The sequence below is a fragment of the Schistocerca nitens genome, chromosome 8 (assembly GCF_023898315.1).
Source record: "Schistocerca nitens isolate TAMUIC-IGC-003100 chromosome 8, iqSchNite1.1, whole genome shotgun sequence".
NCBI lineage: Eukaryota > Metazoa > Arthropoda > Insecta > Orthoptera > Acrididae > Schistocerca > Schistocerca nitens.
This window is the reverse complement of record NC_064621.1, coordinates 574,688,850-574,748,952: the sequence shown is the minus strand read 5'-3', so window position 1 is coordinate 574,748,952 and position 60,103 is coordinate 574,688,850. Positions and strand designations below refer to the sequence as shown.

The following is a 60,103-nucleotide window of genomic DNA, read 5'->3' as shown; positions in this document are numbered from 1 at the left end:
TAAAACACACAGTTTAGGGACTTTTGCCATCTGAATGTATTCGGCGAAACCTGTAAGTGAGGAATCAAAGACAGAAGCAATAGCTGAATAAACATGTTAAATAAAGAAACAAAAAACCGGATATTAGAGATTCTTTCACAGGAGACCGAGGAGATATATTTGCTGATTCGTAATATGTGTTGAATTATTTTGAAAACTAACTGCACTTCAATTTATATTCATTGGCAGAAATTAGTCATTACATCTTATATCACTGAACATCGTTATTAGTAAATTATTATCATCTGGAAATAAACAGTATGTCCGCAAGTTTAGCTCTATGAAAATTCCTCCTTACAAAATTTATATTTAGTACTTAAAAATCAAAAGGGATAAAGGCTGATACGTCCCTTTCCTGTGTTCATGTATTAGCTAGGAAGATTTGCAGATCCAAACTACAAGTCTTCTCTAAATACGACTTAGCACTCTCTGTAAAGCTAGTGCATGCTGCACATTACCTTCCTTAACACATTCCAAGTCAAAGCAACAGCATTCCGAAATTAGCCCACCTCTTTAGTACACACGTCGGCTTCCAACCATGCTCGACACCCAACTCTCTCTGACACGCGGACTGACTGCTTGACAACAATATAAACTTTGGAATCCGGAGAACCTTCTTCATACATGCATTCTCGAAAAGAGTTATTTGTGGCGAGTATCACAAACTAAACTTACGCTTCTCATGGTGTAAATCCTTTCAACAGACCTTTAGTTTAGCGAGAAGAAATTTCGTGTACAGAAAGCCAAGCAAGTTTCTCTTGTTTAACGCCAAGGAGAAACTTATTATCGCTTAACACGGTTGACGTTTGTCTTATTTATGGTGGTTCGTGTAATACTTTTAGCTAGTTTTTCAGCAACCGGTTCCAAAGGCTAATCGTTTTCCAGCATATATCTATATTTTGGTCGGTAGAAAACTACTCATCTCCCTGCTGATCAATCTTCCATGTTGTCCATGAACCTTTTTCCGTTCTTAATGTTTCGTCAAGAGCTGCACTGGACATCTTCACAGGCGTTCGGAGTTTCACTGAGTCTTGTTGGCAAGACGGCACAGCTCTGCACGAAACATTAGGGACGAAAAACTTTTATAGACCATGACCTTATAACACGGAATATTCATCGGCTGTTAAGATGTCAGGTTTTGGAAGACTTCATTATTAGAATACACACATCACACGGGGCTTAGTGGCCAGACTGATTTAATATTTTTTTTCATGAGTTGGGTGGGGTTCCGTGATTACATTTGGATACAAAAATCTTATACTTGCGGCTAAAATATTTGCCTCGACATTTCCCCCAAGTGGTGCCCTATTTTTGTGAGGATAGTTGATTGCCATGGCGTGCTGAACCGCCGTCCTAATTGCGAATTGCGAGTCCACTTTGCTGATCACTAGGCCACCCACCTCGACCACTTCATGTGAGTATCATATTGTAGATGGTGGCTTTATTACTGTGTGATCAGAAGGAAATGAAATGTACTACATGTCCCTTTTTCCTTATCAGCAGATAATAACACTCTTGCCTGGTAATATTCTGCTCCCTTATAGTAGATGCTACTATTTCCCCGATTATTTACTACAGGAGGAGTCTACAGATCATTAACACAAAGTGAATTGAAAATAAACCACAGAAATTTTCGATAAAAGACGACATTTGCGAGCTAATCCTGTCACATAGATTAAAACTTAGATAACCCATTATTTCGGGTTGTATGCTCAGCTGTTATCTTGCTGTAAGACAAGACATATATACATGTGAGACATTGAGAAACGAGTGAGAATGATAATCGGAAAAACCGAAATGAACTTTGGGAAATGAGAAGGTGGTAGCCATAAGAAGTCACGTAATAGGAACACGAGGCAACCCGAGAAAACTTAGAGCGTTTGCGTTACTAAGATCATGACGCTATTGTACTGAAAACATCGTAACTATACCTCACTGAGTCTACAAATGCCTGCTTCCAAATTCATGGAAGTCTACACATGTACAATAAAGTAGCGACAACTCCGGCACTATACTTATAACTGCCAAGGGGACCCTCAAACTGTAAATCACGGATTTTGATGCGCTTTACTTATGTTGTAGAGGCACTTACCATTTTTTAGCGATGTGCCTTGGTTTTTGAGAAAATCGATTTTGAAGTTCATTGCGTGCTCTACTTATCCTTGACATTTCATTGATCCTGAGGAAGTCAGCGTAGCGCAGCGGTAAAGGTTCACGGCTACTGCACTGGAGGTACCGTGTTCGAATCGTGCTCGTGTACTTTTTTTTTTTCAAAATCGACCGAATTTTTCAATTTTATTTCAAAGAATATCAACAAACAGTGTAAGATGTGCGAAATTAAAAAGACATATTCAGTTATTAATTTTTTCTGTCATACAATATTATATAATCTTATTTTTCATCGTCCGCATGCTTGATGTGCTAGAACAATATTGTGGGTAACTCTTATCATAGAAACAACCGAAGTACACATTTTCGCAGCACCACGCGCATTTTCTGAAAGCAACCATCTCATAGGTGCATGGTTTCTTTATGAGCGATAGCGGAAAACACAATTCTTTTGCATTCAAAAAGTTTCTCTTTCATTCGCAAATTTCGAGGCAAACCATGCGTATCTAATCATGCTTTCAAAATTAGGTGCGCTGAATTGATGTAGAATTAGCGAATGTAATTTTATTGAATCTTCGCTAGAAGCCATCTCCCTTTTGTCTTCCATCAAGTCGGGAGCATTCAGACTAATTTTCGTGAAAGTTTTCTCCTGTCGGTAAAAATAATCATAGCAGGGCTGGCAATAAGGTGGGACCACTTTTAGGGCGCAGGTAGTTAGGGTACAAACCCCCGTTACTAGACGGATAGGTCTAGTGTGCAAGGACTGCTTTGTGGAGAGCGAGCGCTCGACATGGCGCGCCATTCACGGAAGCGCGTGGCGCGCCCGCGCGAGATTTGCAACGTGTCGGTGGGATGACTCCCCCGCCGGGATGGCCACGTGGCCCGCAGCTTGGGGCATTGTTTGGTTTTTCGCACATTACGCGAAAACTATGTAACTTACGGTGAAGAGCGATGCGGCAGTGGATTGTGGTCAGCAATATGCAGCTTCTGAAAGATCGATCATCATTTTAAGTCACGAGACGCAAGAGTTATGGTAACTTGAAATTTTTTTAGTGTCACAAATACTGAAAAAATAATAAAAATAGTAAATAACAACTTACACAGCTGAGCGAACGCTCATTAAAAACGTCTCGTCATAGCGGATCGAGTGCTGTCGTCGTATGTTAAGATTCATAAATAATTAAGCACGTAAAAAGCAATAAACATTGATGGGAAATTGTTTATAAAATTCAATAGAAACGTCATGACGTAAAGAACGGCGCTATATAATATTTTCGGTGGCACCACATGTATTTTAAACTAATTAAGTTATATTATCCACTTAACTTGCAATAGTTTTCATTGTTTGCAAATTATTATTAACATTTATCACCCATAAATAATTAATAATTACAGATATGAAGATTTTGTCAGCACAATGTGTAGATCGCTATAGATTACGTCTAAAAACAGTGCTATATGCAGTTCTACGTTAAAACTTTGCAGCACAGATGCAAAAAACTAAAGCTTGATTTACGAACGATAGAATAATCCTAGAAATTCGTGTAACATAGTAGATAAGATGTACACTTTTAATGTGGTTCCGATGGTGTACTTATTTCTGCTGAGGGATGTATGTGACATAATTTGTAACCTTAACTGGTGAGATTGGTACTTGCATAGTCAGTGGGGGTTGACATCAGAGCCTATATAAGCGAGCGGCCATCTTGCCTAGGGGGGCGGGCAGTCGTTGGGCAGTCGTTGGTGAGCCGGGGGGCAGTCGTTTGGCAGACGGTGAGCGTGTGGGTGGCGGAGTTTGCCGGTGGGTGGCGAGCAAGCCCCACTTGTGGGTGGCCAATGTAGTCGCTTCAGTAAGAATTTCTCGCGCCGATTTATTTCGACAATGAGTACTTCAAATTCCTTGGTCCTACGTTCCCATCGGAGGCCGGCGTATTTCATGCTGTCGCTCTTCACCTGATTTACTTCAGGCTCTGCGGACCGTGAATTCAGCGTGAAGTTGCTATAGTCACGAACACTCATATTTTGACCTCTGTTGACCGCTCCACCAAAGCTTTGCGCGGCTTTGTCGCATGTTTCACAGAAAACGGGAAGATGGATATTTATCAACAGGCGTACAAGATCTCCGTCTGTTTCCCAGTACACCAGCATGGAGTCGGGGTCAACCACCCACTCACTGTCACTCATCTTAAGGCAGCTGGAGGCCACGCCGCGTTACTGCTTTCACAGAGCTTGAGCCGCCCTAAGCTGCCTATTGTCGCTTCCCTTCGCCGTTCCCCAGCCGGCCACGGTCAACTCTAAATGTTTCCCAGTGGTGAACTAGCGTCCAGTAAATCGACTCGTTTCCACAACGTTTTCATGGCGTGTGAATTACTTTAAAACCATCACCCGACATTAATTATTCCAATACGGCCATACTATACCCTCTACAAGATGCATTGTGCCTTGTCAGTCATTTTTTGTTCAGCCCTATTGTTCGCTCAACGTGAGTTAGGTGATCTTTAATGACTTCATGTAAGGGGCATAGTTCTTGCCATCTTACAGTTTTCCCCTCCCCACGAATCGATAGTGTACAAAAAAATTTTCTGTCCCACACACGGAAGAATTACAGAACGCAAAAATTCTTCGTACAACCGTTTCGTGAACTTACCGGATTCCGTGCAGGACATGACTACATTTCTGTATATTCCAGGTAATTCGTCTACTCATTTTTGAACGTTAGGACCAAATTTTCTGGGCGGTTCTTGTATACATAAAAAAACATATGGGAGCAGGATTCTAACACGGTGCCTCCACCGTGGTAGCCGTGAATCTTTACCGCTGCCCTACGCTGACTTGCTTGGAATATATGTAATGTTACGGGTATACAAGGTGCACAATGAACTTCAAAATCGATTTTCTCGAAAACCACGGCCCGTCGCTAAGAAACCGGATAGCCAGGTACTCACGGTAAGTGCCTCTACAACATATTTGAAGGGCATCGGAATCCATGATTTACAGTATGGAGGGTCCCCTAGTGACTGAAGACTACCTACCGTTTGGTATCTGGGGATTGTCTCTACGTGCTTTGTAAACTCTGGCGCAGCAGAGCAGTGTGCGTTCTCCGTAAGAAAATGGTTATAGTAGCCATCTTAAGTGGAGGTGGGAGTGAAATGGTTCTTGCTGCTTTTGGCTGGTGGGGTACCTCAACATCCGGGTGCTCTTGATGGTGAACACTGAATGGCGCCAATTCTCCCAACGTGGGTAGAACTGATGCCATTACGTGTTGGCATGGCTGAATTTCAAAGTAACAGCCTACAACTTCTACATGTGTTGGCAATCTTGATAATTTTCTGAGTTAATTCACTGGTGGACACGAAAATTACTCTTCCATACGATGGAACTCTACCCAGGTGAGCTATCACTGTATCCAGTTCCCGGGGTAGGTAAAATTGCTTCTAATACATAGATTAACCCATTAATTTCATCAACTTTTAACAGGTTTATAGACCCGTGAATAATATCATTGAAATCGTGCTTATTTATGCTATTTCATTCTGAGATTCGACACATCATTGTAATTCAATTAAACCCAATTTCTTTGTAAGGGTAACCGGCTGTACAGCCGCTGAAACTTCTTCGCGTATTTCACACGCTTTAGAAAAATCTCTACGTTATAATATTTTCTGTTTTTCGTAAGTTATGTACTGGTGATGCCATCCGGTGCTGATGTGTCTGCCAGGTGGTGTCGCCTGTCGGGAACTATGCGAACTGCATGCTGCTGCACAATGTTCTGAATCTAATTTATAAATCAGACGTACTGAATTAGGTAACTGGAGTGTAAAGCTGCAAATGATTTAAATAGCACTGTGAACAGTGTTTTGATACGAAAAATATTTATGAACTGTGACTTCGCGCAGATGATCAGGAAGGTCACTGTTAAGAAGGCCAGTGCATGCCCAACTCGTGATCTGTGCCTCGAGAGAAATGCGCTGCACACAGAGCGTCTCCACAGACTGTCCAGCTGAAGAGCATGCCCATAGCGCCCAGCGCATTGTTGGAGAAGATGGGTCCACATGAGCCTGTGGCGGTTACAGGAAAATGCTTGTGCCTTCGTTAACATGCTATGAGGAGACAGCACCATCACCACCACAATTGTTTTATAAGATTTTAAACGATTTAGCCGCATTCGTTTTAACTAATTTTTGTACGAGGGTATACAACCTCGCCGTTCAACGCACACAAGCACTCGCACACCGCATATTTCCGTAGTTGAGTTTATTTTAGGACAACTAACTCTTTCTAGCAGATTTTCTTAATTATTCTATCCCCGAAACACATTCAGTTTATCAATAAAATCGTCTACGACTTCCAGCCGCGTCAAGTGGTTAAAACACGACTAGCTTATGATCGGCTATCTTCGAGTGGTAAATGACTGTCTGGTCGCCATGGCCTCGCCTTTACATAGCCGCGCTGCTCACTGGGATTGTTTCGGCGTGCATCTTTCGCGCTCACTTCAGCCTCACGATGGTACATTCAGTTTATCTTCGCACCTGGAGCATAAAGCGACAAGGACCTGAGAACTTCAGACAAACTACTATCTTCTAACCGTACACGAAGAAAGTTAATTCCAGATATTCGTAAGAGCTGTATAATACCCCACAGGTCCTGGTTGCAGGAGTTTCTTTTCATATTCTAGTACTGGCGCTTGTGCTGAAAATGAAAACCGTTCCAGCTTCCAAAATACCTCGAGCACGTTCACACAAGTGAGAAGTTACAATTAATTTTTTTCCTCTCCCGCTGATTCAGATGAGACTTCCTGCGGTTTGCAGAGAGCAAAACATTTACCCTTGAATAAACAGGATGTCACATAACAAAATTCGTCTGAAAGTTAAACAGTTGCGCGAAAACCATTTACAGACTAAAAGCAAAGTTTTACCAATTAAGAAAACGAGGTGCTTTCTGAAGTGCAGTGCAAGGTATTTTGAAAACTTCAATGTATAACTTAATTTGTAGGGAGAGATATACTGGAAAGAAAAGAAACACATATTATCCATGTAAGTTCTTGAGTGTTTGAGATTGATCTACGTACATTCTGGTTATTGGATGCAAATATGGGACTTTGATAATCAGTTCGACGTAAGGAAACATTTTGTTCTTTTACTCTGAGCTAATCTAAATTCCTTGGAACAACAACCAACTTGTTATTGAGAGAGGACTGTCTGGGAAAACACAACCAGTTCAAATGGTATTTCACATAACACTACACTGATAAAGATATTATGACAAAGGACCCGCTAACATTCACTTGGAAAATATTCTCTTTTTAATAACAAAAAGAACTTATACAACGAAGCCAGATAAAATACTGAACCGAATAATTACATCTGCTATGTCATCCCACAGCGACGAATAAGTCGCACTCATTTTTTTCTGATGCTGTAGGTGACAGAAGGGAGACTACAGCATCTAAAAACGACACAACAGCCAATTGTTTGTTGAATATACAAATAATTCTTTATCTTTCAGTATTAAAACTGGTTTCTAAGTTGACGGAAACATGTGTAACTGTATAAACACTTTACATTTCTTTTCATAAATATTGTCCTGTTGAGTCAGCAGTTCGGTTGTGTCACCCGCTGAAAATGTGCTTGGCATCTTCTTTATGATATGTACATGGCTGTGTGGTGTGATCAAAATGTTTCGGAGACATCCAGGGCCAAATCTGCAGCGCGGGGAGAACACACTATGCAGAACTTTAACCTCCTCCACCTCGCGGCAAATAGAGAACCGTCTATATGATAACCATGAGAAACTTTTCTAAATGGGGTGTTCATTCCTCTGGGAAACATGATTCGTCGAAATTAATGTTACTCTCTTACATGAAAAACAGCATCAATAAAATTAAGAATTAGGAAGTAAAATTAAAATCAGTAGGAGTTACTGCTGAAGTTCATTTATTTACAATCGGTGGTCTGCGTCGCTCAACAACTGACTTTCTGGAATTTTGATCTATCGATTTCAGGGCGAGCGTCGACCTCTTCCCATATCTGGTTGACCAGATCGTCACTCGGATTCTCGGCAGTGGTGAAGATGAAAGTCATTTCATCTGAAAAAATTTAGAAAAAGAAAACGTCCCCTTCAGCTCTTTGTACATCAGATGTAAATTATACATCAAATTCAGAAGATTTAAAGCTACACAGCAGGAATTTCGAGAAAACAATACAAAGAATATGTGTAAGTAATTGATTAATTATGTGGTTTACTTTTGCTAAAATATGTATCGTAGAATAAGAATACTTAATCAGAATAAACCTGTCTATATATCGCCTGAAAGAAAAAGAAGTACTAATGGTCGGATGTTAATATAATTTTGTACATGTGCACACAATCAGCGAATATGCAAATAATTCCCTGTGACTGATAAAATGGCACCAGAGTGTATTACTGTTGATCGTGTTTAGTGTTGTCAAGAAGATTGATGGGCTACATAAGGAAGGACACATAATCGTGTAACACAACGTTATCAGCAGCTATTGTACTTTCGGAGGGCCTCCATATGGATTTCTCTTCAGTCGTCAGGTCGAATTGTACAACTTCAAAAATGGGGGCCCGGATATTGGACTGCATGAGAACGTGAGAGCGCGCTTAGGCTGATGACAATCAGGAGTCCAGTCAACCAAATCTGACCGACACATGTGAGCATCACCCATCGTGCAACTGGAGTATCGTAATTCCTTCATATTGACATCTGCGGTCCGGAAACAAGTAATGGATCGCAGTAACATTCTGTTTCGTCTCGCGCCATAATAGGCCCTACTAGGGAATGAGAGTCCCATTCGTGGGCTGCCGTTAAATCCAGAATACGAACGGCTGCGTTTGGAGTGGTGATGTGAATGGGAACCACGGACTGCTGATCACTTACGTCTTGTTGTGTTTCACGACGAGTAGCGGTGCTGCACTACCGCGGATAAACATTGTTTGCGAATATGGCGGCGATCTAGGGCAGGAGTCCCAGTCTCCCAACGTTTTGGAAAAGTACACCAGTGTTACGCTTCGCGTCGTGATATGGGGAGACATCGGGTACGAATTATGGTTACGGTTGATAGCGACTGAGGGAACTCTGACGGCACATCTAAAAATCATAGACATCTTGCGTCCTCATGATTTGCTTCTCATGCGACAGTACTGTAGTGGGATTTTTTTTTTTTTTTGTACGACAGTGCTTTTTCGCACATGAATGAGTCTCTGTAAATTGTTTGTGTTAGACTGCAGTTCTCTCGTCAACAGCAATATCCCCAGATCTGTCCTCAATAGAATATGTGTGGGACAGCTTGGATGTTTACTTCGTCCCAGAGTCAGTACCCAGACTATCAATGACCAGTTACAACAGTGATCACTCATCTTGCCTCATGAGGGGATAGAGCTGCTTTATGCCATCTTTCCCAACGGAAATATCAGAGAGGGTTCAATGGCATATGGACAATTGGGCTCTTATTGCCAACTTCTTATTCAGTATGACAGTACTCAAATAGTTTACTCCTCCGCTCATGAATGCTTCACTTTCTTTGTCCGGCAGACTATTTACGTCTACGTCTCCACTGGTTCTGATTTTGTTAGTTTCCAAACTAAATATCCTCTATGAAAAGTGTAAACTTGGTACAAATGCTACTGAGTGATATCTCATCATTTTACCCATCTTGAAATAGGGTGTAGTAGACACGATGTCCATTGACACATCTCTTTACAATGCACGCAAAAAATCTTTTGTCATGGTGTAAATACGTCCAGTTTCATGTTGACAGTATGACGTTCCATCTGTCCTCAAAAAATTTATTGCAGCACACTGCCAATACAAAATATAGTGCGAGTCTTATTTCATGAACCTTGAGAACCTATTCTCTCTCCACATCAAAACTACAGAGTGTGCCTAGGAAAAACGTGTGTCTTCACTCAAAATCACGAAGTTCGTATAGCGATGATAATGTGAAATCCGAAAAAAAAAAACAGTTTCACATGCGAGTTTACCGAGAGTTGTTCTGCGCTGACATTATTCGCAAATGAAACAGAAACCGTTAATACGCTAGTAGTAGCCTCCGAAAAACACTGCAAAGTGGATTAAGAAGTAGAGAAACAGGCGTCAGCAACCATTTATTTAGTCTTCAATATCTGAGATCTTACGAAGTTGCAATGAAAGTTGATTGTTGGCGCATAATAATGGCAGACACAGCTAGTGTCAGCATAAAAAAATATGTTTTAATACAGTTTTCTCGCCACTAATGCTGTAAACCGAACTTTTCTACCTTTCTTTACTACACGGCATTAGTCCACTAGAAATATAAGAGCTAACCACGCTTTTCGTACCTAACCTTCAACTGATTGCTGTACTTCTGTCAGATTACTCCTTAATTTTGCTGCTTATGGGTTGTAGATAATGTCTGACAGATTGATTAACTGACGGATGATGTACTATGTCGAAAGGCAGTTTCCTTATGTAGACTACTCTTCCAAGTTTATTCGTGAGTCAGCGAATACTGTTGAGTAGAGAACGATAGGATTCCTAGAGTCCTGAACTACCACAAATAACCTGAGCGATGTTGCCAACACCTACCTCCACCAATAAACATTGTTACAGTCTCCTGATTAGTACAACTGAGAGACATATATGTGCAGCTTACCGCCACTCTCCATGCAGAAGTGTTCAATGAAGATGTCCGCGCTTCCATAGACAAGGTTGCGTTCAGCAGTCAACATTTCACCGTCTGGAATACACCGTGTCAAACTGATATTAAACTCATATATAATATTATGAAATTAAATACGATACAGCTGAAAAAGTATCATAGACAGACGTAAGTAAGACATTCTTACAGTTTTCTCATCGCTGTAGAGCAATAAATAACACATTACTGTTAGCAAGCTCTGAGACAGATACTCACACGTGCCGTAGTAGGTACTGTGAAGTCTGTTTCCATCGATAGTGACGTCGGCAGTGACAGCAGCTCTGAAACGATGCGGTCATAACAAGCTTTAATCTTACTGCAAGGAAGTATACTAACAACTATGTACATGCAGTGTATTATGTATATGTAGTATACTAACAAATATGTATTAAAGTAAAGCGAATTTAGTAGTAGGTAAATTTCTTTTGCTTATTACTGAGGAAATATAACGTTTCTAATAAGTACACTATTGTACCTTAAGGGGGAACTTCAAGTAGTTATTTGTCTCCAAGGCTCTCAGGACATATCACCACAGGTAAAAATATTATCGCGTAACAGTGATTAAAAATAGTTTTACATCTTTCTCTTTTTTCTCAATATTATTTTTCTCTATACCACCTTATTCATTCCAACACAATTAGCCAGTCCAGAAATTGATGACGACTGATGAAGTGTACTTGGTAACCAAATGAAGAAAAATGACGTGATCTACTGTTATCAAGATGAATCTACTCCATAATGTGGACATTTCGGCCTTCGTATCGCAGGTGACAGGCACTACAATATGTTTCGTTTGTACAGATTTCTCAAGCGTCGTAGACGTCATCTCTAGAACGAAAAACGAATCATGTTCTGGAAGAGTAGGGATAAAATTTTTGTAGTGACGTGCTAAGATCTTCCCCATGGACTACCTCCTCAAGGTTGGTGGGGAAGTTAGTGTGCCTTAATGTTCGGCTGAGCTACGCTGACGGGAATAATGCTCCTGGCAGACTGGTCAATTTGTGAGATTTCAGATAAAGTGTAGTCCCTCTCTGGGAGGAGAGGGCTTATCTGATGTTAGTTCCATTTACTAGTGTCAGACTTCTGCGATGTTAGGCGTCGAAGCCCGATGTTGTCCTTCACTTTCCTTTCCTTTGAATAATGGGCGAAAATTGGCAAAGGATCTGAGAGTCTGTTCAGGCTGCCGATACCCGTTCAGAATCAAAACTAGGAGAAACATCCACTGAAATTTGATGAATGATTCAGATCTTGAAGAATTCTAGGCAGCTCAGCCTACAAACCCTACTACTTCCACGTCCAAGAAGATGTGAGTGGCGTGACCCCTACTCAATGCTTAGCGTACAGTGGCTGTACCTTATGCAGTCAGCGGGAGAGGATGAAAGATTCGATTTCTGGCGCCTTTAAATAACAAGAACATGTCGGCTAAGGGAGATAACCCCGAAAGAAAATACTGCTCCTCCTAGGAAGGGGGTTGAGCAGATGGCAGGCAACCAACTCTCGAAAAACACTCACTACTCCTAATACCCCAAGGAGCCTCGGAAACACGATGCCCTCGAAGGTCAATGTCAGAGCCATGAAAAAGGACAAAAGGAAATGGATCAACGGATTTGTCAAAGTAGCAATCTGGAATATCACAGGAATTTCTCAAAAAGAGATAGAACTAGCAAATATAATGAAATATATGAATATCGATGTTGTAGCAATTACAGAAACAAAAATGAAAATGAGAGGTAATAAATATGGGGGGCGATTACATTATGTTCTGCAGTGAAGTCGAACAAAATGAAAGAGCGGACAAAGGTATGACATTACTCCTGCGTAAGAGATGGAAAAAAGAGACCAAAGATTGCATATACACAAGCGAAAGAATACTCATAGTCACAATGAAACTGAGAAGAGGCAACGCCACCAATATAAGCATATATGCACCACAAAAAGGAAAACAAAGGTGACTCTGTCACCTTCTATAGAGAACTTCAGAAGACTCCGAATAAATACAATGCTACTGATCAGATTATTACGATGAGTGCAGGAAAAACCCCAGTAACGAATGAGTCAGTAACGAATGAGCCTTTTGCAGAACAGGTATGTAGTTAAAATGGAAAAACACCAAGAGATTTTGCCACATACAGTAATCTAAAGATAAACTCACTTTTCAAGAAAAGAGATATGCGTCAGTATACTCGGGCCAGTGGAAGTCTTAGACCAATAACTGACACCATTTTAGTAGATGATAACCTAGTGGGTCAAGTAAGCGATACAAGAGTTTATAGAGGACAAGATCTAGGTCATATCATTTTCTCCATCATATATCCATCAAAGAATATGACAAAACAAATAAGTAACTAACAAGGTCAAAACGTTTATAACATATCCTTGCTGGAAGAAGACAGGATCAAACATCTTTACCTAAGCTGATTGAATAAAGATCTAGCGAACTTGCAAACTAAAGATAATATAGAAGGAGAATGGCAAAATCTAAAGAACGTGATAAGCAGAGTAGCAGAAGAAGCCCTCTGTAAAAATCAAGGAAAAGAAAGGGCCTAAAAATTTGGAATGAGCATATAAGAATAGCTGTTAAAGAAAAACAGGATGCATATGCGAAGTACATTGACTATCCCACTGCTGAAAAGACAGTCTTATAAATAGAGAAGAAATATAGCTAAATGTGTAGTCAGAAAAGCACACAAATATCATTGGGATATATTTATTTTTAAGATAGAGAATGATGTTCACGTGAGAAAGAAATACCCTAAAAATAAGGTTTTATAAACTTTAAACACAACAGAGAAGGAGAAGATACAAATAAAGAATATTTAAGGAGAACAGTGGATAAAATATTACAAAGCATAAATGTATGATGATACTGAAACTGATACAATACATAACACGGGATCAGATGAAACGCACCCTGACGAAGTAAAATCTGCCTCAACATCGCTTAAGAACAGAAAAGTGGCAGGAGAGATGGTATTAAAGCCGAATTGCTAAAATATGGAGGAATGACATAACGACTGATACGTCTCTTAAACCAACTTTGGAAGAGAAAAAGTATCTCCAAGCACTGGAAGATTGCTAGAGTGATATCAATTTTCAAAAAAAGGAGGCAAAAGCCTATGCAGAAACTATAGAGAACTAAGTTTACTACATTCAGCAAACAAAATATGTGCTAAGATTTTAAACAAAAGACTTAAAAACATATTGGATGCAGTACTACATGAGGAACAAATAAGTTTAAGGAAGGAACGTGCTAAGATAGCTGCAGTTTTTATTTTACAACACGTAATACAAAACCGCAGCGAATGTAAAAAAAAAACTCATTGTTTTCATCTATCTTAAAAAAGCTATTGACAATGTCGATAGACAGAAACGGTGGAAGACAACGACGAATCGTGGATATCCAAAGCATCTAATAAATGAGATAAAAAGTATATATTAGAACACAACTATTACTCTAGATCTCAACGGAAAAGCGTCTAATGAGATACCAACTAACAAAGGAGTACGGCAAAGCTGCTGTATCTTCCCAACTTTGTTTAACATTTACATACGTGAAATAAAGCTAATAGGGAAATAGAATTTCAAAAAGGTATATACCTAGACAGGACGAGTCTTTTAAATAACTTACTATATGCTGAAGATGCAGTGATCCTAGTAGATAAAGAAGAGGACCTTCAGAAAGGAATTTAAATACTGCAACAAATAAGTGCGAAAGTTGACTTGAAGAAAGCAACAGAAATAACATTGGCCTTCATGGGGAAAGACACACTAGAACCAACATATTGTTAGTTCAAAAGATTTTAGAGCAAGTAAACCACTTCAGTTACCTAGGATGTAAAGTGACATTTGGCTATAGCAAATATATAAAAATTAAGCTCAGTAAATTTAGTTGTGTATGTGGAACAATTAACATAAATCTTAACTGGAAAACTAGGAAAGACACTCAAATAAAATTCTACAAAGCGGTAGCAATCCCCGCACTGCTGTATGGAAGAGACACCTGAGTTGTTACCAAAAATCAAGAAGCCGTATTCAGACACAAGAAATGAAATTCCTAAGACGAGTTAAGGATTGCACAATAGAAGACAGACCAAGGAGCCACGATATTAGAGATGACCTAAAAGTTTTCAGTCTAAATGATAAACTGTAGAGTATAGGAGAAAACTGAACGAACACCAAGAGAGAATGGTGAGTAACAGACTAACAGGCTAAAAAAGATCAGTGCCGAGGAAGAAGAGCTGAATGATGACCCCTGCAATTATGGGTACCGCAGCAGGTAACATCGCCAAACGCCTGTACAGGAAGATCACGGCAACGTTGGGTACCACTACAGGAAACTTCGCCTATTACCCGAAGAGAGGATGATGAAGAAGAAGACATAATAAGATATGTTTTCCGAAGGTTTCCTAGATCACTTTGGGCCATCGTTGCCATGAGCTCTGAGGACTTTACTACAGGTTGTACATTTTACATGCTTCTCTCTCTTCTAGAATAAAAATCTATAATTTATATTCATTTGCAGCGTGGTGTTGAGGTAAATAAAGCCGGCCACAAACCGAAGTAAGGAAACTTCAATGATTTACTTGGAAAGGTGCTGTCGGAAGCGGTATGCCCTTGCCTTAACCCGACCACTCAACGTTTGGAGCCACAGGTAGACCTGCTCTACAACAAGGTGCCCCAATCACAGTTAAAGTTGCTGTTTTCCAAGTTAAAAAGGTTTCCCGACCTGCGCTTCAGCAATGCTCATGAAAGTAGAGTTGCGCTGTGGGCCATGAACTATGCTGGATAGTTCAGTAGGTGAAGTATTTGCCCTCGAAAGGGAAGGATTCCGGTTTCGAGTCCCAGTTTTTCAGTGAGTTTTGTTCTGCCAGGAAGTTCCTTTCAACTTGTGGTCTAGTGCTTAATCACCCAGCCAAATGTGAGGCAGAATCACTCATTAGCTGAGTCGATAGTAAGAGACTCCCGTCACCGTAACAACGGACGTCGTATACAGATCAAGTGTGGAAGTACTCACGATGGATCCTGGCTGAAGGCACCGCTGAGCGTCATCTGGTTAGCAGCCGCGCCAGGGTCCTGTGTGAGGATGAGGCAGCCCAGGGGGTCCAGGACTGTCGAAGAGTACCGGTACTGCTGGTACCACTTCTTGTGGGCCTGTGGACGAAGCACAACACGTCTGCTGTAGTTACAATGTCTCGCTTGATTTTAAAGAACGTACAACAGCACTCGCAACTAATTCTGGGGCACTGAGACATTTTTCTGTAGTTCACGTACTCTGTAGGATTTAGAGAGCCCACATTAAGGTACTCTGCCATAGAAGAGAGGAACAATGTGCACAGTGGACTGTGTTCCACACTACAGCTGAAGGAAGTGCAGATCCCACATTAAGGTACACAGCAGTAGATGATGGGGCGAAGCGTATTGTGTTGCTTTGCACGTGGCCAAAAGCAGACTGCCAGGTGACGGGGACTCACCGTGGTGACGCTGAAGGTCTCTGTGGAGGCGTCTGGCAGGGTGCAGGTGTCGGCCAGAACTGCCCCAGCGAACAACAGCGGAACCAGCAGCACCATGGAGGAAACCATCATCTGCACAACAAAAGGCCGCCACCTGTGAGAATTTCGTACTGCAGTCCTGGAAAATGGGTCAGTGAATGCGCTTAAAGTGGTTAATATTTAGGTATATTCTACTGCTGCATATTCGTTTAAGAACTGATATTAGAATCGGCTCAATGCAGTTATGAAAGCGGGCGATGAAGCAAACGCTTATGCGAGAAAACTTTTTCTACAGAACTTTTGTTGCGAAGCTATCGCGTCTGTCCTCTGATATAGCGGGAACCGTTTTCATAGCCAAAGTCTCAGAAGCATGACTACGTTCAATCGCGATTTTTGCCTATAATGCGAATATAAACTGACAGTTGTAACGATGTAAGTTGCTTAATGACCATTCATCCTTCAGAATAAATTTCCCTCTCAACAGTTTTATAAAAAAGGAAAACATCGAAAAATACGTTGAAACACATTTTCATGAAATATGTTTGAAAGCAGTATACGAGTTTATTTTGAAGTCTGAATTGGTGTTAAGGCCATTTGAATTGGCCTAAGAGCTATTTATATTGTGGCAGCGGTCACCTGATAATGGCACAACTGGTCGATATCACGATCATGAGTGAATATAATTACGGTCCAGGGGCAGAAGTACTGTCAATCTGAAAGCATTATTTTGCGCGACAGCATTCGCCCCGGAGGTAAACAGTTACTAAGGATCCGAATTCACGGAAGCGTCCTTGATTAAATTTCTAGCATCTCCGCGGTGTCTCATGAGGTATACCCATGTGACACTGCCTGTGTCGATTGGTTCTTCTCATAGGGATGCTAACTTCAATGGCCCCATTGGGGTTACTCGAGAGAAATAGAATCTGTGCCGGCATTTCTCCATACCCTGTCTTACCATCAAAAAAAATATGTCTCAAATCACTACAAGCTCTACGCTGGACATACACACTTCAGACAGAGCATAACACTTCACGGCAAGTCACCTTCGCACAAGAGGTAGGAATTCTAGGCTGGTCTTCAGTATCGTCTTGTATTCAAGTTTCTTACTCCTGCAACTTCGATATTGAACTTCAGCAGGACACGAAAAGTTTGGTACCAAAGTATACTAAGAAAAATTAAAGTCCGTTCATGACAGCGAGAACACCTGTTCACAAGAAACAGCATACCTCCGATACGTGAAATGAAGTACGAGAAAAGGGCATAAACGCTGTATAAGAACAAGAGGCTGCAACTTACTGCTAACGATTGCTCTTTCGAATGATAAACTGTGAGAGCTCATTCACCTTTTTATACTATACGTCCCGAACTTTCTCTCCTGCAGCCACATGTCACTAACAGCTGAACATACTAAAGAGAATTCGTCAGACGTCATTAACAGAATGTTTGTTTATCTGTGTGCCTGTTTCGCCGTATGACCGTCAATTGTCACCTCCAGTACTTCATATTTATCTTGTTCCGACGTGCCATAAAGTGTGTTGACGTCACTCTTATTGGCACTACTAATTATTTATTTATTCGTTTCACCGTCTAATGAGCACCCGGAACCATTAGTTAGCACTGGTCTCCTTATCTTTCTTGTTCTTCTTTTCTTCCCAAAACTTCCTCATCCTTTCACTATGGGCCTGTCTTCTTTCTTGTGTCCATGCGTTTTTCAATTTCAGACGGTTTTCAGTCTTGTTTTTGGTCGTGAACTTATGAGAGTTGATTTTCTGTCTGTACGCAGTCCATATGATTTCTAGTGGGTCCGTACTGAGTTCTGTGAGGTCATTTTGCGTTTCTCTCTGGTCTGGCGAGTTGCTTTGATGATAAGGAAGATTTTCTTGGTCATTCTCGAGGCGTCCGTTCTTGCTAAATGTCCGTAGAATTTCAATTGTCTTTTCCGTTCAATTGACGTGAAACTTGTTATATTTTAAATTGTTATTCAATTCTTAATTCGTATCCACATAATGTTCATATTATATGAGTAGTATTCTTATGCTAAACTAAAATGTCCCTAGTAAGCCAGACTGTTATAATGTAGTAGATGTGGGACGTAAACGAAAGTTGGTAGGAGTGTTTCTACACCTGAAAGATGATGTCTTTTCAAATTTCGTACCAGCAGCACAAGAGTGCCGCCAGTAGGAGCACTATAAGGATGAAAATCAGGTTTGCTTTAAACACACGCTGTGAGCGTTAGTTGCCTTCGAAACTGGACAAGGTGATTTGATTTTAGTCATGAATGTCTGTAAGGCGACAAAGACGTCATTATCAACACCTCACTGAGTTTGAACGAGGTGTGTAGTAGGACTACGAGAAGCGGGATGTTCCTTCAGCGATATTATAGAAAGTGTCGGCAGGAATGTAGAATGTACAGGACAGCTGGCAGCGTTGCTCACGAGAATGTACGGTCACGAGAAGATCTGGCTCCGAACAAGCACGCGGCACTACCGGGAGGGACTATCGTCTTGTGCATGTTAAGGTTCTGGTATATCGTACTGCATCTACAGCAGCCAACTCAGCACCAGTTGGCACTACAGTGGCACAACGAACTGTTGAAAATCAGTTGCTTCAAGGAGATCTCCGAGGCAGGCGGCCTGTAGAGTGCACTTCACTGACCCCAAACCACCGCCATTTGCAACTTCAATGGTGTGAAGTGACAGCTCGTTGGAGAACGTGGTGGATGACTGGTGTGTTTGATGGTGAGAGCTGGTTCTGCCTCGGTGCCAGTGACGGCCGCGTGTAGGATAGAAACATAGAAACAGACCAGTTGAGGGCCTGGACGTACCTGTCTGCGTACTAGACACATTGGACCTACACGTGGAATTACGGTCTGCGGTGAGATTTCGCATGATAGCAGGAGCATTTGTGGCAACACCACACATCCTAAGTGCAAATCCGTTCGTCAGTCTGGTGGTTCGAGCTTTTGTGCTGCCATTATTGAACAATATTCCAGGAGCTGTTTTCCAGCAGAATAACGCTCGCTCACATACCGCTGTTGTAACCATCATGCTCTACCGAGTGTGGAAATGTCGCCTTGGCCTGTTGGATCACCAGATCTGCTGACAATCGAGTACGTGTGGGATATCATCTGACGACAGCTCCAGCGTGACCCACGACCAGCCTTAACCGTCCCTCTATTGACTGGCCAAGTGTAACAGGCATGGTACTCCAACCCACAAAGTGACACCCGGCACCTGTGCAGAACAATGCATTGAACATTCTGGCGATTACATTGGTTACTAATGCACCCGTATTTCACATTTGTAACGGCCTATTTCGCGCTTACATTAACCTGTGATCTTGCAATGTTAAGCATTGGAATATGATACCTACACAAATGTACTTCAGAAATATCATTACCCTAACTATTTTTTGTGTTGCGATTTCTTTCCGTCACTGTATGTATTTATGTGTCCCTGTGAGAAAAGTACGATTTCCAGCCTGTGCTTTACTCTCCAAATCCGCAACTGTATTTGAGGAAGGGAATTGTTTCTCACCTTCTGAGTACGGTTGTGTCATATTCCTTTGTCGTAACAGCGTCCACTAATGTTATTTCATGTAGAAATAATTGAAGAAAAAGCTGTTTCGGGAGTACTCTAATTTGCTTTAGCTATTTTTTAATTAGCATCTTTCAGTCTGCTATTTCCTTCATCAGGCCGCTATATCTATTTCTTATTACGTCTCCACACATACTCTCCAAAATTTTGCAGCATCTTTCAACTATTAAAAATTTACCTTATCTCAATCGTTTCTCATATCTGAAACGCTCAAAGCAGTCTAGTGTCGTGATCCATGTAAATGTTTAGGTGCCTGAAATACCGACTGGAAGTGTTGGACTCAGATCAGGGGGGGGGGGGGGGGGGGGGGACCACCATCACCTCCATGATATGCCTAGAAAAGTAATGTGGTGTTCAAACTAACCGCAGGGATTTACTTAAGGTTTGAAGTTACTTCAGTTATGAGAATGACATGCTACGTTTATGCACATATTTCGTTGTCTTACCAACCTTTCTCTTACAATTCTTTTTAATGGATCATCCCACCAAGTACGTTCGATAAACAGTTCGATTTGCAATTATGAGACAACTCATTGCACTTCTCGAGTGTCTCTTTGTAGATACAGTAAATTAGAGGTTTAGCATAGCGGCGTGCAAGACAGAGCAGTACTGCAACTCGCTATCCAGATTTGCCCAGAATAGAGGTAAGGAGAAAATATTTTGATGTTGTTATTTATTCAGACAGGGACAACTTATGTAATTCAGAGAACGTTTTTGTGATCAAATTTTGCAAAGTCAATTACTCAAGGTTTCATGTCCAAGTTAATTATTCAGGCAGTTTATGGTGTCAAGATTCTTCCAGTCAGATTGCTAACTTTTGCAGTATGAAATACTTCCCTTTTCATTTTGACAATTATTTACTTTTACACTACAGCTTCGCATACACCTTACAACAGTACAAGTTTCATTACGACAGTTCATTTATCATAGCTCAGGCTCACAGTCAGAAACAGAATACTTCGGTCCATATTTTTTTTATTATTTAGATAAATTTCATCAGTCGTAGGTAAAGCGGGTGACAGACTGCGGTTCGTTGGTAGAATACTAGGGAAATGAAATCAGTCTACGAGGGAGGTTGCTTGCATATCACTTGTACGAGACATCCTAGAGTGCTTCTCAAGTGAGCTCACCAGGTGGAACTCGTGATGCTGTGCATATCCAGAGCACGGTAGCAGAAATGGTCGTAGGTTTGTTTAACATATGAGATAGCGGTACGTAAAGCCTGAAGGAACACACTGAGAGACGCTTAAAGAAAGACAGACTATCCAGAGAGAGACAGAAAATTCTAGAACCAGCTGTAAAAGATGAGTCTAGGGCTATACTGTAAGCTCCTCAGCATATTCTGCGATTCGCTTTATAGTTGTTTGCAGAACGCGGATGTGGATGTAGAAGCAGAAATTAATTCAGAAATCAAGAAAGAGTTTTCTCTTGGCAGGGGAGTGTGCGTTGATTTGAAACTTGCTGGCAGATTACAAGTGCGGGCCTATCTGGTACTCGTATATGGGACGTTGAGCCTCGACAGGCAGGTGCTCCATCGACTGAACAATCTAAGGACAACTCGCGACCTGCCTTCTACTCTTCCTACCTTTCAAAAACAACAGAAGTTCTTCTGCATACATTACGAGACTAGCACTGCTGGAAGAAAGGAAATTCAGTAATATTTAGAAAAAGAGAGCTAATTCTCAGTATCGATTTCATGCAGTATGGCACAACTTCTATAACAACGTTAAAATGGAATTTATATTGCTACTGCGGGTACTTCAGTTCTCCTTTCCTTCTTTCTTTCATTCTACCGATAACGGAAAGGGACAACAAGATGTGTTAAAAGAAAACGCCTTACATTAGTGGTTGGTTGCTGTTTTTATACTGTCGCCTTTAATGCCTCTTCGGTCTTCATTTTTAGACAATTTGCAATTTCTCGAAATCACTTCACAGGTATACCGGGATTGCCAATTTGAACAGACCAAGGCATTTTTTTCTCTATCCTTGCCCACGTGAGTGATCCTCTGGCTGTAATAATCACGTCACTTACCAAGCAATCAACTCTAACATCCATGACTTCTCAGAACATATTATATATTTTGGCCACAGAGTGCAATCCTTGTTTTCTCCAGATATAATGTAGTAACAAGATTACCGCTAGAAGATAGTATCTCAAAAGTAATTGTAAATCCGAAATATTGTTCCGCTAAATACACAGCCTCGAGATGTAGATATCTAAGAAGGAACTCTTACTGTACATAGCTAGAATATCATTTTCTATGTAATCAATTTTACCCTTGCTATGAATAAATAAGTAATAAAACGATAATAATATATTTATTTCATGTCGCACATCTCCATGATTAACTAAATAGAGGGAAAGACCTTAACGCGAAATAATAAGGCTCAAAATCTGTATTCATTACTTACAGGTACATACCTATAGTTCGGTATCAAGTGTAAGTATTTAATTTAGCTGTTCGCAGCTGTACCATCGATAATGCCCTGTTGTCTCTTTGCGAAAACTGATCGCAGTCAAACAAGTACTTACGTCATCACCAAATCCACATCTGGCGTACGCCTTCTGCCTTTCAGTATGTTCAGCTGGTCGTGGGGCTTTATCAGCGAGAGGGACTTACAAATCATACGGTATATAAAAGGAGTATTGATGTGTTTTGGTTGCACTTTGACAAAGCAGAGCTGACAGTAAGTAACTCTCTGTTTTCCTGGCGCTGAATGTTTCTGATTCGTTTCTCCTAAAGTGCGGTGTTACATAGATATATATGTTGTGGGTTTACAATACAGATCACTAATAATTATACTGGGCACGTATTTCAAATGTTCACAAGCAGCATTGAGACTTTATCTAGACGAAGTGACGTACTTGATTATACTGGTCTACCACTGATTAAGTAGCTGGTATAAGTCTGAGATGGTTATGTTCATTCATCTTAGGCAGTAACATTATGCTTACTTAAATAGTAAAATTAGTGTAAAAGCTAAGTTCTTAGAAGCGATGATAAATTTTACATCTTTTAATATGTATTCTATGTGTTAGTCTCTTCCCATGCAGTTTTTTCTTTAGATTGTCACACACTAACAACGGCATTGTAAGTTGCTACTTACAGTAAAGATACTTTTAAATAAAGCTTACCATTTACAATTAGATTTTCTACAATGGTGCACAGAAAATCCTTGTTCTATGGCTAAAGCAAATAACTAAGTGACTGTGACACTAATATGTTCCAAACCTTCTCGATATAGCCTAACATTATTTAGCGTATCACATTTTCCTTTCGTTTTAAGTAAATATTAGTTAATAGTGCTGTTAGTTACAGGAAAGATACCTTTCAATAAAGATTATCGATTTACAATTTTTAGACTATTGTGATAACTAAGAAAGAAACATTTCTGAGAAGTTTATGTAATCTCTTTGGTTATTGGAGATTATAGAAATATTTGAAAACATGTATTTACAGTTCAGGTTGTCATTTACTATTTATTTTCTCTTTTCTCTTCATTTTCAGCCCATTCGAATTCCTCCATTACATCCAATGGATATGATTTTTGAAGTCATGGAGTATACAGGTTTCTCAGTATTCTCTGTCCTCCTCCTATGTCTAATGGCTCGCATAATTGAAAATGTAGCTTAAGAAACTAACGTTTATGGTCACGAGAATTACTTAATCAACTCGTTTCTCTTATAGCGCAGACAAAGGATTCACAGTTTGACCCAATACGCTGTGCGCCTGGACGTTTGCTTTAAAAGCTCTCACAGAAAAATTCCACAGCGTTTGCCTGTCCTCATTGAAAATGCACGACTCTGTTCTGCAATGTGGTAGTTATTTGCGGTGCTATTGTCTTTGTTAATTGTTGTCAGGTCGGCAGGTAAGCACGACTCGTTTCTGCTACTATACACCACAGAGGCCGTAATGTAAAACCCATGATCGCAGTTTAACACAAATTCTCTATGACGAACTGTTGGTGGACAGCGATAAAATTTTCCTATTCTTTCAGCAGCTAGGAACTCTCATTATTTGACTATTCTTTTAGTACTACCAGTAGCAGGCAAACTCCATGTGAAATAATAAGTAATAGAAGAATAAAATTGTATAACAACACACAGAGGCATTATGTGTTAGGTATTTCCGCTTTGAAGGTATCATAAAATCTATGTTTGAAATGGGGGTCATATATATATATATATATATATATATATATATATATATATATATATATATATATATATATCTGATGAGACTGTAGCGGTCAATTATAGACGTGTTTCCTTTGGCCACTTGAGATCTTTGACCACTGATCAAATTTTATGGTTTATCTGAAGTTTCACCAACGTGAGTGGCAAGCAAAGCCACAGATTTACTTTTGATTGTTGGTGACCATGGCTGGAGTTCATCATCAGCTGTGGAAGGAGAATTCTTCATATGGCGAAGGTGAAACGTGAGATAATAACCGTCGACAGAAGATCCTGAGAAAAGCACCAAAAAAGCCAGGACGATTTCATGTGTGTTGCTGTGTCTGACTTCGTGTTTCCGATTCAGGAAATTATCATTCTCTTTATTCCACCAGTACCAAGAAGGACCTCTCGGATTTCAGTCGAAACTTAAAATCCCCTGAAATTTTATAACATATACCAATTTCTATTCAATGGTTTACAGCGAATCACGAAATACTAGAACTTTTTCTACTTTATGTCTTTATTCTATTTGATACGGTAAGTCTGCTGAAGATGAATTTATCTATGTTCATGGGCACGCTGTAAAATACCTGTAAACACAAGAGTAATCGTACGGTGAATGTAAAGACTGTACCTCTCTACCACACACGAAGTCTGACCTTGGGACACTGTAGCTACTACCTGTTCTTGTGCAGATGATGGCTTCCTCTGTGATGATGCTGGTGCCGCTGCTCTTGGCTGGGCACGTCCTGGCTAAGTCCTGCACCCTGTCGGACGCCTCCACAGAGACTTTCAACGTCACCACAGTGAGTACCGGACACTTGGCTGTCTGCTTGTGGCCAGACACCCTGCGACACAATGCACAGCAGTATAGGCTACTCCTCGTGCTGCCCTCACGACCTCCAGAGCAGAGAAAATGTGTTTTGTACATCCTCCAGACTGTATCACCTATGTAAAACTGTATCAGTGTGTAGCATTAAGTTAAATTTCTGTTAGGTGTACTAGAAGCTCTAGCGAGACTGTGCAATAGATGCAGACGTGCTGTGTGTGTTGTCCGCAGGCCCACAAGACGTGGTACCAGCAATACCGTTACCACTCGAAAGAGGTGAACCGCCTGGGCTGCCTCATTCTCACACAGGACCCTGGCGAGGCTGCTAACCAGATGACGCTCAGTGGCGCCTTCAGCAGGGACCCGTCGTGAGTACCCCTATACGAAAAAATTCAGCATCTCGCAGGCATGTCAGCTATCAATGGCACTACAACCAGAATTAAAACTTTGGGCTTCTTACCACACTGACAATGAGACACCTGATGTTCGCCGCCAGAATCTTGTTACGTTGTGCAAGAGCGAAAGTCTCTTCCCTCTCGCCGCGCCCCTCGGCCTTCTGTTAGCGAATAACTCATGGTGCAACCATATTACTTAAGCTGATGGCCACATCCAGTGTACATTAGCTGCAGATACGTGGTCAAAGCTAACTTCCTGCCATGTTGTTGTTGTGGTCTTCAGTCCTCAGACTGGTTTGATGCAGCTCTCCGTGCTACTCTATCCTGTGCAAGCCTCTTCATCTCCCAGTACCTACTGCAGCCTACATCCTTCTGAATCTGCTTACTGTATTCATCTCTTGGTCTCCCTCTAAGATTTTTACCCTCCACGCTGCCCTCCAGTACTAAATTTGTGATCTTTTGATGCCTCAGAACATGTCCTACCAACCGATCCCTTCTTCTTGTCAAGTTGTGCCACAAACTCCTCTTCTCCCCAATTCGATTCAATACCTCCTCATTAGTTATGTTATCTACCCATCTAATCTTCAGCATTCTTCTGTAGCACCACATTTCAAAAGCTTCTATTCTCTTCTTGTCTAAACTATTTATCGTCCATGTTTCACTTCCATACATGGCTACACTCCATACAAATATTTTCAGAAACGACTTCCTGACACTTAAATCAATACTCGAGGTTAACAAATTACTCTTCCTCAGAAACGCTTTCCTTGCCATTGCCAGTCTATATTTTATATTCTCTCTACTTCGACAATCATCAGTTATTTTGCTCCCCAAATAGCAAAACTCCTTTACTACTTTAAGTGTCTCATTTCCTAACTTCCTGTCATACGCTGAAGCAAATATTTCCCTGCCCCGACTGCAAAAAAATATTCACTTTCATAGTTGTATAAATGACTGCGAATACTTAGGAAAAACGGTCTTCCGATGAAGATGGAAAATTATAGTTACCCGTGAAATAGATATCATCAAGTAAAACGTTAATGGGGACAGGCCAACAAATGTTTGAACGCTGCACCTCCGGAACACCATTCCACTACATCACGTCTGCAGGCTCTCGAGTAATTTAAGAAGAGACAAACAACGCACAGAGTGAACCAAAACATCACCAATGAGATATGAAAAATTATTATGAGATATTTTAGATTTATGTTCTACGGCGATTCCTTTCAGAGTAATAATGTAGGCTTCATTCATTTGGTTTTATTACCCAAACCACAGTTTGTTCTGAAGTACTAGCTGCACATAAATGAGGAAGCATGTAATACGTTATCACCAGAATGTGTGACAACAGAGAATAATGCAACAATGCTCAGACGAAACACATACACTTTTACCACAATGTGGTCAATCTGTTTAACGAACTCTGTGAATCCTAACACTCTGGCACTTCGGCAAACTCATCAGCGGCAAAGGTATTCATACTGCTATGTAGCACCGATAACGTGTAGGTAAAACTGATGTAAAACAGATACCAGTCTCAGAATAGCAGTGCTGAATGCAGGCTTGAGGGCAAAGAGCAAAATGGCCAGCTGCAAGTACTATGAGCAACTGGAATTTTTTATTTATTTTTCAAATAAGACGAACACCAAAAACTGTCGTCATCTGCACTGTTGATTTTATTTTCAGTGAAATTTAGATGGATAAGAAATCTCAAGAACTGCAGTTTTTCTGTGACGAGCAACTAATATCAAACTACTCAGAAAATACCGCTGAACCACCTTCGAATTGATTTCGGTGTAGTCGAGTTCATTCTGTGCAATATACCCTGTTATAAACTTAAAGATGTGTCAGTGCCAAGTAAAACAGGCCGATGAAACTCGAATCATAGAACTGCTACAACTTGGTACAGGAGGTAACTGGGAGAAACACACAATGAGACGAACAGAAACGACACTTTTATTCGAAGGCAATAATTACACAGTCACCGGTATTCATGATGGTCTGTTGGATATTACAAAAGGCGGTACATGGTTCTTACTTTGGATGTGTGATCACTACGAACCGCAGTGCATATCTGCAACGTCCTCCCATTATGGCTAGAAGGTTGGTAAGAATTTCTCTCGGTAAGGTGATCCATTCCTCGACTAGCGCGGTTGATAAATGGAGGGTGATAGTTGGTGAATGTTGACATGCTACAACACGTCTCACACATGTTCTCGGTAGTATTTACGTCGGGGCTACGTGTACGGCAATCTATCAGCCGAGTACCCTCTCGTTCCGGGACTTCATCCACCTGCGCTGTTCGATGTGGTATTGTCACCCAAAAATGAGGTCAAAAACAGATGCACCCCTGAAAAGACACAGATGGTGAAGTATTACAGTGTTACAATAATGTTAAAGTGAAAGTTCCTGGCAGATTAAAACTGTTTGCCGGACCAAGACTCGAACTCGAGACTTTTGCCTTCCACGGGCAAGTGCTCTAACAATTGAGCTACCCAAGCACGACTCGCGACATGTCCTCACAGCTTCAATTCTGCCAGTACCTCGTCTCCTACTTTCCAAACTTCACGGAGGCTCCTCTGCGGACCTTCCAGAACCAGCACTCCTGGAGGAAAGGTTATTGCTGAGACATGGCTTAACCACAGTCTGTGGGATATTTGCCGAATGAGTTTTTCACTCTGCAGTGAAGTGTGCGCAGATGTGAAACTTCCTCGCTGATTAAAACTGTGTGCCAGACAGAGACTCGAACTCCAGACCTTCGCCTTTTGCGGAAAAGTGCTCTACCAACTGAGCTACCCAAGCACGACTCGCGACACCTCCTCACTGCTTTAGTTCTGTCACTACCTCGTCTCCTACCTTCCAAGCTTCACAGCTCGGTGAGTACTTCCCGCACCATAACGTTCATTTTCGGCAATACTCCTGACTGCATTACGTCTTCCTACTTCTCTCCATATGAGGTAGGTCCAGCATCGTTTTACGGGATCGTTTCGGTGGTCCACAAATTATGGCATGGGAAGGCATAAAGCTGCATGGACGTACTGACCACTCATCAGTCAACCTTGCAAATCACTGGTGCCCCATATGCGTCTTTTAAGGCGTGCATTTCGCCCTGACTTCATGTTTAAGGCTGACATTGCGTAAACTGCGAATTGTGCAGGTGGAGGAGGTCTTGAAACGAGAGAACGTTCAGGCCATGGATTGGTCTGCACGTTAGCCCCATTTAAGTTCTATCGAATACGCTTACGATGCGTTGGAAGGGAGGGAGGAAGGGGGGGGGTATTGCAGCACGTTCACGTGTGCACCAACTACCATGCAGCAGTTGACAGTCTCGCTGGTCGAGGAATGGAACACCGCACCATACTCACTCAATACTGTCTTTGTGGCTACCATGAGACCACGTTGCAGAGAATGCTTGCTGTTTGTGGTGATCTCACCAGCCCGATAAGAAACATGTACTGCCATTCGTAAAGTTCAGGGAACCATCTTTAATCACGGTTCATTTCAGTGTAGTTATTGTCTTTGAATAAAAGTGTCATCTCATTGTGTCTCATTGCGTAATTCTGTCAGCTACATTCTGCGCTATACTGCGGCAGTTCTAAGTATGTTCCAAGTTTCAGCGAGCCGTGTTACTTGTCAGTGACACATCACGTTGAAGTTGCTTTCGCCTTTAAGATTAGCAGGATGTTTCGACATCGTCTACAAGGACAGAAAGTTTGAAACCTCAAAATTGAGGTGGAGAATTAGCTCGTACGGTAGATAGGCAGTTTATATATAAAATACTATTTTATTCAATCGTTTGTGGAGAATAGTAAAGTTAAAGAGATAAAACTGCGAAGAAACAGAGTAACATATAGTAATACTCAACTTCCAAGTCTTGCCTGCTGTACGATTAACCTTACATGTGATGAGGTGTCGTTTGAGTTTCAACGACGGCTGTGGTAACGAGCAACTGTATTTTATATGTTTCCTTCTGGGCTAATGTGGCACTTCTCTGACAGAATATATTTCTTGCTGAAAATATATCGCTAAGCTTGATGCACCATACCCAGTGGAGTACCTTAGCAAGATCAAAAAAGCTCTGTGTACATAAGTTTGCCCTTCTGCAACGCTTTTGTGTCATTAAACCGGTAGTGTTTTGCAGCTAATTTAAAAATCACCATGACGGCCTAATTTCAGAGCTGCTGTCACGGCCGATGTCACTATCGAGGGAAACCGCCTTCACAGTACCTACTACGGGAAGTGTAAGTATTTAGAACATGGTGAGACTAACATACGTCCTTGACAAATTCTGAAATTCACTACAGGATTCCCTACTTTCCGGAAACAATAATAGTCTTCATTATGTCTACGATATATTTGTTATCAGTTTCGTATTTATTTATTTTTTTTACTCTCGTGGAAGTTTTCTTTACCAGTCTTACATGTGTGTTCTAGACGGTGAATTATTGACCGCTGAACGTAACCTCGTGTATGGAAGCGCAGACATTTTCATTGAACACTTCTGCATGGAAACTGGAGGTAAGTTGCACAAAAAGCTGCATAGTGAACTCACACTTTTGTAGACGCCTCTATATTATATACGCATATACAGTGCAACAAATATTGAACACGTAACCAATATTGCAGAGAGTAAACAATGATTCTGGGGTTCACATCTCAATTTCTTTCATCTGTCTATTAACTACTTCGTTAGGTATTACTTACGACGCATCAAAAGTATGACATTTAGCATAGTTTTGTACAGCACAGGAGCTTTTAGTAAATAAGAAAATTTACCAAAGTGCTTATGTTTAGATCTACATCTCCACTGCGTAAGTCACTTTTTGGTAGATGGTGCGTGGTACTTTGAGTACTATCAGTTCCCTTCTTTTCCTGTTCCGAATTATTTCATATAGCTCCGTATGTGAGCGAATTTCTTGACGTTTCATATCGTAGACATCTTCAACGTTAAGAATATAACTTATGAACATACATACTACCTGAAAATGCTTGCCATATTTACGTTATTGGGAAGAGAAAATTGTATAAGTGCTCGTAATATAAGATTCGAGTTGATGTTTCGATATAAGTTAATTTCGTTTACGTATTTACTCTATCGGGTTCCTACACATAGGATTCGATAGATTAACAAATTCAAGTCAGGTAGCAGAAGAAATTTGTTCGTTTACGTACATACAAAATTGAAATAAAGCGGAATTTGCTCTAAACCAACGAAATGCCGCAGCAGTTATGTTCCCCTGGGACGGCTTCTCGTTGCAAGAATGAGGACAACGTATACATTGATGCAGATGTCTCGTTGGCTGTATTTCTCCAAGCTCACGCAGTGTTAGCCCTTTTAAGTACTCCTCTTTCGTTAGGCAGTTCTTTGATTTGCCAACGCCCGTGTGGAACCAGTTCAGCTTTCTCCATGTTCTCCAGTCCAAGTTATGTCAGGCTGGTAAACATTCTGCAGGCTTTACCCCAGCTTGGAGCTGTCTTATCTTAGGTGTCCACATATTTCATTGCTTTCTTGGCTTAGATATTTACTGCAGATCTCTTCCAAGACGTCATCCAGGATCTGAGTGGGGTATATCTATACAGCTAGTGCTTCTAATTTTTTTTCGACTTTCTTCCTTTGGGCATTTTCGGCTGCTTCCTGGCGTATGTCAGGTAAAGCAGTGTCTCTACGCACTACAGTTCATCAACAGAAAATGGTTTCACACAGCCAGTAACTAGCCTTCCATTTTCAGCGATGTCACTATAATATTCCTCCTCTGGGCAGATTTATACCACACCGGCCAGGCATACTCACCATTTGTATGTAATAAGAGCTGATAACCATGTCTACACTGACGCTATATGCCACATCATTCGCCCGTCATAGAAAGAATGTTTCTAAATGGGACACCCCTTCAGTCAGCTTTTGACCACTCAAATTATTTTCCTTAATATAACAGAGACAATGTTTATACACGTGTATAGCTTTCGGACATTCATCGTATGTGATTCACCATACTGTGCCCACTATTCAACATCTTGATTAACATACTTCATATACAGGGTGTTTCAAAAAGACCGGCATATTTGAAACGGCAATAAAAACTAAACGAGCAGCGATAGAAATGCACCGTTTGTTGCAATATGCTTGGGACAACAGTACATTTTCAGGCAGACAAACTTTCGAAATTACAGTAGTTACAATTTTCAACAACAGATGGCACTGCGGTCTGGGAATCTCTATAGTACGATATTTTCCACATGTCCACCATGCGTAGCAATAATATGGCGTAGTCTCTGAATGAAATTACCCGAAACCTTTGACAACGTGTCTGGCGGAATGGCTTCACATGCAGATGAGATGTACTGCTTCAGCTGTTCAATTGTTTCTGGATTCTGGCGGTACACCTGGTCTTTCAAGTGTCCCCACAGAAAGAAGTCACAGGGGTTCATGTCTGGCGAATAGGGAGGCCAATCCACGCCGCCTCCTGTATGTTTCGGATAGCCCAAAGCAATCATACGATCATCGAAATATTCATTCAGGAAATTAAAGACGTCGGCCGTGCGATGTGGCCGGGCACCATCTTGCATAACCCACGAGGTGTTCGCAGTGTCGTCTAAGGCAGTTTGTACCGCCACAAATTCACGAAGAATCTCCAGATAGGGTGATGCAGTAATCGTTTCGGATCTGAAAAATGGGCCAATGATTCCTTTGGAAGAAATGGCGGCCCAGACCAGAGGATGCAGGGACGATGGGACTGCAACATGGGGCTTTTCGGTTCCCATATGCGCCAGTTCTGTTTATTGACGAAGCCGTCCAGGTAAAAATAAGCTTCGTCAGTAAACCAAATGCTGCCCACATGCATATCGCCGTCATCAATCCTGTGCACTATATCGTTAGCGAATGTCTCTCGTGCAGCAATGGTAGCGGCGCTGAGGGGTTGCCGCGTTTGAATTTTGTATGGATAGAGGTGTAAACTCTGGCGCATGAGACGATACGTGGACGTTGGCGTCATTTGGACCGCAGCTGCAACACGGCGAACGGAGACCCGAGGCCGCTGTTGGACCACCTGCTGCACTAGCTGCGCGTTGCCCTCTGTGGTTGCCGTACGCGGTCGCCCTACCTTTCCAGCACGTTCATCCGTCACGTTCCCAGTCCGTTGAAATTTTTCAAACAGATCCTTTATTGTATCGCTTTTCGGTCCTTTGGTTACATTAAACCTCCGTTGAAAACTTCGTCTTGTTGCAACAACACTATGTTCTAGGCGGTGGAATTCCAACACCAGAAAAATCCTCTGTTCTAAGGAATAAACCATGTTGTCTACAGCACACTTGCACGTTGTGAACAGCACACGCTTACAGCAGAAAGACGACGTACAGAATGGCGCACCCACAGACTGCGTTGTCTTCTATATCTTTCACATCACTTGTAGCGCCATCTGTTGTTGAAAATTGTAACTACTGTAATTTCGAAAGTTTGTCTGCCTGAAAATGTACTGTTGTCCCAAGCATATTGCAACTAACGGTGTATTTCTATCGCTGCTCGTTTAGTTTTTATTGCCGTTTCAAATATACCGGTCATTTTTGAAACACCCTGTATACACTGCTAAGCCAAAACATTATGACCACCTACTTAACAGTCTTTGTCACGAAATACATCACTCATTATGCGTGTCAGCGATCCAACAGTTTGTTGGTAGGTTTGTGGAGGTATGTGCCATTGGATGTCTACACACAAGTCATGTACTCGTAATTCGCATGAATCAGTGGCCGCTGATCTGAGTACGGGATAACGGCGCCCAGTATGGACCCAAGTGGATTCCATAAGATTTACATCAGGCGAATTTGGTTGCAGAGACACCAACGTGAGGTCTCTATAATGCTCCTCAAACCACGTTAGCACGGTTCTGCCTCGTAGACACGAATAATTATACCGCTGAAAGGTGACATCGCCGTCGGGGAAGTCATCACGCATGAAGTGATGTAGGTGGTTCGCAGTTGTCAGCCGGTCTTCGGTTGCCACCACAGGCCCCATGCAAGCGCAGGAGAATGTCTCCCATAGCATAATACTGCTCCCACCAGCCTGCGTCTATGTCGCGTTGAATGCTTCGAACCACTATTCACCTCGATGAGAGTGTTTGTGGAGACGTACGTCGACCTACTGTAGCAAATATATGATTCACGCGAAGAGCCGAAACGTTACTTTTGGTGGACGGTCGAATGCCGATGGTTCCATGCCCACTGCAATAGTAATTGACGATGCTGTTGGGTAACGTGTTAAATCTTAGGGGTGGTCTGCTGTGGAGACCCACGTTCGACAATGTACGATGAACGGTTGAAACGTCCCCTTAGAAAAATTATACAAGACTGTGCTTAAACTGACACACAATATTTTTACCGCAACGCAATCAGACTTTCAAAAACCCCTACAAAAGAATGGCCCTGACTAACATTAACCTATACCTTTCACAAATCACTTACCTCACCAAAAATCTTCGTTACTCGAACTACTGCAATACAGCGAGCGCCACTATTGCCAGCTAAATGAAAGATTCAAACTACTGAAGGCACTAACTACTGATAGGCGTAGTTAGCAAATGAAAGATTTTGATAGAGAACAAACAATGTATTTACCTTAATAGTCATAATTGACATCCAGTCTTACAAATTTCAAAACTCCGCCATCTCTCTCCCCACATCCACCACTACTGACGGCTCACCTCCAACTGCGCAACGCTACGCGCTGTTCACATCCAGCTGCCGCTGCCCAACACTACAATGGCAGACAACAATGCAAACTAGCCACAGACTGCACACAGCACACCCAGTGATTTTCATACAGAGCGCTATGTAACGTTGCCAATAAGAAAACATAAACAGCCTACTTACATAGCCCCCATGCTCCCCACAAAAAATTTTACAAATTGTTTTGGGCACTGGCCAATACAGATTTGAAAAAATTTTTCATAATTACAGTAAGAAAGATATCAAATGCACACACTTCTTGATACAATGTTGGTCAAAAGCTAAAATTTTCTCACAGTCCATAAAGACAGTCCTGATCATTCATCACAGTAACATTGCAGTGTTTTTCTCAAAGTCACTTACCTCACCAAAAATCTTCGTTACTCGAACTACTGCAATACAGCGAGCGCCACTACTGCCAGCTAAATGAAAGATTCAAACTACTGAAGGCACTAACTACTGATAGGCGTAGTTAGCAAATGAAAGATTTTGATAGAGAACAAACAATGTATTTACCTTAATAGTCATAATTGACATCCAGTCTTACAAATTTCAAAACTCCGCCATCTCTCTCCCCACATCCACCACTACTGGCAGCTCACCTCCAACTGCGCAACGCTACGCGCTGTTCACATCCAGCTGCCGCTGCCCAACACTACAATGGCAGACAACAATGCAAACTAGCCACAGACTGCACGCAGCACACCCAGTGATTTTCATACAGATTGCTACATAACGTTGCCAATAAGAAAACATAAACAGCCTACTTACACGCTGTGCTCCGAAATACTTGTGCGTGCACCAGCATTGTGCTCATTCGGCAGAGACATCACTCACCATCTATTCTTTACAGAGGGAACAAGCCTCCGAACTCCACGTTCTGTGAAGAGCAGTGCACATTCCACCAGCTTCACCATTTTCGATACACTCGTCCACAATCACTGCGTAATAATAGTCTGCTTATTGTCAGAGTGGCTTATCTCAATGGATTTTCCCATTTAGAGCCCATATCTTTGCTAGGGTTATCCGCCTTCAATGTCTGCTCCACTTACATACTTTTGTTGCCGCCTCAAGTGTCCGCAAAGCCATCAGGGAGCATCCAAGTCGCGCTGGTCAGTGGTCATGACGTTTGAGTTATCAGTGCATGCTGTAAGTTAACCAAGTTGCTCAAATAGTACGCCACAATGCTGTGTAGCTGTGTCAGAATGGCTGGTCTAATCACGTATCCTCTGCTGGCTGTGGAAATCTTGGAGTTGATAAACTGGATACCGGGTCAGCGGAGGTATGTGGATTTCCAATAGTTGGTCACAGAAATGATGGGAGATTCATTTATTTATTCCGTCAGGTACAGTGGCAGTCTTGTCATAGTAAGCGGCTACGATCAGGGGCCATCCCTGGAGTGTGGAGTGGGAATTGAATTCAGCACGTGGACTTTGATGGCACAGACTGCTCACCGTGCTAAGCAATTTGCAAAGTCACGCCGGCAGCTCTAGGGCGAAGATGGTGTCAGAACGCAACATGGGACGGTAGGCAGCTGCGCCGGTCTCTACGGAAGTCTGCGAATGGTGTCACTCTACATTTTAAAAAGGTGTATCGTAATGAGTTCTGCACGTCTAGGAGTGCTACTCCAATGGTAAGTGTAACCCATGGCGAGGAAATACACTACTGTCCATTGAAATTGCTACACCACGAAGATGACATGCTACAGACTCGAAATTTAACCGACAGGAAGAAGATGCTGTGATATGCAAATAATCAGCTTTTCAGAGCATTCACACAAGGTTGGTGCCGGTGGCAATACCTACAACGAGCTGACAATAGAAAAGTGTCCAACCGATTTCTCATACACAAACAGCAGTTGACCGGCGTTGCCTGGTGAAACGTTGTTGTGATGCCTCGTGTAAGAAGGAGAAATGCCTACCATCTCGTTTCCGACTTTGATAAAGCTCGCATTGTAGCCTATCGCGATTGCGGTTTATCGTATCGCGAAATTTCTGCTCGCGTTCGTCGAGATCCAATGACTGTTAGCAGATTATGGAATCGGTGGGTTCATGAGGGTAATACGGAACGCCGTGCTGGATCCCAACGGCCTCGTATCACTAGCAGTCGAGATGACAGGCAACTTATCCGCGTGGCTGTAACAGATCGTGCATCCACGTCTCGATCCCTGAGTCAACGGATGGGGACGTTTTCAAGACAAAAACCATCTGCACGAACAGTTCGACGACGTTTTCAGCAGCGTGGCTGCGGTTACCCTTGACGCTACATCACAGACAGGAGCGCCTGCGATGGTGTACTCAACGACGAACCTGGGTGCACGAATGGCAAAACGTCACTTTAGTCCTATGAATTCAGGTTCTGTTTACAGCATCATGATGGTCGCATCCGTGTTTGGCCACATCGCGGTGAACGCACATTGGAAGCGTGTATTTCGTCATCGCCACACTGCCGTATCACCCGGCGTGATGGTATGGGCTGCCATTGGTTACACGTCTCGGTCACCTCTTGTTCGCACTTGCGGAACTTTGAACAGTGGACGTTACATTTCAGATGTGAACGACCCGTGGCTCTACCGTTAATTGGATCCCTGCGAAACCCTACATTTCAGCAGGCTAATGCACGACCGCATGTTGCAGGTCCTGTACGGGCCTTTCTGGATACAGAAAATATTCGACTGTTGCCCTGGCCAGTACATTCTCCAGAGCTCTCACCAATAGAAAACGTCTGGTCAATGTTGGCCGAGCAACACCAGTCACTACTCTTGATGAACTGTGGTATCGTGTTGAAGCTGCATGGGCAGCTGTACCTTTCCACGCCATCCAAGCTCTGTTTGACTCAATTCCCAGGCGTATCAAGGCCGTTATTACGGCCATAGGTGATTGTTTTGGGTACTGATTTCTCAGAATGTATGCACCCAAATTGCGTGTAAATGTAATCACATGTTAGTTCTAGTATAATATATTTGTCCAATAAATACCCGTTTATCATCTGCATTTCTTCTTGGTGTAGCAATTTTAATGACCAGTAGTGTAGTAAATGGGGTGCAAACTTCAAAATTCTTAGGTGTCTATACCGATGAGAGATTCATTTATTTATTCCACCAGGTACAGTGGCAGTCTTGTCGTTGAACTCCTAAAAGAACTTACTATATTTCCACCTAGAACCATTGAAAATCTTGGGGAGAAACAAACCAGTAAGTAGACATGGTTTGCATATTTTCATTGAGTAACGACATAATGGACAATATTCTGGGGTGACTCGTCTTTAAGGAAGAAAGTCTTCATTGCACAAACACGCGATGCACAAGACGACAGTACGAGAAGGAAAAATGACATTCGTTAAGCCTCATCAGGGTTGCCTTTAGTACAAAATCTGTGCACAATGCCGCAATTAAAATGTTTGATAAGTTTCCAAGTGATATAAAATACCTGGCATAGCGGAAAATTAATTATGAAAACAGACTGAAGAAGTTTCTCCTTGACAACATATTCTGTAGAGCAATTGCTATTGTTGTAATGTCTAAAAATGTGGCGGTTAGGAATTTATATCTCGCATGTATATACTTCATTAAAAAAATTAAAAAAAATTATATATACTACGCATGTAGCCGTATTTACACATTGATTTGTAATGTCAACGAATCGTCCCACATGATTACGATATGTCGCGCAAAAGGTCAGCGGAATATGAAACTAACTAACTAATTCACCATCAAAATACCACAGAGATATTTGCATAAGACGAATATCTCTGTCATTCCTTCCGTGGTTTTTGGTCACTTCGTTCGATTTCCTTCACTTCGTTTCCTTCCATTACACCTCGTCCAACTTTATTTCAGAACATATTCATCGGATTAACTGTTGCATCTACCATATTATTTTGTTAAATTTTTTTCAGATGAGATGACATTCATCTTTACTACCGCCAAGAAGCCGAGTAAACAGCTGGTCAACCAGATATGGAAAGAGGTCGGCGCTCGCCCTGAAATCGATAGATCTAAATTCGAGAAAGTTAAATGTTAAACACACACGTCTCTCAAAGTAAATAAATGAAATTTTGTTCAAGAAATCAGGGTGTATTTTTTCCCTGGTCCTTACCCTCTTAATTTATCAGGTTTGGTATGACTGTATTTCATATTCCACGGTGGCGTAGCTTCTGTGTTCCATAACTCTTGACGTATGTTTCTCACAATATGCACATGATATTAACATGAAAGTCGAATTTCGTCATCCTTGTGCTATATTTTGCTCAAATATTAAGCAAATTCCACACCTTGGAGGTCAAGATCACCGTGATGTGCCTCCTTCAATGCAGTAAACTTGGATCATATTGCTGGCGAAGAGTTCTCGGGCTTCCAGCCGGGTGGCGGTGTCTTCAAAATGCGACGTTAACAAAAACTAACATAAATACCGTCTTCCGACCACCGCCGAAGACGAAAGAGCTGCTGGGCTCAGCTAAAGACCCACTCAAACTAAACACACCTGGTATATACAACATTGCCTGCGAATGTGGTGTGCAGTACATTGGTCAAACGCAGCGCTGCATCTCTAAAAGGTGCGAGGAACACATCAGGCATGTTCGACTTGGACAGATAGAGAAATCTGCTATAGCTGAACATAGCATCAAAGAAAACCACACCTTTGACTTCGAAAACACCAGGGTGCTGTGCCGAGCCGGGAGCTATTGGGATAGCGTCATTAAAGAATCAATAGAAATACAGGTCCACGAGAATCTTGTGAACAGGGACGAAGGCTATCAACCGCGCGCGGCCTGGAATCCAGCATTAGCCGCAATACGCCAGGAACGCAACAAGAACCGTCCAGCTCACGAGACGCGACCAGAATGCTCTGACGGAGACACGAACGGTGCACCCGCTTCCCCCTCCACCTCGCCCGCCGCCTCCTCTGGACCCAGCCTCCCGCGGCCAGGTGGTGGGGGGCACACCGCAGGTATAAACGGACCGGCATCCGCAAAGTCTCGGCACTTCGCCAGAAGATGATGAGTATGTCACTCGTCGAAACGTCGCAGTTTGAAGACACCGCCACCCGGCTGGAAGCCCGAGAACTCTTCGCCAGCTGTATACGCCGGGAAAGCATACATTCACATTTGGACCATATTGCACAACGTCACTCACACCAGAGCAAGATACAGTAATCCTTACATCGGACGAACAATTCGATGTACTGTAATTGCTATCATTAGAACCGCAGCAGATATAATTACAGCAGTTGAAGGTATGATGTACTGAAACTATGCCTACAGAGGGACACGGGATCTTTCCAGTCTTACAATTAAGAGAAACAGTATCCAGTCAGTGCTAAAGCGCTATTTACTAAGAACAAAGAGCGGTATTACAGTTTCGAACTCACAAGTGCATCTTCAGAAGGCTGTATATGTACACTCATGTTCAGATATAAACAGAACACCTTGCACGACTAGAGATACGTCGTTCATGCTCACAGGAAATGTACATTAACACAGCCTGCAGAAATGATTAGCACTGCCTCGCAGACGTATGCGCAAATCGTACCGTCAAATTAGTGAGTTTGAAAGGGGGTGCATATTGACGTGAGAGAATCCGGTGCATTCATCCGGGAAACTGCTGTTCGTGTGGGACGAAGTGTTTCGGCAGTGCAACGTGTGTACGCAGAATGGTCCAGGGAAGGGAGTAGAACACGACGGGATGGATCTGGTGGCAACCACCCAGACCGCCCTCTGAGACGATCGACATCTCATCCGAACGGCATTGCAGGACACCTCAGCGACCTCCTCGGCTCTGGCCCAACTGAGGGACAGTGTGACACATTGTGTACTATCGGGGGTGACACTCCATCGCCGTTTATTACGGTGTGGGTTACGTGCGCGTCGCCCAGTTGCCCACCTATCTTTGACGAATGAGCATAACATCCAGATGGCAATGGTGAATGGAACGACGTCACTGGGGACAGGAATGGGATCAGGTAGTGTTTTAGGACGAATCCAGATTCCTTTTTGTTTGAAAATGATAGCCGCATTTAGGTTCTCAATAGACAAGAGGAGCCGCATCAAGGTGACTGCATTCACACAAGACATCTAGCACCAACTCAAGGCCTTATGAGTAGTGTGCTGTAGGATACAACCCACAAATCACAGTTGGCGCGTTTCCAGGTCACTGTGATCGGTGTGATATACGTGAATTACGTCCTGCGACTCTTAGCCATAGCCTTCCTGTGTAATACCGCCGACGCCATTTTTCAGCAAGACAATTCACACCCACATGTTGCTGCACGAAACCCTGCCTTCTTGGTGTCACAGGATATCAGTTGTTTGCCCTGAACCACCAGATCACTAGACTTGTCACCAATCGAAAATGTGTGGGATATGGTGAAACAATGGGTGCAGTGCTGTGACTAAATGCCTTTCGCGACAGATGAACTTTGGAAGCAGGTGAATGCGGCAAGGATGGCTGTATCACAGGATGCCATTCGCGCCTTATACGCGTAGATGTCTTCACTCAAGGAACGAGTTTTCAGGGTCCGTGACGGACCCTGTACCTGGTAGGCAACAAGACACGTGCTGAACCGAAATGACTGAGAAGCTAATCATTTCTGCAAGACGTGCTAATGTCCTGTGAATGTGAACATCGTTTCTCTAGTCGTTCGAGATGTAATGTTTTTCTTGTGTTCGATGATTATGGCTGAAGTTACTTCGAGTGGAGTGTCCTACAGCGAAAACCGATGTAAGAATAATGGTATATATCATTGTACATTGACCGAATAATGAACAACTCGTGCAATAACGTATACAGTATTGAAGACAAGAACTAAATTTATTTTGTGTTATTTACATTGAAAATTCTACGATGTAAGCCAATACAAACCTAATTCTGTTTGAAACCGAAAAGCATTACATTAAGTTTTATATAATGTGTTTTTTGTAGTACTATTAACTTAAGATCAGTATTTTTTTTCTGTGGATCTGGAACTGTTGTGTATACATTGAGTTCTTAATAACTTACTGAAGTTTAACTTTCCGGAATATATAAACATTTTCACAAATCAAAACTGCAAATGTTCTCCTGCTGAGGGAAAAATTATTTATTTTAATGTAGAGACATTGTCTGCAACTACCGAAATATGTGACCTACTACTCATTTTAAGTGCTATGCAGTTGACGGATACGTCTTTATTTCACTTTTCCGTGTCTGAACGCCATTTTCTCCGAGAGAGGTTCAAAAATGGTTCAAATGGCTCTGAGCACTATGGGACTTAACATCTCAGGTCATCAGTCCCCTAGAACTTAGAACTACTTAAACCTAACTAACCTAAGGACAGCACACAACACCCAGCCATCACGAGGCAGAGAAAATCCCTGACCCCGCCGGGAATCGAACCCGGGAACCCGGGCGTGGGAAGCGAGAACGCTACCGCACGACCACGAGATGCGGGCGAGAGAGGTGCACGGGAAGCATAACACAGCAAACAAAAACTACAAGGTCTCGTTTGAGCATTGTCCACGTAAAGGTGAGCTATAGAGAAATATGGTTTAACTTGTGTAGGAAGTAAGTTATGTAGCACGTTTTGCAGTGATTAGTTTCATATAGATAGTACCCTTCGATGCAAGATATTTCCACGGAAAATTCTACTGTTCAAGAGTTAAAGCACATCTACATTAAGAATAGTTTAAAGAGGTAGCCAGTTGGCCGTGAAGATACAGTGAAAGCAAATCTGTACAATACGCACAGCTGCACTGCGACTTAAAGGTGAGCTGTCGACTTTCTATTTTGTGTCTAGAATTGTTACAGTAGTGACTCGCATGTTACGGAGATTGTGATGGCTGTCTGGACAACAACGCAGTATCAATACACTGGAAGAGGTGTTTTACACGTATGGTAAAGTATTGCACTTCCACTAGTAGACAGTCCTGTAACAGACATCTAATGTCTTTTATTATTCCTTTTGAAACGATATTACTCAAAGTATTGTGCTGACTTTTCCGAAAGCGTTAAACTAGGTCACGTAGTTGGGAACAAAGGAATATTTAATATTCAAAAGACATACATGCGAGAATATCTTTTCAATAGTGTATTTAACAGTCTTTGTGTGACGTTGTTACTCGACATTTTTTCTTCTTTGATTCATCAGTCTTCTGCGCAATTTGACGCGGCCCGCCACGAATTCTTCTCCTTTGTTAACGTCTTTACCTCAGAGAAGAACTTTCACCGTACGTCCTCAATTAATTGTTGGATAAGTTCCAGTCTCTGTCTTCCTCTACAGTTTTTGTCTTCTGGGGCTCTGTCTAGTACCAAGGAGGCTACACCCTGATGTCCTATAACCGTGTCCCTTCTTCTTGCTGGTATTATCATTATGATTCTTTCTTCTCCGATTTTGCGGAGAACCTCCTCACTCCTTATCTAATTAGGTGCTGCTAGTCTGCTTGTTATGTCCTCCTTGCTTCGTTTATCACGGGTTATTTTGATTGCAAGGTAGCAGCATTCCTTAACTTGGTCTATTTCGTGATACCCAATTCTGATCTTAAGTTTCTAGTTGTTTCCATTTCTCCTACTTCTCATTACTTTTGTCTTTCTTCGGTTTACTCTCAATTCATATTCTTTACTCATCACACTGTTCATTCCGTTGAAAAGATGATGTAATTATTCCTCAGTTTCACTGAGAATAACAGTCTCATCAGCGAAACGTATTATTGAGAGCCTTACGTCCTGAATCTTAATCAAATGCTTGAATTTTTCTTTTATTTACGTAATTGATTCTTCGATACACTAATTGAACAATAGTGGCGAAAACTTCCGTCCTGTCTTAAACCCTTGTTTATTATCCATCTTTCCCTAAAGCTCACACCTATTTTTTTCCGAATCTTGCACGATGTTAAATTTTCGACTACTTTTTCTGAGTCGACGAATCTTATGAGTGTGTTGATTGTTCTTCAGTCTTGCTTCCATATGAAGCGCAACTCTGTGGTGCCTTTACCTTTCCTAAAGCAAAATTGAGCGTCATCTTACAGGTATTCAATTCCGTCATGGAGGTCTTCATTGTACTCTTTGCACCTAGCGGCTCTCCCCTCTGTGTTTACCAATGGAACTTCCAGTGCACTCTTAATGCTCTTGCATTTAATTTCACCGACGTGCCGTTTTGCCATGTTTGGCCAACACTTTCCATTCTTCTCGTTCCTAAGTGATTTATATTGCTGTACTCCGGTCTCTTCGCTGAATATTTTTGTATTACTTCTTTCATCGATCAATTGAAGCAATTCACTGTCAACCAAGATTTATTTGCAGTTACCTCTCTTGTATCTATGTTTGTCCTGTTTAGAAATATCCTCTCCTATTGAACTCAACTGCCTACACTGATATTCCTCGTCGCAGTATTCATAATCATAGCAAACTTCTTACTTGTCTCATCGTTAATTCACTACTTCAGTATCCCTCTTCCTTCCACGCTGTTTCTTCCGGACCATTCCCTTGAAAACCAGTCTACTCTTCATCACTACAAACTGGTGATCAAAGTCTATATCAGCTACGCGGTACACATAACAATCGAGTAACTGATTGCGCAACTATGATGCAATATATCTGGTACCTACTTGTGTCTCAGGGTCTTTTGCGAATATACCTGCTCCTCTCGTGGTTCTTGAAGCGAGTATTCGCTATTGCTATCTGAAATATATTGTAAAACTCAACTAGTCTTTCTCCTCTCTCATTTTTATTCGCAAGACTGTATTCGCCAGTAAACATTTCTTCTGTTCCTTCCCCTACGACCTCGTTCTAAATCTCCATGGCTAATAGATTTTCATACCCTTTACAAACTGAACTATCTTTTCAGTATCATCATATAATTTGTGTGCCGCTTCATCTTCTACTTGCGACGTCGGCACGTGTATCTGACCAATGGTTGTCAGCGTTAACTATCTGTTGAATTTTAAGAGAAAAACCGTATCAATAAGCTGTTCACAATATTCACTCGCTTCCCTGCCTTCGCATTCATAAAAACTCCTACAGTGAATATAACATTTTCTGCTGCTTTTGATATTGTCCTATATTTGTCTGACCAGAAATGCTTATCTTTTTTCCATTAAACATCGCCGACTCCCACAACATCTGTATCGAGCCTTAGATTTTATAGATTCCCAATAATCTCAAACCTCTGATATTCCACGTACCATTACTTAGAATGGTATCCGTTCGTTATTTTTTCTCATGGTCCCATACGCGTTGGCAGTCCCCTCCTGGAGATTCGAATGGGGCACTAATTCTGAATCTTTTCCCAATGAAGAGATCATTGTGGCACTTTTGGGGGACAGCTTGTAACACCATATCTCTAATACTCTACTGATTTACTTTGCCTTTTGCTTTGGTTTAATGTTACATCGTTGAGTTTCTGTAAATGTGTGTGATTGGATCGATAACACAAAATTGTGTACTCCTTTCTTTGTAAAAACTTACATGTCATGATTTGATTGTATGCAATGTAGTGTGTCTGCCATTTAAATTCTTTGTCCCATTTGGAGGGAACAAAACTTACTGTATATAATTCTAATTTCTGTGTGATTAATTTTTTGTAGAAATGTCAATATGTGCGAATGTTCTGTTTTATGTAAAATGTTTGTTTGCTGATATGTAAACTGCTGATCCTCACTTAGGGTTCTTAGTATTCTGTGTATAAGAGGTGTAGTGGTTCCCCTCGGGAACGGAACTGTGTAGCGCGCACAAAATGTGGTTCGCTAGGTAGAAAAGGTGGAACAAGAGTCAGTCAAACTGTGCATTGCCATGTAACAGATGCATATTGTGCTGGTTCCGAGAGAGGCTTTTTCTGCTACTTTCCAATGCCTCGGATGGTTGGATAAATTGCTGGGACTATTCTGGAATTTGTATCTATCACCGGCACCAAGAAATGACAGAGTCCAGCAATTCTACCTGCAAATCCACCTACCAACATGCAGTTGCCAACACATTGCGCAATTACTGTATCGGAATGCTATAATAATGTACAGTGAAGGATCAGCTCATTGGATGCTTTAGTGTGCACAAATATAAGGTCACTTATAACTGAATTTATGTACCTACCTTGATTTTTTCCTTATCATAACACCTCTCAGGTTCCTCTCCGTTTGAATTAAAGTGATTACCGAGTGTCCCTACTGAAAGAACATTAAAGACCAGTGTTTTGCTAATTAATGCCTCTTGAACATAGTAAAAAGAAAGTTAAAGTTAATGTGGCAAGAGAGTGAGTTAAAGTTAATGATGCTTGCTGAAATTAATTTTCCTAGTAGTAGCAGACGGTAGTGTTATAAGCTCCCCACCCGAAAAGCAAAACGGTGTCCTGACCCTCTGTGCACTCCTCCGCCATCTCTTACAAGACCATTCGCAAAACGAGGGTGACTTCTTAAGCCAGAAGTCCTTGGCCGGCATTGCGGATGATTTTTATCAAAAATCGAACAGCAGCTCGATTAGAATCCGAGCATCAGTATGTTTTTGATGCTAGAGAAAGAAGCCACCCTCAATAATTAATGTGTTGTTGCCAACTTCAAATTAAAAGTTCTTAAGACTGAGGCTTATAAAGTTTTGCTTAGTAAATGATCACATTACTGCCTGTCGTAAATCGCAGAAGGTGAGTCAGTATCTTACATGTATGTTAATTTTGTGCCTCACTGCAGTAAAAGTGGAAAACTGCAGTTGTGAAACGTTATATACTCATGTTTGCTAAGTGTTTGTCTCTCTTGTGTATTAGAAGTGCATATTAATAGTATAACAGGATCTACAGTTTGGCTATTGTGTTAATGCTCGGTAACAGGTAACGGAAAGACCACTAATTATGAAAACCATAATTTCTTTATTCAAATGATAGTGAGAAGCAACCTGTTAGTGGATTCCAATTAACTTTCATTTTTAAATAGTAAAGTATTTAACTGAGAGAGACTTAACCTACGTGCAATTAATGATTCTGCAGTGAATAGTAATAATAACGTTATAAAGTCCATTCAGTATGAATAAGCACTGAAAGTAATATTGTGTTTCGTTTTTTGTTATATTTATGCAAATAGTTTGTGCTGCTCTAGCTGTTCGTCCCAACCTTAACGTTAACATATGTAGGTGTCAGAGTTCATTGCACTCGAGTGTGACAAAGTATAGGTTGTGTTTATCCGTTAAAATTACTAATAACTATTTTCTTGAACGAGAATGTTAATCATTATCTTGCCTAGTTAGGATGGCGACCGTTTTCTTTATCCGTTAAACAGTGCAGATAGGCAAAATTTTGTTTGTTACTGTTCAAATATTTAGGTAATTCTGACTTTCATTCCCGATAAGCCCCCTCCGTTAGGTACAACGCGGTCAACATAACAAAATTCCTCTCAGAGGGTAACACTGTTCTGTTGTTTTATACCACAATTGCTTTAACAAAATAGTTTTATTTCAAAACTTGTTTCCAGCTTTAAGGTTATGGTACAGCAGTAGCAGACGGTAGTGTTATAAGCTCCCCACCAGAAAAGCAAGACGGTGTCCTGACCCTCTGACCACTCCTCCGCCCTCTCTTACAAGACCATTCGCAAAACGAGGGTGACTTCTTAAGCCAGAAGTCCTTGGCCGGCATTGCGGATGATTTTTATCAAAAATCGAACAGCAGCTCGATTAGAATCCGAGCATCAGTATGTTTTTGATGCTAGAGAAAGAAGCCACCCTCAATAATTAATGTGTTGTTGCCAACTTCAAATTAAAAGTTCTTAAGACTGAGGCTTATAAAGTTTTGCTTAGTAAATGATCACATTACTGCCTGTCGTAAATCGCAGAAGGTGAGTCAGTATCTTACATGTATGTTAATTTTGTGCCTCACTGCAGTAAAAGTGGAAAACTGCAGTTGTGAAACGTTATATACTCATGTTTGCTAAGTGTTTGTCTCTCTTGTGTATTAGAAGTGCATATTAATAGTATAACAGGATCTACAGTTTGGCTATTGTGTTAATGATCGGTAACAGGTAACGGAAAGACCACTAATTATGAAAACCATAATTTCTTTATTCAAATGATAGTGAGAAGCAACCTGTTAGTGGATTCCAATTAACTTTCATTTTTAAATAGTAAAGTATTTAACTGAGAGAGACTTAACCTACGTGCAATTAATGATTCTGCAGTGAATAGTAATAATAACGTTATAAAGTCCATTCAGTATGAATAAGCACTGAAAGTAATATTGTGTTTCGTTTTTTGTTATATTTATGCAAATAGTTTGTGCTGCTCTAGCTGTTCGTCCCAACCTTAACGTTAACATATGTAGGTGTCAGAGTTCATTGCACTCGAGTGTGACAAAGTATAGGTTGTGTTTATCCGTTAAAATTACTAATAACTATTTTCTTGAACGAGAATGTTAATCATTATCTTGCCTAGTTAGGATGGCGACCGTTTTCTTTATCCGTTAAACAGTGCAGATAGGCAAAATTTTGTTTGTTACTGTTCAAATATTTAGGTAATTCTGACTTTCATTCCCGATAAGCCCCCTCCGTTAGGTACAACGCGGTCAACATAACAAAATTCCTCTCAGAGGGTAACACTGTTCTGTTGTTTTATACCACAATTGCTTTAACAAAATAGTTTTATTTCAAAACCTGTTTCCAGCTTTAAGGTTATGGTACAGCAGTAGCAGACGGTAGTGTTATAAGCTCCCCACCCGAAAAGCAAGACGGTGTCCTGACCCTCTGACCACTCCTCCGCCCTCTCTTACAAGACCATTCGCACAACGAGGGTGACTTCTTAAGCCAGAAGTCCTTGGCCGCCATTGCGGATGATTTTTATCAAAAATCGATCAGCAGCTCGATTAGAATCCGAGCATCAGTTTGTTTTTGATGCTAGAGAAAGAAGCCACCCTTAATAATCAGCAAGTAAAATCGAATTAAGAGGAACCACTATCAGAAACTGGTAAGAAGGCAAAAAGATTTTGAAAGGGAACTTGTATGCGTCTAAAAAATTCCATTTTTTTTAAAGGTAAACTTGTTGAGACAATAAGAAAACTTAAGTTCATTTGTAAATGTCAGAGGTTCCATGTTAGAACGATCTCACAATTGAAGTACAAAACGGTGCATGACCGAGTGAACGACTGAAGTAGTATAACCTAACTATTCGCACATTATGGAACTAGATCTATGGAATTTTATTCATCATAGAAGTATGTAACCTGAAGAATTATAAAATATTCTCCAAAGAAACTTAATATACCATTCAGCAATTAAATATGTATACCTCAGTTTTACTCGCTTACTTATTTTCTTTTTAATGGGCCTGAAGCACGTATTAGGTCGAAGAACGACATATTACATCTAATCTTCAATAATTTTGCTGTAACTGACACTTTAATAACTCACAACGAACTCATTTCAGCAACTTTTGCTATTTTCAACTGATATTGCAAGGATGGCACACTTTTCTCTAATACTATACAATAAAACGGTAATGCGTATGTCTGTGTTGGTAGTTATTTGTTCTACAACAAATGCTTTAAAGAATTGTTTACTACAAGAGTATGATTATTTAGTTTATATTTGAATATACAACAATTTAATTGTGTGTTATGTATCTGTTAGTAGCTGTATGATGGCATCCCATATGTTTTGATGGATAATACAGTACTGCATCCTGGAAAGTTTTTATGATTACTTCTCTTTCTCACTTACTTACTCCTTGGCGTTGTCATTCGGGACAACCTCCGCCCATTGTTCTCTGCTGGCTGCCTTGGCTGTCAATCTTCTAACTCCAATCCTAATCAAGTCCTCCTCCACGTTGTCTGACCATCTGGTCCTTGGTCTGCCCCTTATACGACGTCTACCTGGGTTTCCTTTTAAAAACTTTCTTGACTGTGCTATTCTCCACCATTCTTTCTACATGTACCAACAAATGTAGTCTATTACTCTTTATTTCTGTCACGATATCTGGTTTGTTGTACAACTCTCTGATCTTATTATTTTCGATTCTCCAAAAACCCCTCTCATTCCCTGGATCATAGATTTTCCTAAGTGTCTTCCTTTCCCATCTCAGCAACAAATCCTCATCATTTTGTATCATAGTCCTGATCTCCGAACTATGCATCACCACAGGTCAAACTACTGTACGATAGGCAGTCAGCTTCAGATTCCTACTAAGGCTCCTTGGTTTAAACATTTTAACCAGTGCAAAATCAGCTCCTGTTACCAGAGGCAATCCTCTCATCTCATTATTCTCAGTTATCAGTGACCCAAGATATTTAATGCTCTCAAAGCGTTTATATTCTTTTCTGTTCAAAAGCATACTTCTTTCTCCTTCACTATATCTTTTCCTAGATGTTAACATATACTTGGTCTTTGACTGATTAATGGTCAGCCTCATCTCTGCACAGCATCTTTCTACTTTTTCAAGCTTTTCTTCCAGGTCTTGTTTCCTCCTGGATGACAAATCAATATCATTCGTATATGCAAGCTCCTGAGTCACTCTATCAAACAGTGTTCTCCGAGAGTTATTACTCTGTGTCTTTCGCATTGCACTCTCCAAGGCGACATTAAACAGAATAGTGGAAAGCACATCTCCCTGCTGCTGTCCTTGGTTAACTTCAACTATATTTGATAAAGTTCCCTTGATCTTTACTCTGCTTATTGTTCTTCTCAAAGTCATTTGAACCAATCACATCAGTTTGTTAGGGTCTACTGCTTCTTGCATTGCCTTCCAAAGTCGATCCCTTTTGATACTATCATAAGCTTGTTTGAAACCAGTGAACAGCTGATGGACAGCGACGTTATAACATTTTTCAAGGATCTGTCTGACGGCGAAAATCTAATCTGCACTGGGTCTATTAGTTGTGAGACCACACTGCTAGTCTCCTAGGTAATCTTCTACATTTGTTCTTAACCACCCAGCCATGATTTTTCGTAATACTTTATATAAAGTACAGAGCAGTGCAATTCCTCTTTAATCCCCGCTGTACTCCACTTTCTGCCATATTTCCACTACAATCTCATGCAAAAACATTAATAGTTTTTCTCCATCATATTTTATCATTTCTGCTGTAATATTATCTTCTCCCAGAGCTTTGTTTTTAAGAGCCTAGATACTAACTTTAACTTCTTCCAGTTTGGGTTCTGCTACTGATCCCTGCTGCCCTTCATTTCTGTTTACTTCCTGCTCCACCTCGTCTGCCATACTGGCATCAACCTCACCTTCGTTTTCCGACCCTGCATTCAGTATTTCACTAAAATACTCCATCCATCTGCCTAAAATTTGATGTTTTCCTCTAATCAGATTTCCCTCCTTACCTTTACAGAAAACTTCTCTGGGTTAGAATCCTTTCATTAACCCTCATATATAATTCCTTTGTTTCGTGAGCAGTATTTCTCTCTTCTAACTTATGATAAATAGTAGCTGTATGCTTGCATCCCGTATGTTATGATGGATAGTACAATATTGCGTCCTGGAAAATCTTTACGATTACTTCTCTAGTTTATTATAAGAATTCAAGTATAAATGTATTATTTGTATGTCATTGTCAGTATCAGTTATCAATGGTAGGTGACAGTTACATATCTATGGTAGTATATAATGCAGTGACAGCAGAAATGCATAATGGTGTAGTGATTACAAAACAAGTAAATTATGTAGAAAAGGTACTAGATTTCTTTAAAGACAGAAATATCATAATTATACCGCACAAAACTACTAACAGATCTGACGCAAAGGCAAAAGAAAAGGCGCGATGCAAAATCATAGATCTAAAGGAGATATCATGTGTTCTAATGATTTCCCAAACTCTGTCTCTAGACACACAGCCCAATATTCACAAAGAATTGATTCCAATCTGCCCACAAATAAGCTGCATCAGTACCTCAGGCTATTCTATGAGAAAGAACATGTGTATCCAACCTCTACACAAATGTACCAGGAATAGAAAAAATCGAATTTGGAAAGGAAAACCTCATACAAAACAGGAAAATATCTATCATCGAAACATATGAAATAACAGTACCCTTATAACTTACCCTACCACAAAATTATTTTGAATTCGACAGCAAAATTTACAAACAATATGCCAACATAGCAATGGGCAAAAACATTGCCAGCATGATTATGGGTATATTTATTTAGACATTAGAGAAGAAACGCTTCAGTTAGAATTTTCCGACTTTGGACAAAGTTATTTACAACCATAGATATGTCGATGAGACGCTGATACTGTTAAATGGTAATGACAACGACATACAAACGATCTATCAGCCGTTAAATAGCATAGACCGAAAAATGAATTTCATAGCACAAGTAGGAAAACAAGTAAATAAAATTTCTATATTAACAAGTAAAATTAAAAATCACCACAGATTTGAAACACATAGGGAACACACAACTACAGATATTATAATAAACAAGCATTTCTGTCATCCTTATTTGCAAAAATGTACATTCTTCAGATCTATGATTAATCATAAATTTCCCACTTGACACTGGTGCAATTAAAAAGGAAAGAGAAACAGTGCAAGACATAACACAGCAGAATGTGTTCCCCCTACAGTGCTGCTCAGAAAAGGCAAACAGTACACATAGCGAAATACACTCGATTTAAGTATAAAAATAACGTTAAAAGTAGAAGAACGAACCACAAATAAACTTATCTACGTCACTGCATTATACATTATGCACATATTAAGAAAACTGAACAATCTATTTAAAAGGACGAAAGTGAAACTAGCATTTCGTACCAATAATAATTAGAAAACAAAAATATTACCATGGAAAGGGAAAACCGCTATTTTACGCTATCCAGGAATTTACAAAGTCTTTTGCGATGATTGCAGCAAATTTTACTTTGAACAAAGAGGCCAAATTTCAGAATAGGGCTCGAGGAACACAGCCAGGACTGTGAGAGAAATAAATTTACATCTGGCATACCTCTACAAAACCGAAACACAAAACGGAAAAAATTGAAAATACAGCAAGATCTCTATCTACATCTACATCTACATCTATACTCCGCGAGCCACCTTACGGTGTGTGGCGGAGGGTACTTATTGTACCACTATCTGATCCCCCCTTCCCTGTTCCATTCACGAATTGTGCGTGGGAAGAACGACTGCTTGTAAGTCTCCGTATTTGCTCTAATTTCTCGGATCTTTTCGTTGTGATCATTACGCGAGATATATGTGGGCGGTAGTAATATGTTGCCCATCTCTTCCCGGAATGTGCTCTCTCGTAATTTCGATAATAAACCTCTCCGTATTGCGTAACGCCTTTCTTGAAGTGTCCGCCACTGGAGCTTGTTCAGCATCTCCGTAACGCTCTCGCGCTGACTAAATGTCCCCATGACGAATCGCGCTGCTTTTCGCTGGATCATGTCTATCTCTTCTATTAATCCAACCTGGTAAGGGTCCCATACTGATGAGCAATACTCAAGAATCGGACGAACAAGCGTTTTGTAAGCTACTTCTTTCGTCGATGAGTCACATTTTCTTAGAACTCTTCCTATGAATCTCAACCTGGCGCCTGCTTTTCCCACTATTTGTTTTATGTGATCATTCCACTTCAGATCGCTCCGGATAGTAACTCCTAAGTATTTTACGGTCGTTACCGCTTCCAATGATTTACCACCTATGGCATAATCGTACTGGAATGGATTTCTGCCCCTATGTATGCGCATTATATTACATTTATCTACGTTTAGGGAAAGCTGCCAGCTGTCGCACCATTCATTAATCCTCTGCAGGTCTTCCTGGAGTACGTACGAGTCTTCTGATGTTGCTACTTTCTTGTAGACAACCGTGTCATCTGCAAATAGCCTCACGGAGCTACCGATGTTGTCAACTAAGTCATTTATGTATATTGTAAACAATAAAGGTCCTATCACGCTTCCTTGCGGTACTCCCGAAATTACCTCTACATCTGCAGATTTTGAACCGTTAAGAATGACATGTTGTGTTCTTTCTTCTAGGAAATCCTGAATCCAATCACAAACCTGGTCCGATATTCCGTAAGCTCGTATTTTTTTCACTAAACGTAAGTGCGGAACCGTATCAAATGCCTTCCTGAAGTCCAGGAATACGGCATCAATCTGCTCGCCAGTGTCTACGGCACTGTGAATTTCTTGGACAAATAGGGCGAGCTGAGTTTCACATGATCTCTGTTTGCGGAATCCATGTTGGTTATGATGAAGGAGATTTGTATTATCTAAGAACGTCATAATACGAGAACATAAAACATGTTCCATTATTCTACAACAGATTGACGTAAGCGAAATAGGCCTATAATTATTCGCATCTGATTTATGACCCTTCTTGAAAATGGGAACGACCTGCGCTTTCTTCCAGTCGCTAGGTACTTTACGTTCTTCCAGAGATCTACGATAAATTGCTGATAGAAAGGGGGCAAGTTCTTTAGCATAATCACTGTAGAATCTTAAGGGTATCTCGTCTGGTCCGGATGCTTTTCCGCTACTAAGTGATAGCAGTTGTTTTTCAATTCCGATATCGTTTATTTCAATATTTTCCATTTTGGCGTCCGTGCGACGGCTGAAGTCAGGGACCGTGTTACGATTTTCCGCAGTGAAACAGTTTCGGAACACTGAATTCAGTATTTCTGCCTTTCTTCGGTCGTCCTCTGTTTCGGTGCCATCGTGGTCAACGAGTGACTGAATAGGGGATTTAGATCCGCTTACCGATTTTACATATGACCAAAACTTTTTAGGGTTCTTGTTTAGATTGTTTGCCAATGTTTTATGTTCGAATTCGTTGAATGCTTCTCTCATTGCTCTCTTTACGCTCTTTTTCGCTTCGTTCAGCTTTTCCTTATCAGCTATGATTCGACTACTCTTAAACCTATGATGAAGCTTTCTTTGTTTCCGTAGTACCTTTCGTACATGATTGTTATACCACGGTGGATCTTTCCCCTCGCTTTGGACCTTAGTCGGTACGAACTTATCTAAGGCGTACTGGACGATGTTTCTGAATTTTTTCCATTTTTGTTCCACATCCTCTTCCTCAGAAATGAACGTTTGATGGTGGTCACTCAGATATTCTGCGATTTGTGCCCTATCACTCTTGTTAAGCAAATATATTTTCCTTCCTTTCTTGGCATTTCTTATTACACGTGTAGTCATTGATGCAACCACTGACTTATGATCACTGATACCCTCTTCTACATTCACGGAGTCGAAAAGTTTCGGTCTATTTGTTGCTATGAGGTCTAATACGTTAGCTTCACGAGTTGGTTCTCTAACTATCTGCTCGAAGTAATTCTCGGACAAGGCAGTCAGGATAATGTCACAAGAGTCTCTGTCCCTGGCTCCAGTTCTGATTCTGTGACTATCCCATTCTATACCTGGTAGATTGAAGTCTCCCCCTATTACAATAGTATGATCACGAAACTTCTTCACGACGTTCTGCAGGTTCTCTCTGAGGCGCTCAACTACTACGGTTGCTGATGCAGGTGGTCTATAGAAGCATCCGACTATCATATCTGACCCACCTTTGATACTTAACTTAACCCAGATTATTTCACATTCGCATTCGCTAATAACTTCACTGGATATTATTGAATTCTTTACTGCTATAAATACTCCTCCACCATTGGCGTTTATCCTATCCTTGCGGTATATATTCCATTCTGTGTCTAGGATTTCGTTACTGTTCACTTCCGGTTTTAACCAACTTTCCGTTCCTAATACTATATGCGCACTATTTCCTTCAATAAGAGATACTAATTCAGGAACCTTGCCCTGGATACTCCTGCAGTTTACCAATATTACGTTAACTTTTCCTGTTTTTGGTCTCTGAGGACGGACGTTCTTTATCAACGATGATGATGTTCTCTCTGGTAAGCCGTCAGGTATTTTATCGTTTCGCCCAAGGGGGGGGGGGGTCCCTCTAACCTAAAAAACCCCCGTGTGCACGCCACACGTACTCTGCTACCCTAGTAGCTGCTTCCGGTGTGTAGTGCACGCCTGACCTGTCTAGGGGGGCCCTACAGTTCTCCACCCAATAACGGAGGTCGATGAATTTGCAACCATTATAGTCGCAGAGTCGTCTGAGCCTCTGGTTTAGACCCTCCACACGGCTCCAAACCAGAGGACCGCGATCGACTCTGGGCACTATGCTGCAGATATTAAGCTCAGCTTGCACTCAGCGTGCGATGCTGGTTGTCTTCACCATATCAGCCAGCCGCCGGAAGGAACCAAGGATGGCCTCAGAACCCAAGCGGCAGGCGTCATTCGTTCCGACATGTGCTACTATCTGCAGCCGGTCACACCCAGTGCGTTCAATAGCTGCCGGAAGGGCCTCCTCCACATTACGGACGAGACCCCCCGGCAAGCACACCGAGTGCACACTGGCATTCTTCCCCGACCTACCCGCTATTTTCCTGAGGGGCTCCATAACCCGCCTAACGTTGGAGCTCCCTATAACTAATAGGCCCGCCCTCTGTGACTGTCGGGACCTTGCCGGAGAATCGGCCACTGGCCCAACAGGCGAGGCATCCTGTGGTGGCTCGGAAACGATGTCATCACCACTAGGAAGCACCCCGTACCTGTTGGAAAGGGGTAAGGCAGCTGCCACGCGGCCAGATCCCACCTTCGCCTTTCGGCCAGGCACGCGCGAGCCCACCACTGTCCGCCATTCACCCTGGAGTGATGGCTGACCGGTAAGATGCTCACTGCCGGAAGACGCACGACATCAGGGGTTCCATGTGATTCCAAGGCCACCGAAGTAGGCATAGGTCTCACCACAGTTGCCCAACGCCACTACGAGCCGACGCCTGCGCCTCGAGCTCGATGAGCCTAACAGACAAAGCCTCCACCTGCCCCCGAAGAGTGGCCAATTCTCCTTGCGTCCGCTCACAACAACCACAGTCCCTACACATGACTATGTTTACCCTACTCTATACGGTGACAAATTCCCAAGATAATCTTCTGATGAGCTACTCTGATAATCAAGAAACACTCACTGAAATACGAGACGCGAAAACTACGCTAGGTTTTCCCAGAAAAACTATTTAAAAGCTAAGCGCAGCAAATAAGTACAAAATAAATTTCTTTCCTAACGATCAAGAACTGTTAGTTTCTATGCAGAGCAGATAAACACAAATAGAATCCCTTCCTTAGTGGAAGGTCGTAGACAAAATGCAAAATAAACGCTTTATACAAACAGTACTCGCTGCTGCTGGTGCTCTCGCTCTGGCTGTCACAAGACAACTGCTGATTCAAGTGACTAGTGGCTAACGGCCGCGAAACAAACAAAAGACGGTTTTAGGGCGCTTTCTGTTCTAAACGATCAAGAAAACACTAAGAAATCTAACACGAAAACTACGTAAAGTTTTATCAAGAACTGTTAGTTACTATGCAGAGCAGATAAACACTAATAGAATCCCTTCCTTAGTGGAAGGTCGTAGACAAAATGCAAAATAAACGCTTTATACAAACAGTACTCGCTGCTGCTGGCGCTCTCGCTCTGGCTGTCACAAGACAACTGCTGATTCAAGTGACTAGTGGCTAACGGCCGCGAAACAAACAAAAGACGTTTTTAGGGCGCTTTCTGTTCTAAACGATCAAGAAAACACTAAGAAATCTAACACGAAAACTACGTAAAGTTTTATCAAGAACTGTTAGTTACTATGCAGAGCAGATAAACACTAATAGAATCCCTTCCTTAGTGGAAGGTCGTAGACAAAATGCAAAATAAACGCTTTATACAAACAGTACTCGCTGCTGCTGGTGCTCTCGCTCTGGCTGTCACAAGACAACTGCTGATTCAAGTGACTAGTGGCTAACGGCCGCGAAACAAAAGACGGTTTTAGGGCGCTTTCTGTTCTAAACGATCAAGAAAACACTAAGAAATCTAACACGAAAACTACGTAAAGTTTTATCAAGAACTGTTAGTTACTATGCAGAGCAGATAAACACTAATAGAATCCCTTCCTTAGTGGGGTATCCAGAGGACATACAGTGAAGATTTTGGAAGAGCCTTAAATCTACACTCACACAGACACATACCCTAATTAAATTCTTAATGTGAAACAGAACTCAAACAAAAAAAGCTGATAAATTTTATTAACGTCCTAAAAGAGGAAAAATACATTTTCAACAATAGAACACCCAAGACAAATATCTTTGTACAAGAAGTCAAACAGTAGTTATAAAGTACTCATTATGGCTGATTTTCTGTGAGTAATATGCTTGGAAACATGTAAGCATCACTCGAGATAGCTGTCATACACTTACAAGTGTTATTGTAAATTTAATCACTAACAGATTTAAGTGTTATTATACATGTGATCACAAACAAAAATTTCCAATTGCACATGACCTGAGAGGTACTAAAAAAGACGCTCTAGGATGAAATGTTGTATCATACATAATAACGTCTGCAATACAAAGCATACTTATACATCTACTAACATATATGAAGGGGTTGGAGAGATATAGTCATAAGCCACAACGAACTAGTTTTGAGATACAGCGTGTTTAAAGTTCCACGGAGGTCTGAAAATGTTTAATACAAAATAGAAACTTTATTCTACTGCAAACACTTGCTTAATACTTGCGAGGCATGTTGTTAAATAGTCAACTCTCTGCATGCTATAAAATATTAATTTTAGAATGATTCTAATTAAGATGTAGTCAGTGGTGGCTTATGACTATATCTCCCAAAAAATTGTTTAAAACATAAAGTATGAATTTGTAAGGATTTATTTTAACTACTCTTACACAGCAAGCAGAATATATAATTTTTACACATTAATATATACAGATCAGGTATCTGAGATGTATAAATTACTTTTTCATTGATACAGTTACATCAAGGAAGTTCCTCTACCTCATCATTGTACACATTATTTCCAGTACATGACCGAAAGAAATCTTTATTTGCTTCAGGTATGTATAGCATAAGAGACAGTACATCATCAATTTTTTTCTGGTTAATTGGTAGTGGCTTTCTGTACTTTATTGGCAGCTGATATGGATTTGGTTCGACTAGCCTTCCTTTCTTTTTGACATGAATATCCACTGACATGAAAGCTCCTATGTCTGAATAAGAGTGCTTTACACTTAGCTTGAAGGTATCTTCAGACTCAAACTTAAATTGAGTAGCTTCACTGAAATGGTGGGGATCTCCAGACGTGGATTCTGTACGCTTTGAGATCAATGTCTTCAGGCTTTCCAAACTTCTGAAGTCTTCTCTTTCCATTTTAGTTACAATGAAATGTTTTGGACTCGCACATTTTATTACTTCTGCCCATTCATCTGGAGTGTACACTATTGGACGTCTGTTTCTTGCATACCGTTCAATGCGACCAAAATCACGATTGCAAGGTAGCATGGTGCGACCTACCACAGGGAAGTAATGCTGGACAGAATCAAATCTTTTGGTATTCAACAAGGGACCTTTCCAAAGCAATAATAGTCCAATTGTTTGTCTGACCCTTGCAGTTGTCTGTGATTATGTGGAGATGTTTTGTCTGAGGATTAGTTATCTCCAAGTACTTCAATAAGCAGCTCCCAACCTCATCTGAACCCCATCCTCCATCTTCCTCGCTCCACAGAAACATATAACCCTTATTTGATCCACAGTCATGGATACCATATGTCCATATTTTCCTCTTGTAAAATGCTGGACCAACTGTTAGTTTAGGTGTGGGGAACGTTTGCTGCATATCCATTGCTATCACATGATGCTCTTACGAATTTTCTTTAGCCAGAGCAGTTAAAGACGCAATCATATTTTGTCCTCTGTCAGCTTTTTTGAGATGCAGTTCATATTGTTGTTTCTTTTTGTGACTTCTTCTGCACATAATTCTGGGTTATTTATTGCAATTAGATCCATCACATTTTGAAGAGGTGTCTCTTTTTGGTAATTTGAAGCCTATGTTAGATTCAGATACGAAAATTTCTCTGAATTTACTTTCAGATACTGCAGGAACCTGCTTTTCCTTGCAGTATTCTGAGTATTTATCTCGAAATAAGGAAGCAGTTGTGAGATCACAATCCAAATACACTTTATTGGGGTTCTGTTGCCTACTGTAATGACATATTTCGGTATGGCGTTGAGAAATTCTCTAACACTTTGTACCGCTTCGTCTTGAAATTTATGTGGGTAGTTTCCATGTTTTCCTGAAAGAAAAAAAAGATGAGCTTACATCCCCTTCCTAATAGAAATATTTGTATAGTACTCAGTTTGAGTACATCCCTAACTTATAGCACAGAGTAACATACATACCTCTTCCATCTTCTTTTGGCACTGCAAATCCCTGCTTCATTTGATGTTGCAAATTCCTCACTCTTCATGCTTGTATCTGTAAGCCATGAACCCTTAGGGAAGCTTCCTTGCAGATCATGACTTCTATTCCGCATACCCTCACATTATCATCCCTGGATGATATTTTCTTGGAAGCCATTTTTGGATAGCTCTGAAAGAAATTATGACAAATATAACAAAATGAAATAAATAGGCAAAATATTAAACCATTTTTATTTAAATAGTGAACAAACCTCCGCTTTTTCGGTTCCATTTTCATACAGCTCATCAGGTAAGTATTCTGGGGATTAAAGTTTCCTATTTCCCAAAATGAATGAAAAATGTTTTCTTCCTCTCCAAGCAGTTTTGTGAAGCATTTATTTAAACAAGTACAGGGACTTCCTATAATAGCAGCCTGAACAGTCTTGTGGGTTTTTAAAGACTTATACTGCTAACCAGCATTTCGTCGACGTTTTGCTTTATTTTTCTTCCACTGATCAATATTTCGCTTTCTTTTCTGTGAAGGCTTTGGTTTTTCGGGTGATTCTTCATTTATTCTACTTAATTCAAGCTATAATATGAAGAGCAAAATAGTCTAAGAATTTGTGTGAGATATAGTCATAAGCCACACAAAACATTAAATTTCGCTAAAATCACATTAATGAGAAAATATTTTTTACACATCGTTTGCCTTTGAAACTACATTATTGCACCATTAAGCAGTAATATAAATGTGCCCATCAAGTTTCATCATTAACACACAGGATGGCTGTCAAATGCGTTGGCAATGTTGAGAGAAACAAAGTCACAAGCCACAGAAAATTAATGCCAGAA

General features: G+C 41.1%; 2 protein-coding genes across 2 annotated transcripts; one reads left to right on the top strand and one right to left on the bottom strand.

The window, feature by feature from the left end:
* Window positions 1-8,064: 8,064 nt before the first annotated feature.
* LOC126198737 (uncharacterized) lies at window positions 8,065-17,648 on the bottom strand. The gene is made up of 6 exons (XM_049935274.1): window positions 17,563-17,648; window positions 16,319-16,429; window positions 15,862-15,998; window positions 11,064-11,128; window positions 10,803-10,886; window positions 8,065-8,233 (listed from the first exon to the last, which is right to left on the bottom strand). The coding sequence occupies exons 1-6, from the start codon at window positions 17,596-17,598 to the stop codon at window positions 8,109-8,111; spliced, it is 558 nt and encodes a 185-aa protein (XP_049791231.1). The 5' UTR covers window positions 17,599-17,648; the 3' UTR covers window positions 8,065-8,108.
* Window positions 17,649-22,573: 4,925 nt separating this feature from the next.
* Window positions 22,574-38,122, top strand: LOC126198507 (uncharacterized). The gene is made up of 6 exons (XM_049934891.1): window positions 22,574-22,620; window positions 24,805-24,915; window positions 25,170-25,306; window positions 29,510-29,574; window positions 29,768-29,851; window positions 37,952-38,122. Exons 2-6 carry the CDS (start codon window positions 24,805-24,807, stop codon window positions 38,074-38,076), a joined length of 522 nt encoding a protein of 173 aa, XP_049790848.1. The 5' UTR covers window positions 22,574-22,620; the 3' UTR covers window positions 38,077-38,122.
* Window positions 38,123-60,103: the final 21,981 nt, after the last annotated feature.

What these genes read in the sequence shown, in the direction of transcription:
- LOC126198737 (XM_049935274.1), bottom strand. Translation starts at nt 17,598, where the DNA reads ATGCCCTTTTCTCGTACTTCATTTCACGTATCGGAG. An exon ending in CAGTACCTACTACGGCACGT is followed by an intron (nt 10,887 to 11,063) that starts GTGAGTATCTGT and finishes GGTGTATTCCAG; the next exon opens with ACGGTGAAATGTTGACTGCT. An exon ending in CTTCTGCATGGAGAGTGGCG is followed by an intron (nt 8,234 to 10,802) that starts GTAAGCTGCACA and finishes AAATTTTTTCAG; the next exon opens with ATGAAATGACTTTCATCTTC.
- LOC126198507 (XM_049934891.1), top strand. Translation starts at nt 24,805, where the DNA reads ATGATGGCTTCCTCTGTGATGATGCTGGTGCCGCTGCTCTTGGCTGGG. An exon ending in GCCTTCAGCAGGGACCCGTC is followed by an intron (nt 25,307 to 29,509) that starts GTGAGTACCCCT and finishes GCCTAATTTCAG; the next exon opens with AGCTGCTGTCACGGCCGATG. An exon ending in CTTCTGCATGGAAACTGGAG is followed by an intron (nt 29,852 to 37,951) that starts GTAAGTTGCACA and finishes AATTTTTTTCAG; the next exon opens with ATGAGATGACATTCATCTTT.